At 51.3% G+C, this 59,427-nt stretch overlaps 1 protein-coding gene across 2 annotated transcripts; it reads right to left on the minus strand.

Moving 5' to 3' along the window:
- Positions 1-18,585: 18,585 nt before the first annotated feature.
- On the minus strand, positions 18,586-45,448 carry PHGDH (phosphoglycerate dehydrogenase). Of its 2 annotated transcripts, XM_075285239.1 has the most exons (12): positions 45,138-45,448; positions 36,817-36,968; positions 35,818-35,883; positions 35,565-35,619; positions 35,288-35,386; positions 33,126-33,258; positions 27,469-27,617; positions 26,360-26,512; positions 19,759-19,891; positions 19,455-19,579; positions 19,052-19,247; positions 18,587-18,806 (listed from the first exon to the last, which is right to left on the minus strand). In XM_075285239.1, exons 1-12 carry the CDS (start codon positions 45,276-45,278, stop codon positions 18,673-18,675), a joined length of 1,536 nt encoding a protein of 511 aa, XP_075141340.1. In that variant the 5' UTR covers positions 45,279-45,448; the 3' UTR covers positions 18,587-18,672. The 2 variants fall into 2 exon arrangements, with proteins under 2 accessions (XP_075141341.1, XP_075141340.1); XM_075285240.1 differs by lacking the exon at positions 35,288-35,386 and having other exon boundaries at positions 18,586-18,806.
- Between the last annotated feature and the right edge of the window lie 13,979 nt (positions 45,449-59,427).

Genomic DNA, 59,427 nt, shown 5'->3' on the forward strand with positions numbered 1-59,427 from the left:
GCTGTGGAATCTGCCGTACGCCAATCCAGCCTGTAGTGCCTGGTGAAGGTCAGCTGTGAACTCCAGGAAGCAGCGGCACATATCTGTTCCAAGGGAACGCCTTTCTGCCCAGGACGTTGCCACCGCTCTGGTGGTGTGGGCACAGACAAACTCAGGTATGGGAAGGTCTTGAGCACGCAGGAAGCAGGTGATGGCCTCCTTGATCCATCTTGACAGAGTCACTTTCGATGCTTTGACACCTCTGTTGTGGCCAAACACATTGATCAGCAAATTTTCTGACCTTCGGAAAGAGGCTGTGTGGTCCAGGTAGATCCGCAGTGCTCTGACCAAGTCCAGCTTGTGCATCTTCTCTTCCCACTCAGAAGTGGGGGAGGGAAAGAAGGCCGGTAAGGAGATTAACTGGTTGATGTTCTGAAGTGTAGGTACCTTTGCCAAGAATCCTGGGACAAACCTCAGCTGTACCCTGTCCAGGAAAAAGGTTATAAAGGGTTTGGAGGCCACTAAGGCCTGTAGTTCTCCAATCCTTTTGGCGGAGGTTATTGCCAATAGGAAGGTAACCTTGTACGACAGGTACTTCCAATCCACTTCAGATAAAGGTTCAAAAGGGGAAGCGCAAAGCCCCTGAAGAACCGCTGCCAGGTCCCACCCAGTTGCGCTGGTTCTCCGCACACCAGTTTCAGAATATCCGAGCGATCCTCTGGTAGCTCCGGTTAGTTGACTCTTGAAGGGGCTAGCGTCCTTAGCGCTCCCTGGGACAATCCTCTATCTCCAAATACGGCGCAGTTAACCTCCAGGCAGTGAGGTTGAACCTGTCCAGGTCCTGGCAGAGCTGTCTGTTTAGAGTTACCAGGTTTAGGACTGTTGGAAACCTCCAGTAGGTCCCTCGACTCATAAGGATAAGGTCGGTGAACCATGCCCTTTTTGGCCAGAACGGCATGATCACTATTGCCGAAGTCTGGTCCTGCCTGAGTTTCGCCAATACCTTCGGAATAGGAGGAAAGACGTACGCCAGTCTGAACCTCCATGGTATTGACAGGGCGTCCAACTCCAAAGGGTTGACTTCCCGGTACAGGGAGCAAAACCTTTCTACTTTGGCGTTGTATTGGGTGGCCATCACATCCACCTCAGGGAGACCCCACATCTCGGTAAGATGGTGAAAGATTTCCGGATCCAGAGATCATTCGCCTGACGTCACTAGGCCTCTGCTGAGCTGATCCGCAAGGATGTTCAAGCGACCTCGGATGTGAACTGCCGACAACTGGGACAGATTCTTCTCTGCCCAGGCAAATATTAGGTTGGTCACCTGCAGGAGAGAGGGGGATCTGGTTCCCCCTTGCTTGTTGATGTAATGGACTGCTGTTAAGTTGTCCGTCCTTATCTTCATAGCTTGTCCCTGAAGGTGGGGTGCAAACGGATGAGTGAATTGGATGAGCGCATTTTCTCCAGACGATTCCATGTACCTTGTACCGGGGTCTCCCCTAGATGTGCTCCCCATCCTGTGAGGGAGGCATCTGTAGTCAACAGGATCCAGGAGGTCTGGACCACCAAGCCAGTGATCGACAGGTACTGATAGATAAATGGATAGGCTTCTGAAGTCCTGTGGTTCCAGACTCAAGATCTCGCTTTGTAACGGGGCCACAGGGCCCAAGGAACTGCCTCGATGGTGGCGGACATGAGACCTAGGACTTTCATGGCCGTCCTGATAGTAACCTTCCGGGTAATGGACATGTGATGAGCCACTCGACCAATCTTCTCCTTGCGAGGAGAGGGCAGGGAGATCGTCATACTGAGAGAGTCCAAGATAAATCCCAGGAATTGGATCCGGGTTGATGGAACTACTACTGACTTTTGCCAGTTTGCTAGCCAGCCCAGCTCGTTTAGTAAAGCCACTGTGGTCTCTAGTTGTGTGGCGAGAACCTCCTTTGACCGGGCTTTTAGGAGCCAGTCGTCTACATACAGGACTATGAGGATCCCTTGGAGGCGCAGGGCGGCTGTGACCAGAGCCACTACCTTTGTGAAGGTGTGGGGGGGCCGAGGATATGCCGAATGGGGGAGCCGTAAACTGGAAATGAGACAACTTTCCGTTTAGGTATACAGCAATTCTTAGAAATTTCCTGTAAGCTGGAAAAATAGGTACATGGAGGTATGCGTCCCTTAGGTCCAAGGTGACGAAGTGATCTCGGGGCTGCAAGAAGGGAAGCACCGATCTGATGGTTTCCATACGGAACTGTACCTTGTGGATGAATTGATTCAGGTATCTGAGATCGATGATCATCCGCCATCCGCCTGATGACTTGGGAACTAAGAAGACTGGAGAGTAGACGCCTTGGCCGTGTTCTGTATGAGGAAACGGTTCCAGTGCGGCTTTGTCCACGTACTCCTGGACGGACTTCTCTAGATTAAGTTGTTTGGTGCCCTGAAAAGGCGAGTTGTTATAAATTTCTCTGCAGGATGAGCGATAAAATTTATCCTGTATCCTTCCTGGATCAGCTGCACGACCCAGGGATCCTGAATATGACGGATCCAGGAAGCCATATGGTGGGTGAGTTGGCCGCCTACAGCTGCGGGGGCGTGGGGATGGGAGGTCAGATAGTCAGAAGGATGAGCGCTTCTGCTGGTCATGGGAGGCGCCACGACCTCTCCCTCTGGCCTGGGGGCTAGGGTGTCTCTGGCCTGTAGAACCTCTTCTGGGGAACCCGCGGCCCCGAAAGGAAGGTCTTCTGCTGCTGGAGGGCTGAGGGAGATTCTTCCCCTTGGAATCCGCGAGACCTTCCATGATTCAGTCTAACTCCTTTCCAAATAACCTCCCAGGCTCGAAGGGGAGGGGGCACAGACTAAATTTGGAGGTTTTATCGGCTCTCCATGGCTTCAGCCATAAAGGACGTCTGGCCGCGGTGGAAAGTGCCATTGCCCTAGAAGCCAGCTTTGTCTGGTAAAAGGTAGCCTCTGATAGGTGGTCTACCATCAGATTAATATCTGACATGGCCGATAGAAGGTCATCTCGGTGGACTCTGGTGTCAATGTCCCTAGCCAGGGACGACAGCTCAGCATGAAGGCCCGACACCACCTCGCTGGCGGAGATGCCCACCGAAGCCTGGGCAGAGGAGGCTGCATATATCCGCCTCAGTGAGCCCTTGACGCGGCGGTCCATAGGATCCTGCAAATTCAATCCGTCTTCCGTCGGTACTACCGTGCGCCTGGATAGTTTAGCCACGGCCATATCCACCTTTGGGGGGAACCCCCAGGTTCCCTGCTGAGATTCGGCAATGGGGAACAAGGATCTAAAGCGTTTAATGGAGTTGAACGCTTTTTCCGGCCGTCTCCATTCAGCCTCAATTTTACGGACTAAATCCGAATTTGCCCTGAAGGACCTGGATCTTCGGCTAGATCCTTCACCGCTCTCACGGTCCCTTAACCGAATGGTCTTGAGCAGCCTTGGCATCTTTTCCAGTGGAAATATGGATTTCTCCGCTTCCTCGGATTCCTCCTCTGAATCATCCACCTCCCCAATATGGAGATCCTCCAAAGGGGGGAGAGAGAGGTCACTGGGCTTCATCTCGAGGTCTTTTTGCCAAGTGGGAAATGGTATCTTTAACTTCTCTCATAGACTGATGAACGAAGTCTTCTACCCAGCCGACCACATCACTCAGGGGGGGATCCTCTGATGGGGGGCCTCTGCATCCACGGCAATGTCTGTACTCATAGCCGTCGGGTAAGGGGATCCTGCATTTACCGCAAGATAAATGCTTCCTCTTGGAAGTCGTCTTACCCCGGGAAGGGAGCACGGAGGAGGAGGAGGAGGAGGACATGCTAAGGAGAAAGAAAACACAAGTTTTTCACGTCCCAATAGGAAAACGGATTTCCTCGCACCCCCTCCCACCCCCTGTAAACAATACGGTTACACCACCACAATACGCTTGAGGGGACAAACCGACCGCTTGAGCACCCAGAGAGTACGCAAGCAAGGAACTGGTGATGGGGGGGGGGGGAAGGTTTAAATAGGCCGGGTAAAATAAGAGGGGTGAGGCTTAGACGAAGAGATGAAGAGACGCCCCCTCACCGAAGAGACCCCAAACTTAGGTCTAATAGCCCCTCTTGCGGTCAGGACGATGCTTGGGGAGACAGGAATCCTCCCCCCTCTACTGTTAGAAAAGGAGGGGGGAGGAAAAACCGCTAAAACCGCGGTTTGTGGTGATCGTCGGCCGGGCTGACACTGCGCATGCGCGGCAAACCCGGAAGCGGAAGTCCATCGCCCGGGAACACTGCCGTGCAAACACAGTTCCTCTCCGCCGCCAGAGAAGAATAGATCCTCCTCGCCTCCCAACCCGAAGCAGCGCCGGCACAGAGGAGGGATGTGAACACCCCGGACAGGAGGAGAAAGGGGAGTAAAAGAAATTGCAAAGCGGAGGGAGAGGTGCCCCCTATAAGAGGTTGAAACACCTCTCCCCCCTCCACCTGTCCTGTCCGCACAGGACAGAAAAAACACAGGGGGGAGGAGCAGGTCTTCCAGCCTCTTATAGGGGGTTAAAGCTGAGGTAATTAAAAGTTCCACCTGTCCTAACAGCTCATAGGGGCAGAAATACCCCAGTTGTGCTGCTGGTTGGGCGTAGGGGGAATGTGTTTGTACATTGGGATTGTTTGTCGGTTTCTTCAATTTTTTCTTGCATTAATTTCATAATTTGTTTCTTTCTTAATAATTTCTTCAGGAGGAAGAAGATGAGGAAGAGGAGGAGGAGGATGAGACAGACAGACATGACGCTCATAAGGGAAGTTCACCCAGATGCCACCCTCCTTACTCTGCACTCTTCTGGACCCCGTCCCCAAACATCCTTCACCAACAGCTAAGATCATGATGATCGGTGAGACAGGTGGCCAGGACTAAAGATGGCTGGAATGGAGACTTGGGAGTCCTGCCTAAGGGTGCCTTCACACCATGTAACGTGCCGCGTGATCTGCCACGTATACGGCGTGTGAGAGTTTGCGTGCTGTAAAAGCTCCCATTAATTTCAAAATGAAATTTCAATTGAAATCAATGGGAGCTTTTACGGCGCGCAAGCTCTCACACGCCGTATACATGCCAGATCACGCGGCACGTTACATGGTGTGAAGGCACCCTTAGTATTATGGGGGTCCATGGACTCTGTACAGGTAGAATGGAGACCTGGGTGTCCTGCCTTAGTATTATGGGGGTTCATGGACTCTGTACAGGTAGAATGGAGACCTGGGTGTCCTTAGTATTATGGGGGTCCATGGACTCTGTACAGGTAGAATGGAGACCTGGGTGCCCTGCCTTAGTATTATGGGGGTCCATGGACTCTGTACAAGTAGAATGGAGACCTGGGTGTCCTGCCTTAGTAATATGAGGGTCCATGGACTCTGTACAGGTAGAATGGAGACCTGGGTGCCCTGCCTTAGTATTATGGGGGTCCATGGACTCTGTACATGTAGAATAGAGACCTGGGTGTCCTGCCTTAGTATTATGGGGGTCCATGGACTCTGTACAGGTAGAATGGAGACCTGGGTGCCCTGTCTTACTATTATGGGGGTCCATGGACTCTGTACAGGTAGAATGGAGACCTGGGTGCCCTGCCTTAGTATTATGGGGGTCCATGGACTCTGTACAGGTAGAATGGAGACCTGGGTGTCCTGCCTTAGTATTATGGGGGTCCATGGACTCTGTACAGGTAGAATGGAGACCTGGGTGTCCTGCCTTAGAATTATGGGGGGTCCATGGACTCTACAGGTAGAATGGAGACCTGGGTGTCCTGCCTTAGTATTATGGGGGTCCATGGACTCTGTACAGGTAGAATGGAGACCTGGGTGCCCTGCCTTAGAATTATGGGGGGTCCATGGACTCTACAGGTAGAATGGAGACCTGGGTGCCCTGCCTTAGTATTATGGGGGTCCATGGACTCTGTACAGGTAGAATGGAGACCTGGGTGATCTGCCTTAGTATTATGGGGGTCCATGGACTCTGTACAGGTAGAATGGAGACCTGGGTGTCCTGCCTTAGAATTATGGGGGGTCCATGGACTCTACAGGTAGAATGGAGACCTGGGTGTCCTGCCTTAGTATTATGGGGGTCCATGGACTCTGTACAGGTAGAATGGAGACCTGGGTGCCCTGCCTTAGAATTATGGGGGGTCCATGGACTCTACAGGTAGAATGGAGACCTGGGTGCCCTGCCTTAGTATTATGGGGGTCCATGGACTCTGTACAGGTAGAATGGAGACCTGGGTGATCTGCCTTAGTGTCACGGGATGGTTAGAGTCTATACTATAGGCAATGTGTAATATATATTTCATGTGGAATGTATTCTCTAACCTGTTATATACATCAGTGTGTAGTTGGCTGATTGGGGTCTAGTGTGTTAGCACATTGTATGCAAATACCTCTAACTAGTGAGGACCAGTGAGGACAATGGGTGGAGATAATCTGATCAGTGTCTCCAAGAAGATGTTGGATGGTGCATTGTCCATAGTAGACAGGGAGTCTGCTCTCCTTGGCATAGGTGAGGGGGGAAGGATCTGTGGCTCAGCCCTTCCCACCCCCAGGTATAGGTGTAACAGTTTAGTATATAGTATATAGCTAGCAGTTAGTATGTGTTAGCCGGCCTGTGCACAGCTCTGCAGAGAGCCAGAATTTAGTTACAGGACCAAGGAACCAAAGCTATCATTGGATTGTGACTTCTGTGGACTTATTGTTATTACGGTTGATGTGACCGCCGCCGGCTACTAACTTTGTGGATTACAATAAATTGCTGTTGTCTCCCGACCTCTTGCGTCCCTGTTGATTCAAAAGACCATCCGGAGGAAGACGTATACCTTTGCTCCGTGACAACTGGTTGGCAGCGGTGGGATCAACAGCGGATAGCGAGATGGACTACAGCAGCCCAGCGATTAATGGAGCCACAACCTCAGAATACAGGAACTGGACTATGGCAAGTCTACAAGTAAGGGCCCGGGAACTAAACCTGAGTTATCAGGGAAGAACGAAAGAGCAACTGATCGAGGCACTGGAGGAGATGACCCTGCAAAGCGACCATGAGGAGGGCTGCCCCCAGGAGACAGTAGAGATACAGGAGTGGCAGGTACAGACCCAAAAGAGCAGATGGGTTGTTTTGTATGAGGAGGAATTGGCAGTGCTGGGGCTAGGAGCAACTGCAGAGCAAAGGAGTAGAGCATTACAGAGGGCTCAGGAAACGGAGAAGGAGGAACAGAGAATGGCGCATGAAAAGGAAAGAATGGCGCATGAAATGCGAATGGCTGAGATAACTATGAGGAATTATAATCAAACGTCGACCCCCAGCCCAACAGTGAGAGAACCACCATATGTCTCCCATAAACACTTCAAGACCTTTGAGGAAGCGGCTGGGGATGTTGATGGATATTTTCAGGACTTCGAACACCAGTGCCGCCTGATGGAAGTCCCAGAGAAGGATTGGGTCCGGTATCTGGTGGGACACCTACGAGATGGGGCTGCGGAAGCTCTCAGAGCCATGGACCCTAGTGATCAGCGGGACTATGAGGCCATTAAAAGAGCGGTGCAGAAGTATTATGCAGTCACTCCAGAGACCTACCGAGTTCAGTTCCGCTCTTTGTCTTACAATGGGGGAAGCTCCTTCCACATGTTCGCCCACAAGTTGAAGCAAGCATGCAAGCGCTGGCTAGAAGGAGAGGAGGCTGTCACAGTCGATAAGATCCTCCAAGTCATACTTAAGGAACAGTTCTTTTCCCAGTGCCCCGCTGAGATCCGTGAGTGGGTGCTGGAACGGAACCCAGCCACAGTGGAGCAAGCTGCTTCCCTTGCAGATGAGGGCCTGACCATCAAGCCGCAGTGGAAGAGGTTGTTTGCAGAGGAGCGGAAAACTACCACAGTCCGCCAGACACCCTTCATCCAGCCACCCACCTTTCGTGCCCGGCCTCAGGATTACAATTCCCCCTCTACCCCTGCCCCAGCCCATCGGCCTCCAGCTATGAACAACCCTGTCCCTAGACAACGACCTACTGGAAGAATGCTAGAGCGCAGATGTTTTGGGTGCGGGCGGCCTGGACATTTGCAAGCTAGTTGCCCTGTTAACATGGGGGCACGGGCCACCGTGGCATCCCGGCCTATTCACTACCTGGGAACCACTCCTAGGACAGAAAGTTTGGCCCCATTTCCAGATGACTCCATGAATGACACATCTGTTCCACCTCCAGGGGTCTATGGGATTCAGCCCTCCGCCACACATCCCGCAAACCTTCAGAGGAAGCACTTGCAGGAGGTCCTACTGGATGGCCGAACAGTTGTTGGATTCCGGGACTCGGGAGCTTTCCTAACGGTAGCGGACCCCCGAGTTGTGCGACCCGAGGCCCTAGAGGAGGGTCCTGGCATTTCTATCAAGTTGGCAGGGGGTACTCAAAGACGTATTCCTAAAGCTACCGTGGAACTCGACTATGGTTATGGACCAAAACGATGCACAATTGGTGTGATGAGCGGGCTGCCGGCCGATGTTCTGTTAGGCAACGATGTTGGAAATCTACAGTGCCACTTTGTGGGAGCAGTGACCCGAAGCCAAGCTCAGAGAGACGCCAACATGGATCGACCGGATTTTCTGACAGATGCCAGCCCTTCAACCCAACAACTTTACCATTCAGTACCGCCGAGGGAACCAACACCAGAACGCGGATGGGTTATCCCGGCAGGAGGACATATGAGCTATAGAGACTGATGTGCATTCCCCAATTTACCTGTGTAGGCCAATTGTGTCATGCACATGTTTTGAGAGGGGGAGGGGTTGTCACGGGATGGTTAGAGTCTATACTATAGGCAATGTGTAATATATATTTCATGTGGAATGTATTCTCTAACCTGTTATATACATCAGTGTGTAGTTGGCTGATTGGGGTCTAGTGTGTTAGCACATTGTATGCAAATACCTCTAACTAGTGAGGACAATGGGTGGAGATAATCTGATCAGTGTCTCCAAGAAGATGTTGGATGGTGCATTGTCCATAGTAGACAGGGAGTCTGCTCTCCTTGGCATAGGTGAGGGGGGAAGGATCTGTGGCTCAGCCCTTCCCACCCCCAGGTATAGGTGTAACAGTTTAGTATATAGTATATAGCTAGCAGTTAGTATGTGTTAGCCGGCCTGTGCACAGCTCTGCAGAGAGCCAGAATTTAGTTACAGGACCAAGGAACCAAAGCTATCATTGGATTGTGACTTCTGTGGACTTATTGTTATTACGGTTGATGTGACCGCCGCCGGCTACTAACTTTGTGGATTACAATAAATTGCTGTTGTCTCCCGACCTCTTGCGTCCCTGTTGATTCAAAAGACCATCCGGAGGAAGACGTATACCTTTGCTCCGTGACACTTAGTATTATGGGGGTCCATGGACTCTGTACAGGTAGAATGGAGACCTGGGTGCCCTGCCTTAGTAATATGAGGGTCCATGGACTCTGTACAGGTAGAATGGAGACCTGGGTGCCCTGCCTTAGTATTATGGGGGTCCATGGACTCTGTACAGGTAGAATGGAGACCTGGGTGTCCTGCCTTAGTAATATGGGGGTCCATGGACTCTGTACAGGTAGAATGGAGACCTGGGTGCCCTGCCTTAGTATTATAGGGGTCCATGGACTCTGTACAGGTAGAATGGAGACCTGGGTGTCCTGCCTTAGTATTATGGGGGTCCATGGACTCTGTACAGGTAGAATGGAGACCTGGGTGTCCTGCCTTAGTATTATGGGGGTCCATGGACTCTACAGGTAGAATGGAGACCTGGGTGTCCTGCCTTAGTATTATAGGGGTCCATGGACTCTGTACAAGTAGAATGGAGGCCTGGGTGTCCTGCCTTAGTATTATGGGGGTCCATGGACTCTACAGGTAGAATGGAGACCTGGGTGTCCTGCTTAGTATTATGGGGGTCCATGGACTCTACAGGTAGAATGGAGACCTGGGTGTCCTGCCTTAGTATTATGGGGGTCCATGGACTCTACAGGTAGAATGGAGACCTGGGTGTCCTGCCTTAGTATTATGGGGGTCCATGGACTCTGTACAGGTAGAATGGAGACCTGGGTGCCCTGCCTTAGTATTATGGGGGTCCATGGACTCTGTACAGGTAGAATGGAGACCTGGGTGTCCTGCCTTAGTATTATGGGGGTTCATGGACTCTGTACAGGTAGAATGGAGACCTGGGTGTCCTTAGTATTATGGGGGTCCATGGACTCTGTACAGGTAGAATGGAGACCTGGGTGCCCTGCCTTAGTATTATGGGGGTCCATGGACTCTGTACAAGTAGAATGGAGACCTGGGTGTCCTGCCTTAGTAATATGAGGGTCCATGGACTCTGTACAGGTAGAATGGAGACCTGGGTGCCCTGCCTTAGTATTATGGGGGTCCATGGACTCTGTACATGTAGAATAGAGACCTGGGTGCCCTGCCTTAGTATTATGGGGGTCCATGGACTCTGTACAGGTAGAATGGAGACCTGGGTGTCCTGCCTTAGTATTATGGGGGTCCATGGACTCTGTACAGGTAGAATGGAGACCTGGGTGTCCTGCCTTAGAATTATGGGGGGTCCATGGACTCTACAGGTAGAATGGAGACCTGGGTGTCCTGCCTTAGTATTATGGGGGTCCATGGACTCTGTACAGGTAGAATGGAGACCTGGGTGCCCTGCCTTAGAATTATGGGGGGTCCATGGACTCTACAGGTAGAATGGAGACCTGGGTGCCCTGCCTTAGTATTATGGGGGTCCATGGACTCTGTACAGGTAGAATGGAGACCTGGGTGATCTGCCTTAGTATTATGGGGGTCCATGGACTCTGTACAGGTAGAATGGAGACCTGGGTGCCCTGCCTTAGTAATATGAGGGTCCATGGACTCTGTACAGGTAGAATGGAGACCTGGGTGCCCTGCCTTAGTATTATGGGGGTCCATGGACTCTGTACAGGTAGAATGGAGACCTGGGTGTCCTGCCTTAGTATTATGGGGGTCCATGGACTCTGTACAGGTAGAATGGAGACCTGGGTGTCCTGCCTTAGTATTATGGGGGTCCATGGACTCTGTACAGGTAGAATGGAGACCTGGGTGTCCTGCCTTAGTATTATGGGGGTCCATGGACTCTACAGGTAGAATGGAGACCTGGGTGTCCTGCCTTAGTATTATGGGGGTCCATGGACTCTGTTCATGTAGAATGGAGACCTGGGTGCCCTGCCTTAGTATTATGGGGGTCCATGGACTCTGTACATGTAGAATAGAGACCTGGGTGTCCTGCCTTAGTATTATGGGGGTCCATGGACTCTGTACAGGTAGAATGGAGACCTGGGTGCCCTGTCTTACTATTATGGGGGTCCATGGACTCTGTACAGGTAGAATGGAGACCTGGGTGCCCTGCCTTAGTATTATGGGGGTCCATGGACTCTGTACAGGTAGAATGGAGACCTGGGTGTCCTGCCTTAGTATTATGGGGGTCCATGGACTCTGTACAGGTAGAATGGAGACCTGGGTGTCCTGCCTTAGAATTATGGGGGGTCCATGGACTCTACAGGTAGAATGGAGACCTGGGTGTCCTGCCTTAGTATTATGGGGGTCCATGGACTCTGTACAGGTAGAATGGAGACCTGGGTGCCCTGCCTTAGAATTATGGGGGGTCCATGGACTCTACAGGTAGAATGGAGACCTGGGTGCCCTGCCTTAGTATTATGGGGGTCCATGGACTCTGTACAGGTAGAATGGAGACCTGGGTGATCTGCCTTAGTATTATGGGGGTCCATGGACTCTGTACAGGTAGAATGGAGACCTGGGTGCCCTGCCTTAGTAATATGAGGGTCCATGGACTCTGTACAGGTAGAATGGAGACCTGGGTGCCCTGCCTTAGTATTATGGGGGTCCATGGACTCTGTACAGGTAGAATGGAGACCTGGGTGTCCTGCCTTAGTAATATGGGGGTCCATGGACTCTGTACAGGTAGAATGGAGACCTGGGTGCCCTGCCTTAGTATTATAGGGGTCCATGGACTCTGTACAGGTAGAATGGAGACCTGGGTGTCCTGCCTTAGTATTATGGGGGTCCATGGACTCTGTACAGGTAGAATGGAGACCTGGGTGTCCTGCCTTAGTATTATGGGGGTCCATGGACTCTACAGGTAGAATGGAGACCTGGGTGTCCTGCCTTAGTATTATAGGGGTCCATGGACTCTGTACAAGTAGAATGGAGGCCTGGGTGTCCTGCCTTAGTATTATGGGGGTCCATGGACTCTACAGGTAGAATGGAGACCTGGGTGTCCTGCTTAGTATTATGGGGGTCCATGGACTCTACAGGTAGAATGGAGACCTGGGTGTCCTGCCTTAGTATTATGGGGGTCCATGGACTCTACAGGTAGAATGGAGACCTGGGTGTCCTGCCTTAGTATTATGGGGGTCCATGGACTCTGTACAGGTAGAATGGAGACCTGGGTGCCCTGCCTTAGTATTATGGGGGTCCATGGACTCTGTACAGGTAGAATGGAGACCTGGGTGTCCTGCCTTAGTATTATGGGGGTTCATGGACTCTGTACAGGTAGAATGGAGACCTGGGTGTCCTTAGTATTATGGGGGTCCATGGACTCTGTACAGGTAGAATGGAGACCTGGGTGCCCTGCCTTAGTAATATGAGGGTCCATGGACTCTGTACAGGTAGAATGGAGACCTGGGTGCCCTGCCTTAGTATTATGGGGGTCCATGGACTCTGTACATGTAGAATAGAGACCTGGGTGTCCTGCCTTAGTATTATGGGGGTCCATGGACTCTGTACAGGTAGAATGGAGACCTGGGTGTCCTGCCTTAGAATTATGGGGGGTCCATGGACTCTACAGGTAGAATGGAGACCTGGGTGTCCTGCCTTAGTATTATGGGGGTCCATGGACTCTGTACAGGTAGAATGGAGACCTGGGTGCCCTGCCTTAGAATTATGGGGGGTCCATGGACTCTACAGGTAGAATGGAGACCTGGGTGCCCTGCCTTAGTATTATGGGGGTCCATGGACTCTGTACAGGTAGAATGGAGACCTGGGTGATCTGCCTTAGTATTATGGGGGTCCATGGACTCTGTACAGGTAGAATGGAGACCTGGGTGCCCTGCCTTAGTAATATGAGGGTCCATGGACTCTGTACAGGTAGAATGGAGACCTGGGTGCCCTGCCTTAGTATTATGGGGGTCCATGGACTCTGTACAGGTAGAATGGAGACCTGGGTGTCCTGCCTTAGTAATATGGGGGTCCATGGACTCTGTACAGGTAGAATGGAGACCTGGGTGCCCTGCCTTAGTATTATAGGGGTCCATGGACTCTGTACAGGTAGAATGGAGACCTGGGTGTCCTGCCTTAGTATTATGGGGGTCCATGGACTCTGTACAGGTAGAATGGAGACCTGGGTGTCCTGCCTTAGTATTATGGGGGTCCATGGACTCTGTACAGGTGGAATGGAGACCTGGGTGTCCTGCCTTAGTATTATGGGGGTCCATGGACTCTACAAGTAGAATGGAGGCCTGGGTGTCCTGCCTTAGTATTATGGGGGTCCATGGACTCTACAGGTAGAATGGAGACCTGGGTGTCCTGCTTAGTATTATGGGGGTCCATGGACTCTACAGGTAGAATGGAGACCTGGGTGTCCTGCCTTAGTATTATGGGGGTCCATGGACTCTACAGGTAGAATGGAGACCTGGGTGTCCTGCCTTAGTATTATGGGGGTCCATGGACTCTGTACAGGTAGAATGGAGACCTGGGTGCCCTGCCTTAGTATTATGGGGGTCCATGGACTCTGTACAGGTAGAATGGAGACCTGGGTGTCCTGCCTTAGTATTATGGGGGTCCATGGACTCTACAGGTAGAATGGAGACCTGGGTGCCCTGCCTTAGTATTATGGGGGTCCATGGACTCTGTACAGGTAGAATGGAGATCTGGGTGTCCTGCCTTAGTATTATGGGGGTCCATGGACTCTGTACAAGTAGAATGGAGACCTGGGTGTCCTGCCTTAGTAATATGAGGGTCCATGGACTCTGTACAGGTAGAATGGAGACCTGGGTGCCCTGCCTTAGTATTATGGGGGTCCATGGACTCTGTACAGGTAGAATGGAGACCTGGGTGTCCTGCCTTAGTATTATGGGGGTCCATGGACTCTGTACAGGTAGAATGGAGACCTGGGTGTCCTGCCTTAGAATTATGGGGGGTCCATGGACTCTACAGGTAGAATGGAGACCTGGGTGCCCTGCCTTAGTATTATGGGGGTCCATGGACTCTGTACAGGTAGAATGGAGACCTGGGTGCCCTGCCTTAGAATTATGGGGGGTCCATGGACTCTACAGGTAGAATGGAGACCTGGGTGCCCTGCCTTAGTATTATGGGGGTCCATGGACTCTGTACAGGTAGAATGGAGACCTGGGTGATCTGCCTTAGTATTATGGGGGTCCATGGACTCTGTACAGGTAGAATGGAGACCTGGGTGCCCTGCCTTAGAATTATGGGGGGTCCATGGACTCTACAGGTAGAATGGAGACCTGGGTGCCCTGCCTTAGTATTATGGGGGTCCATGGACTCTGTACAGGTAGAATGGAGACCTGGGTGTCCTGCCTTAGTATTATGGGGGTCCATGGACTCTGTACAGGTAGAATGGAGACCTGGGTGCCCTGCCTTAGAATTATGGGGGGTCCATGGACTCTACAGGTAGAATGGAGACCTGGGTGCCCTGCCTTAGTATTATGGGGGTCCATGGACTCTGTACAGGTAGAATGGAGACCTGGGTGATCTGCCTTAGTATTATGGGGGTCCATGGACTCTGTACAGGTAGAATGGAGACCTGGGTGCCCTGCCTTAGTATTATGGGGGTCCATGGACTCTGTACAGGTAGAATGGAGACCTGGGTGATCTGCCTTAGTATTATGGGGGTCCATGGACTCTGTACAGGTAGAATGGAGACCTGGGTGCCCTGCCTTAGTATTATGGGGGTCCATGGACTCTGTACAGGTAGAATGGAGACCTGGGTGTCCTGCCTTAGTAATATGGGGGTCCATGGACTCTGTACAGGTAGAATGGAGACCTGGGTGCCCTGCCTTAGTATTATAGGGGTCCATGGACTCTGTACAGGTAGAATGGAGACCTGGGTGTCCTGCCTTAGTATTATGGGGGTCCATGGACTCTGTACAGGTAGAATGGAGACCTGGGTGTCCTGCCTTAGTATTATGGGGGTCCATGGACTCTACAGGTAGAATGGAGACCTGGGTGTCCTGCCTTAGTATTATAGGGGTCCATGGACTCTGTACAAGTAGAATGGAGGCCTGGGTGTCCTGCCTTAGTATTATGGGGGTCCATGGACTCTACAGGTAGAATGGAGACCTGGGTGTCCTGCTTAGTATTATGGGGGTCCATGGACTCTGTACAGGTAGAATGGAGACCTGGGTGCCCTGCCTTAGTATTATGGGGGTCCATGGACTCTGTACATGTAGAATAGAGACCTGGGTGTCCTGCCTTAGTATTATGGGGGTCCATGGACTCTGTACAGGTAGAATGGAGACCTGGGTGCCCTGCCTTAGTAATATGAGGGTCCATGGACTCTGTACAGGTAGAATGGAGACCTGGGTGCCCTGCCTTAGTATTATGGGGGTCCATGGACTCTGTACATGTAGAATAGAGACCTGGGTGTCCTGCCTTAGTATTATGGGGGTCCATGGACTCTGTACAGGTAGAATGGAGACCTGGGTGTCCTGCCTTAGAATTATGGGGGGTCCATGGACTCTACAGGTAGAATGGAGACCTGGGTGTCCTGCCTTAGTATTATGGGGGTCCATGGACTCTGTACAGGTAGAATGGAGACCTGGGTGCCCTGCCTTAGAATTATGGGGGGTCCATGGACTCTACAGGTAGAATGGAGACCTGGGTGCCCTGCCTTAGTATTATGGGGGTCCATGGACTCTGTACAGGTAGAATGGAGACCTGGGTGATCTGCCTTAGTATTATGGGGGTCCATGGACTCTGTACAGGTAGAATGGAGACCTGGGTGCCCTGCCTTAGTAATATGAGGGTCCATGGACTCTGTACAGGTAGAATGGAGACCTGGGTGCCCTGCCTTAGTATTATGGGGGTCCATGGACTCTGTACAGGTAGAATGGAGACCTGGGTGTCCTGCCTTAGTAATATGGGGGTCCATGGACTCTGTACAGGTAGAATGGAGACCTGGGTGCCCTGCCTTAGTATTATAGGGGTCCATGGACTCTGTACAGGTAGAATGGAGACCTGGGTGTCCTGCCTTAGTATTATGGGGGTCCATGGACTCTGTACAGGTAGAATGGAGACCTGGGTGTCCTGCCTTAGTATTATGGGGGTCCATGGACTCTGTACAGGTGGAATGGAGACCTGGGTGTCCTGCCTTAGTATTATGGGGGTCCATGGACTCTACAAGTAGAATGGAGGCCTGGGTGTCCTGCCTTAGTATTATGGGGGTCCATGGACTCTACAGGTAGAATGGAGACCTGGGTGTCCTGCTTAGTATTATGGGGGTCCATGGACTCTACAGGTAGAATGGAGACCTGGGTGTCCTGCCTTAGTATTATGGGGGTCCATGGACTCTACAGGTAGAATGGAGACCTGGGTGTCCTGCCTTAGTATTATGGGGGTCCATGGACTCTGTACAGGTAGAATGGAGACCTGGGTGCCCTGCCTTAGTATTATGGGGGTCCATGGACTCTGTACAGGTAGAATGGAGACCTGGGTGTCCTGCCTTAGTATTATGGGGGTCCATGGACTCTACAGGTAGAATGGAGACCTGGGTGCCCTGCCTTAGTATTATGGGGGTCCATGGACTCTGTACAGGTAGAATGGAGATCTGGGTGTCCTGCCTTAGTATTATGGGGGTCCATGGACTCTGTACAAGTAGAATGGAGACCTGGGTGTCCTGCCTTAGTAATATGAGGGTCCATGGACTCTGTACAGGTAGAATGGAGACCTGGGTGCCCTGCCTTAGTATTATGGGGGTCCATGGACTCTGTACAGGTAGAATGGAGACCTGGGTGTCCTGCCTTAGTATTATGGGGGTCCATGGACTCTGTACAGGTAGAATGGAGACCTGGGTGATCTGCCTTAGTATTATGGGGGTCCATGGACTCTGTACAGGTAGAATGGAGACCTGGGTGCCCTGCCTTAGTATTATGGGGGTCCATGGACTCTGTACAGGTAGAATGGAGACCTGGGTGTCCTGCCTTAGTAATATGGGGGTCCATGGACTCTGTACAGGTAGAATGGAGACCTGGGTGCCCTGCCTTAGTATTATAGGGGTCCATGGACTCTGTACAGGTAGAATGGAGACCTGGGTGTCCTGCCTTAGTATTATGGGGGTCCATGGACTCTGTACAGGTAGAATGGAGACCTGGGTGTCCTGCCTTAGTATTATGGGGGTCCATGGACTCTACAGGTAGAATGGAGACCTGGGTGTCCTGCCTTAGTATTATAGGGGTCCATGGACTCTGTACAAGTAGAATGGAGGCCTGGGTGTCCTGCCTTAGTATTATGGGGGTCCATGGACTCTACAGGTAGAATGGAGACCTGGGTGTCCTGCTTAGTATTATGGGGGTCCATGGACTCTACAGGTAGAATGGAGACCTGGGTGTCCTGCCTTAGTATTATGGGGGTCCATGGACTCTACAGGTAGAATGGAGACCTGGGTGTCCTGCCTTAGTATTATGGGGGTCCATGGACTCTGTACAGGTAGAATGGAGACCTGGGTGCCCTGCCTTAGTATTATGGGGGTCCATGGACTCTGTACAGGTAGAATGGAGACCTGGGTGTCCTGCCTTAGTATTATGGGGGTCCATGGACTCTACAGGTAGAATGGAGACCTGGGTGCCCTGCCTTAGTATTATGGGGGTCCATGGACTCTGTACAGGTAGAATGGAGACCTGGGTGTCCTGCCTTAGTATTATAGGGGTCCATGGACTCTGTACAAGTAGAATGGAGACCTGGGTGCCCTGCCTTAGTATTATGGGGGTCCATGGACTCTGTACAGATAGAATGGAGACCTGGGTGTTCTGCCTTAGTATTATGGGGGTCCATGGACTCTGTACAGGTAGAATGGAGACCTGGGTGTCCTGCTTAGTATTATTGGGGTCCATGGACTCTGTACATGTAGAATAGAGACCTGGGTGTCCTGCCTTAGTATTATTGGGGTCCATGGACTCTGTACATGTAGAATAGAGACCTGGGTGTCCTGCCTTAGTATTATGGGGGTTCAAGGACTCTCCAGAATCTGCAGAAATAGAGCGTAGTACCAGAAGTTCTGGCCTTATTATCATGTTGCCTTTGGTTTGTTCCTGTTGGTGTCCATCAGTCGAGCAAACATGACAACTACCAACGAGCTGAGCACATGTATATACCATCGGAGGTCCACCAGCTGTATATGGCTGCACACATCTACCAGGAGAGGTCTCCAGAGAAGACACACATCCACACAGCTGGACACTCTACCCTTACAAGCTGGACACTCCACATTCTGCTGCTCCTGGGACAATGAAGAGGTGCGGGGTCACCCCAATACAATGTGGAACATCCTGGGCCCGGCCAGGGTTACCATCTAGTGAGGAGGAGAGCGAGATAAACTAGAAGCTTATGTTTAATAACTAAGAACTAAGTCAGCAATGGGTTAACTACTAATAAAAGGGAACTCTTCAGGCAGGCAGAGCGATCTGCAGGCAGGACCCCAGGGCAGACACATCCGAGAGAGGGGCAGAGACCTCGGCCACGCTGTATCCTGACGACACATGGAATGTCTGGAGTTGACTCGCAGCCGATGCAAGAACCTCTGAAATATTAAAAAAAAAAAAGTCAGGAGACTGGTGGAGACGAAAGACCCTCAGGCCAATGACCAAGAAGGACACAGAACTTCACACAGTTTCAAGAATGGTCAATTGTTTTCATATCACAACCCAACCTATAACATGTCAAGGATGAGAAATACCAGAAACATTGGTTAGAATGTTAGGTGGAGTGGTGGGCTCACGCCAAGGGAGAAGACCAACGGGCCACAAGTGTTGGGTTATAACTCACCTACAAGTTTTGGGAGATTTGTCTCGCCCGTCCACACCAGTAGGGTCCCTTTCAATGACACTGAACTTCTGAAAGGAGAGGATCCAATCTGAATCAGGCAGGGGGTGTCACCGCTCAGACCCCCCAGTAAGCTCAGTCCTCCTCCTGACACTTCCAGCCTTGACTCTGCAGAGTCCGAGGAATATCGAGAAGTTACCTGAAGAACCGAGGAGAGTAAAAACCATGATCAAGGACTGACCACTCATAGACCTTTGGATCTAATGACACCAACAGTTGGAAAAACAGAAGCTCAAGAAGAGTTTGGAGGATATTTTGGGGAGTTGAAGAGACTTCACCCCAAACGTGGGTCTAGATCCACCACTAGAGGTTACTATGATGGGGAACCGAGAGTGAGATCAATCACCTGGATTCCAACTTCCTGGGCGAAGAAGCAGGCGTTGACCAGGTTGACTTTCTTGTCTGCATTTTGGAGAAGACCAATGGCAACAGCTGAGCAGAGGAAGGAGCCATAATTCTTAAGAGCGCCCCCTAGTGGTAGAAGAACACATCTGGTGAGATGGAGACAAAGAAAAAGTTGGGTAAACTGATTTTCCAGACTGTAGAATTCAAGAGGTGAAAGGATCTGAACATCTAATCCTTGGTGTTTGGTTTAGAGAAGAACTGGTGTCCAAAGACTTCACGAGCTCCAGGGTATGGAGGCCTCTCACCTGTAGTGGTCACTTGGATCTCTCCATTGACTTGAGGCAGAAGAGAATGAAGAAGACGACCCAGAGCTTCACCCAACTTTATCCAAGGTTTAGTCTCTGAAGAGAAAGCCTTGGTGAGAGCCGGAGCATTGACCTGAAGGGTAAATAGACTTACATTATGGCTTGTCTTAAGTGTCTCCTCCTTCCTACAGTCCCCAGATATAGAACATGAGCCAAGCAATGGGGGAGGGGTACAAAGTGGTTAACCCCTTGCACCCCAGTCAATAAGTCATGTGATGTCCCAAGGGTGAAGACAAAGAATACAAATGTAGAAGATACTCGGCCAGAGAGGTCCTTGGGGGTCGGTTCTATAGTGTAATGGCCGGTCTGTCCTCGGGGGTCGGTTCTATAGTGTAATGGCCGGTCTGTCCTCGGGGGTCGGTTCTATAGTGTAATGGCCGGTTTGTCCTCGGGGGTCAGTTCTATAGTGTAATGGCCGGTCTGTCCTCGGGGGTCAGTTCTATAGTGTAATGGCCGGTCTGTCCTCGGGGTCAGTTCTATAGTGTAATGGCCGGTCTGTCCTCGGGGGTCAGTTCTATAGTGTAATGGCCGGTCTGTCCTCGGGGTCAGTTCTATAGTGTAATGGCCGGTCTGTCCTCGGGGGTCGGTTCTATAGTGTAATGGCCGGTCTGTCCTCGGGGGTCGGTTCTATAGTGTAATGGCCGGTCTGTCCTCAGGGGTCAGTTCTATAGTGTAATGGCCGGTCTGTCCTCGGGGGTCGGTTCTATAGTGTAATGGCCGGTCTGTCCTCGGGGGTCAGTTCTATAGTGTAATGGCCGGTCTGTCCTCGGGGGTCAGTTCTATAGTGTAATGGCCGGTCTGTCCTCGGGGGTCAGTTCTATAGTGTAATGGCCGGTCTGTCCTCAGGGGTCAGTTCTATAGTGTAATTGCCGGTCTGTCCTCGGGGGTCAGTTCTATAGTGTAATGGCCGGTCTGTCCTCGGGGGTCAGTTCTATAGTGTAATGGCCGGTCTGTCCTCGGGGGTCAGTTCTATAGTGTAATGGCCGGTCTGTCCTCGGGGGTCAGTTCTATAGTGTAATGGCCGGTCTGTCCTCGGGGGTCAGTTCTATAGTGTAATGGCCGGTCTGTCCTCGGGGGTCAGTTCTATAGTGTAATGGCCGGTCTGTCCTCGGGGGTCGGTTCTATAGTGTAATGGCCGGTCTGTCCTCGGGGGTCAGTTCTATAGTGTAATGGCCGGTCTGTCCTCGGGGGTCAGTTCTATAGTGTAATGGCCGGTCTGTCCTCGGGGGTCAGTTCTATAGTGTAATGGCCGGTCTGTCCTCGGGGGTCAGTTCTATAGTGTAATGGCCGGTCTGTCCTCGGGGGTCGGTTCTATAGTGTAATGGCCGGTCTGTCCTCAGGGGTCAGTTCTATAGTGTAATGGCCGGTCTGTCCTCGGGGGTCGGTTCTATAGTGTAATGGCCGGTCTGTCCTCGGGGGTCAGTTCTATAGTGTAATGGCCGGTCTGTCCTCGGGGGTCAGTTCTATAGTGTAATGGCCGGTCTGTCCTCAGGGGTCAGTTCTATAGTGTAATGGCCGGTCTGTCCTCGGGGGTCAGTTCTATAGTGTAATGGCCGGTCTGTCCTCGGGGGTCAGTTCTATAGTGTAATGGCCGGTCTGTCCTCGGGGGTCGGTTCTATAGTGTAATGGCCGGTCTGTCCTCGGGGGTCGGTTCTATAGTGTAATGGCCGGTCTGTCCTCGGGGGTCAGTTCTATAGTGTAATGGCCGGTCTGTCCTCGGGGGTCGGTTCTATAGTGTAATGGCCGGTCTGTCCTCGGGGGTCAGTTCTATAGTGTAATGGCCGGTCTGTCCTCGGGGGTCAGTTCTATAGTGTAATGGCCGGTCTGTCCTCAGGGGTCAGTTCTATAGTGTAATGGCCGGTCTGTCCTCGGGGGTCAGTTCTATAGTGTAATGGCCGGTCTGTCCTCGGGGGTCAGTTCTATAGTGTAATGGCCGGTCTGTCCTCGGGGGTCAGTTCTATAGTGTAATGGCCGGTCTGTCCTCGGGGGTCAGTTCTATAGTGTAATGGCCGGTCTGTCCTCGGGGGTCAGTTCTATAGTGTAATGGCCGGTCTGTCCTCGGGGGTCAGTTCTATAGTGTAATGGCCGGTCTGTCCTCGGGGGTCGGTTCTATAGTGTAATGGCCGGTCTGTCCTCGGGGGTCAGTTCTATAGTGTAATGGCCGGTCTGTCCTCGGGGGTCAGTTCTATAGTGTAATGGCCGGTCTGTCCTCGGGGGTCAGTTCTATAGTGTAATGGCCGGTCTGTCCTCGGGGGTCAGTTCTATAGTGTAATGGCCGGTCTGTCCTCGGGGGTCGGTTCTATAGTGTAATGGCCGGTCTGTCCTCGGGGGTCAGTTCTATAGTGTAATGGCCGGTCTGTCCTCGGGGGTCGGTTCTATAGTGTAATGGCCGGTCTGTCCTCGGGGGTCAGTTCTATAGTGTAATGGCCGGTCTGTCCTCGGGGGTCAGTTCTATAGTGTAATGGCCGGTCTGTCCTCGGGGGTCAGTTCTATAGTGTAATGGCCGGTCTGTCCTCGGGGGTCAGTTCTATAGTGTAATGGCCGGTCTGTCCTCGGGGGTCAGTTCTATAGTGTAATGGCCGGTCTGTCCTCGGGGGTCGGTTCTATAGTGTAATGGCCGGTCTGTCCTCGGGGGTCAGTTCTATAGTGTAATGGCCGGTCTGTCCTCGGGGGTCAGTTCTATAGTGTAATGGCCGGTCTGTCCTCGGGGGTCAGTTCTATAGTGTAATGGCCGGTCTGTCCTCGGGGGTCAGTTCTATAGTGTAATGGCCGGTCTGTCCTCGGGGGTCGGTTCTATAGTGTAATGGCCGGTCTGTCCTCAGGGGTCAGTTCTATAGTGTAATGGCCGGTCTGTCCTCGGGGGTCGGTTCTATAGTGTAATGGCCGGTCTGTCCTCGGGGGTCAGTTCTATAGTGTAATGGCCGGTCTGTCCTCGGGGGTCAGTTCTATAGTGTAATGGCCGGTCTGTCCTCAGGGGTCAGTTCTATAGTGTAATGGCCGGTCTGTCCTCGGGGGTCAGTTCTATAGTGTAATGGCCGGTCTGTCCTCGGGGGTCAGTTCTATAGTGTAATGGCCGGTCTGTCCTCGGGGGTCGGTTCTATAGTGTAATGGCCGGTCTGTCCTCGGGGGTCGGTTCTATAGTGTAATGGCCGGTCTGTCCTCGGGGGTCAGTTCTATAGTGTAATGGCCGGTCTGTCCTCGGGGGTCGGTTCTATAGTGTAATGGCCGGTCTGTCCTCGGGGGTCAGTTCTATAGTGTAATGGCCGGTCTGTCCTCGGGGGTCAGTTCTATAGTGTAATGGCCGGTCTGTCCTCAGGGGTCAGTTCTATAGTGTAATGGCCGGTCTGTCCTCGGGGGTCAGTTCTATAGTGTAATGGCCGGTCTGTCCTCGGGGGTCAGTTCTATAGTGTAATGGCCGGTCTGTCCTCGGGGGTCAGTTCTATAGTGTAATGGCCGGTCTGTCCTCGGGGGTCAGTTCTATAGTGTAATGGCCGGTCTGTCCTCGGGGGTCAGTTCTATAGTGTAATGGCCGGTCTGTCCTCGGGGGTCAGTTCTATAGTGTAATGGCCGGTCTGTCCTCGGGGGTCGGTTCTATAGTGTAATGGCCGGTCTGTCCTCGGGGGTCAGTTCTATAGTGTAATGGCCGGTCTGTCCTCGGGGGTCAGTTCTATAGTGTAATGGCCGGTCTGTCCTCGGGGGTCAGTTCTATAGTGTAATGGCCGGTCTGTCCTCGGGGGTCAGTTCTATAGTGTAATGGCCGGTCTGTCCTCGGGGGTCGGTTCTATAGTGTAATGGCCGGTCTGTCCTCAGGGGTCAGTTCTATAGTGTAATGGCCGGTCTGTCCTCGGGGGTCGGTTCTATAGTGTAATGGCCGGTCTGTCCTCGGGGGTCAGTTCTATAGTGTAATGGCCGGTCTGTCCTCGGGGGTCAGTTCTATAGTGTAATGGCCGGTCTGTCCTCAGGGGTCAGTTCTATAGTGTAATGGCCGGTCTGTCCTCGGGGGTCAGTTCTATAGTGTAATGGCCGGTCTGTCCTCGGGGGTCAGTTCTATAGTGTAATGGCCGATCTGTCCTCGGGGGTCAGTTCTATAGTGTAATGGATGGTAAGGGGTCAACCATGAGCTAGTGAAAGTCCTCTGTGTATCAGTCTACCTTCCTGTAGGGGGCGTACTTGAGGCTTAGCGCACATCTATCACATATATAGATCTGTATACAGATATAGTGCACAGTGATGAGCAGAGGGCAGTGTTCACACCTGATATAATAAAGCATTGGTGCAGGATACGCGTTTAGCAGCAGCTCCTCACACATTTCACACCGGCCTTCTGCCTATTCATGACCATTAGCATGTGAACAGGGCTCCGCCCCCATGACATTGCGCCAGCGGCAACAGGGAGGAGCCAGGCCATTGTGCAGGATCATCTGGTTAACTCCTTACATACTTCAATCCGAAGTGGTCGCACAATGGGAGCGGCACATGAGGCCGATACACGGACCGCGGGAAATTAGCCGGATACTGACTGTGCAGCATGGGGTCTGCACTCGCCGCATCGAGATCCTCCAGACAAAAATGTAACTCAACTAAACCCAATAATCAGCGACCTGAACCCAAGAGGGAGCCGAAAACTCAGACCAGAAGAAAAAGATCTCAGGAGAAACGTCTCAAACAAAAAGTTGTAAATGACTAAACATGAGACTGGCTGATGTGGCCGGAGGTGAGACATGGCGGGGGCGCGGGCGGGGGCTTCCTGTTCTCACCACTGCAGCAGGAGAGTAGGCGGAGGGGCTGCAGAGGGGGCACTGGAGTCTTAGGGGGCCCCTAAAATGTCTGATCCCAATATCAGGAGACCAAATACTAGAAATGGCCCCACAGCTAGAATGTAAAGCTCAGGGCCCAGGAACCTCAGCGATCTGCACCAGACGTGTGGTCACCTCTCCGAGGGCTGCAAAACCACCAGCACAGAAATGTCACCAGAGCAAAACAAAAAGCTTTCCTATAGAGCTGAGCACACACATAGGGACAAGGACCGAAAAACAGAAGGAGCCGCCCGATATCAGGAGACCCCCCAAGGGCAACCCAATCCTGCACCACACAGTCCCACAAATACTAAGAGAGGATTGGAGATCACCCAACAAAGAGATGAGTGACCTGTAATGGCCGGGCCATGTCATGGTCCTCAGGTGTAGAAAGCCCCTGTGCAGGGACCACACCTAGGACTGATCGCAGGGCCGGAGACAGATCCCAAATCTTCAACTGCCAGAGAAGAACGAGACCCCAATCTACACCGCCATTTACAGATTATTTAGAGGATGTGTGCCAAATATATAGGGGTATAGTGAGTGTGCACCACATGTGCGGGGTATAGTGAGTGTGCACCAGATGTGCAGGATATAGTGAGTGTGCACCAGATGTGCGGGGTATAGTGAGTGTGCACCACATGTGCGGGGTATAGTGAGTGTGCACCAGATGTGCAGGATATAGTGAGTGTGCACCAGATGTGCGGGGTATAGTAAGTGTGCACCAGATGTGCAGGATATAGTGAGTGTGCACCAGATGTGCGGGGTATAGTGAGTGTGCACCAGATGTGCGGGGTATAGTGAGTGTGCACCAGATGTGCAGGATATAGTGAGTGTGCACCAGATGTGCGGGGTATAGTGAGTGCGCACCAGATGTGCGGGGTATAGTGAGTGCGCACCAGATGTGCGGGGTATAGTGAGTGCGCACCAGATGTGCAGGATATAGTGAGTGTGCACCAGATGTGCGGGGTATAGTAAGTGTGCACCAGATGTGCAGGATATAGTGAGTGCGCACCAGATGTGCAGGATATAGTGAGTGTGCACCAGATGTGCGGGGTATAGTAAGTGTGCACCAGATGTGCAGGATATAGTGAGTGCGCACCAGATGTGCGGGATAGTGAGTGCGCACCAGATGTGCGGGGTATAGTGAGTGTGCACCAGATGTGCGGGGTACAGTGAGTGTGCACCAGATGTGCGGGGTACAGTGAGTGTGCACCAGATGTGCGGGGTACAGTGAGTGTGCACCAGATGTGCGGGGTATAGTGAGTGTGCACCACATGTGCGGGGTATAGTGAGTGTGCACCAGATGTGCGGGGTATAGTGAGTGTGCACCAGATGTGCGGGGTATAGTGAGTGTGCACCAGATGTGCGGGGTATAGTGAGTGTGCACCACATGTGCGGGGTATAGTGAGTGTGCACCACATGTGCAGGGTATAGTGAGTGTGCATCACATGTGCGGGGTATAGTGAGTGTGCATCACATGTGCGGGGTATAGTGAGTGCGCACCAGATGTGCGGGGTATAGTGAGTGTGCACCAGATGTGCGGGGTATAGTGAGTGTGCACCAGATGTGCGGGGGACACTGCCCTCTGCTGGACAAGGTGTGACCTAGAGACAATCCTGCACTTATAACAATAACTTTATTTATATAGAGCCAACATATTCCGTTGCGCTGTACAAATCAAACATCATGTTTCTCTAGGCACAGAAGTAACTTTTGGGGCTCAGGACCCCCCTAATACTCACCGCCCCCACCAGAGCCCGCTCCTTCACCAGATCCACAATCTGCAGAGCAATCTCCTCCCCGCAGCGGTTCTGAGCCTCGTGTGTACTGGCCCCAAGGTGAGGGAGGCTGACCACTAGGGGGTGCTCTATGAGGGCCCGATCCCGCGGAGGCTCCTGAAACACAGACAATTACTATCAGTTGTCAGATCTCATCTACATCACTGTGTGAGGTGTCAGATCTGTTCCATGTCAGTGTGTGAGGTGTCAGATCTGTTCCATGTCAGTGTGTGAGGTGTCAGATCTGTTCCATGTCAGTGTGTGAGGTGTCAGATCTGTTCCATGTCACTGTGTGAGGTGTCAGATCTGTTCCATGTCAGTGTGTGAGGTGTCAGATCTGTTCCATGTCAGTGTGTGAGGTGTCAGACCTGTTCCATGTCAGTGTGTGAGGTGTCAGACCTGATCCATGTCACTGTGTGAGGTGTCAGACCTGTTCCATGTCACTGTGTGAGGTGTCAGATCTGTTCCATGTCAGTGTGTGAGGTGTCAGACCTGTTCCATGTCACTGTGTGAGGTGTCAGATCTGTTCCATGTCAGTGTGTGAGGTGTCAGACCTGTTCCATGTCACTGTGTGAGGTGTCAGATCTGTTCCATGTCAGTGTGTGAGGTGTCAGACCTGTTCCATGTCAGTGTGTGAGGTGTCAGACCTGTTCCATGTCACTGTGTGAGGTGTCAGACCTGATCCATGTCACTGTGTGAGGTGTCAGACCTGATCCATGTCACTGTGTGAGGTGTCAGACCTGTTCCATGTCACTGTGTGAGGTGTCAGATCTGTTCCATGTCAGTGTGTGAGGTGTCAGATCTGTTCCATGTCACTGTGTGAGGTGTCAGATCTGTTCCATGTCACTGTGTGAGGTGTCAGATCTGTTCCATGTCACTGTGTGAGGTGTCAGATCTGTTCCATGTCACTGTGTGAGGTGTCAGATCTGTTCCATGTCACTGTGTGAGGTGTCAGATCTGTTCCATGTCAGTGTGTGAGGTGTCAGATCTGTTCCATGTCAGTGTGTGAGGTGTCAGTTGTCAGACCTCATGTTTCGGTTGTCAGAGCTCGCTGATGTCATTGTGTGGCTCACCTCAGTGAAGACGTCTAGCCCGGCTCCTCCGCACTGCCCGCTCTCTAGCGCCCTCAGTAGCGCCGCCTCGTCAATGATTCCCCCCCGGGCGCAGTTGATGACCTGAACGCCCCGTCTGCACTTGGAGAAAGCGGCGTCATTTATAAGACCTGGAAAAAAAAGAAGAAAAAAATAAAACCAACATCAATAATGGAGTCGTACAGAGCAGTGTATACCTATAGTACAGGTGTGTACAGAGCAGTGTATACCTATAGTACAGAGCAGTGTATACCTGTAGTACAGGTGAGTACAGAGCCGTGTATACCTATAGTACAGAGCAGTGTATACCTGTAGTACAGGTGAGTACAGAGCCGTGTATACCTATAGTACAGAGCAGTGTATACCTATAGTACAGGTGTGTACAGAGCAGTGTATATCTATAGTACAGAGCAGTGTATACCTATAGTACAGGTGTGTACAGAGCAGTGTATACCTATAGTACAGAGCAGTGTATACCTGTAGTACAGGTGAGTACAGAGCCGTGTATACCTATAGTACAGAGCAGTGTATACCTATAGTACAGGTGTGTACAGAGCAGTGTATATCTATAGTACAGAGCAGTGTATACCTGTAGTACAGGTGTGTACAGAGCCGCGTATACCTATAGTACAGAGCCGTGTATACCTATAGTACAGGTGTGTACAGAGCAGTGTGTACCTATAGTACAGGTGTGTACAGAGCCGTGTATACCTATAGTACAGGTGTGTACAGAGCAGTGTATACCTATAGTACAGGTGTGTACAGAGCAGTGTATACCTATAGTACAGGTGTGTACAGAGCAGTGTATACCTATAGTACAGGTGTGTACAGAGCAGTGTATACCTATAGTACAGGTGTGTACAGAGCCGTGTATACCTATAGTACAGGTGTGTACAGAGCAGTGTATACCTATAGTACAGGTGTGTACAGAGCAGTGTATATCTATAGTACAGAGCCGTGTATACCTATAGTACAGGTGTGTACAGAGCAGTGTATACCTATAGTACAGAGCAGTGTATACCTATAGTACAGGTGTGTACAGAGCCGTGTATACCTATAGTACAGGTGTGTACAGAGCCGTGTATACCTATAGTACAGGTGTGTACAGAGCAGTGTATACCTATAGTACAGGTGTGTACAGAGCCGTGTATACCTATAGTACAGGTGTGTACAGAGCAGTGTATACCTATAGTACAGGTGTGTACAGAGCCGTGTATACCTATAGTACAGGTGTGTACAGAGCCGTGTATACCTATAGTACAGGTGTGTACAGAGCAGTGTATACCTATAGTACAGGTGTGTACAGAGCCGTGTATACCTATAGTACAGGTGAGTACAGAGCAGTGTAAACCTATAGTACAGGTGTGTACAGAGCCGTGTATACCTATAGTACAGGTGTGTACAGAGCAGTGTATATCTATAGTACAGAGCAGTGTATACCTATAGTACAGAGCCGTGTATACCTATAGTACAGAGCAGTGTAAACCTATAGTACAGGTGTGTACAGAGCAGTGTATATCTATAGTACAGAGCCGTGTATACCTATAGTACAGGTGTGTACAGAGCAGTGTATATCTATAGTACAGAGCCGTGTATACCTATAGTACAGGAGTACAGGTGTGTACAGAGCCGTGTATACCTATAGTACAGAGCCGTGTATACCTATAGTACAGGTGAGTACAGAGCCGCGTATACCTATAGTACAGGTGTGTACAGAGCCGTGTATACCTATAGTACAGAGCCGTGTATACCTATAGTACAGGTGTGTACAGAGCAAAGTATACCTATAGTACAGGTGTGTACAGAGCCGTGTATACCTATAGTACAGAGCCGTGTATACCTATAGTACAGAGCAGTGTAAACCTATAGTACAGGTGTGTACAGAGCAGTGTATATCTATAGTACAGAGCCGTGTATACCTATAGTACAGGTGTGTACAGAGCCGTGTATACCTATAGTACAGGTGTGTACAGAGTCGTGTATACCTATAGTACAGGTGTGTACAGAGCAGTGTATACCTATAGTACAGGTGTGTACAGAGCAGTGTATACCTATAGTACAGGTGTGTACAGAGCAGTGTATATCTATAGTACAGAGCCGTGTATACCTATAGTACAGGTGTGTACAGAGCAGTGTATACCTATAGTACAGGTGAGTACAGAGCAGTGTATACCTATAGTACAGGTGTGTACAGAGCAGTGTATACCTATAGTACAGGTGTGTACAGAGCAGTGTATATCTATAGTACAGAGCCGTGTATACCTATAGTACAGGTGTGTACAGAGCCGTGTATACCTATAGTACAGGTGTGTACAGAACCGTGTATACCTATAGTACAGGTGTGTACAGAGCAGTGTATACCTATAGTACAGGTGTGTACAGAGCAGTGTATATCTATAGTACAGAGCCGTGTATACCTATAGTACAGGTGTGTACAGAGCAGTGTATACCTATAGTACAGGTGAGTACAGAGCAGTGTATACCTATAGTACAGGTGAGTACAGAGCAGTGTATACCTATAGTACAGGTGAGTACAGAGCCGTGTATACCTATAGTACAGGTGAGTACAGAGCAGTGTATACCTATAGTACAGGTGAGTACAGAGCAGTGTATACCTATAGTACAGGTGTGTACAGAGCAGTGTATACCTATAGTACAGGTGTGTACAGAGCAGTGTATATCTATAGTACAGAGCCGTGTATACCTATAGTACAGGTGTGTACAGAGCAGTGTATACCTATAGTACAGGTGAGTACAGAGCAGTGTATACCTATAGTACAGGTGAGTACAGAGCAGTGTATACCTATAGTACAGGTGAGTACAGAGCCGTGTATACCTATAGTACAGGTGAGTACAGAGCAGTGTATACCTATAGTACAGGTGTGTACAGAGCAGTGTATATCTATAGTAAAGAGCCGTGTATACCTATAGTACAGGTGAGTACAGAGCAGTGTATACCTATAGTACAGGTGTGTACAGAGCAGTGTATACCTATAGTACAGAGCCGTGTATACCTATAGTACAGGTGAGTACAGAGCAGTGTATATCTATAGTACAGAGCCGCGTATACCTATAGTACAGGTGTGTACAGAGCCGTGTATACCTATAGTACAGGTGTGTACAGAGCCGCGTATACCTATAGTACAGAGCAGTGTATACCTATAGTACAGGTGTGTACAGAGCCGCGTATACCTATAGTACAGAGCAGTGTATACCTATAGTACAGGTGTGTACAGAGCAGTGTATACCTATAGTACAGAGCCGTGTATACCTATAGTACAGGTGTGTACAGAGCCGTGTATACCTATAGTACAGGTGTGTACAGAGCAGTGTATATCTATAGTACAGAGGCGTGTATACCTATAGTACAGGTGTGTACAGAGCAGTGTATACCTATAGTACAGGTGTGTACAGAGCAGTGTATATCTATAGTACAGAGCCGCGTATACCTATAGTACAGGTGTGTACAGAGCCGTGTATACCTATAGTACAGGTGTGTACAGAGCCGCGTATACCTATAGTACAGAGCAGTGTATACCTATAGTACAGGTGTGTACAGAGCCGCGTATACCTATAGTACAGAGCAGTGTATACCTATAGTACAGGTGTGTACAGAGCAGTGTATACCTATAGTACAGAGCCGTGTATACCTATAGTACAGGTGTGTACAGAGCCGCGTATACCTATAGTACAGAGCAGTGTATACCTATAGTACAGGTGTGTACAGAGCAGTGTATACCTATAGTACAGGTGTGTACAGAGCCGTGTATACCTATAGTACAGAGCAGTGTATACCTATAGTACAGGTGTGTACAGAGCCGCGTATACCTATAGTACAGGTGTGTACAGAGCCGTGTATACCTATAGTACAGGTGTGTACAGAGCCGCGTATACCTATAGTACAGGTGTGTACAGAGCCGCGTATACCTATAGTACAGGTGTGTACAGAGCCGCGTATACCTGTAGTACAGGTGTGTACAGAGCCGTGTATACCTATAGTACAGAGCAGTGTATACCTATAGTACAGAGCCGTGTATACCTGTAGTACAGAGCAGTGTATACCTGTAGTACAGGTGTGTACAGAGCAGTGTATACCTATAGTACAGAGCAGTGTATACCTATAGTACAGGTGTGTACAGAGCAGTGTATACCTATAGTACAGGTGTGTACAGAGCCGTGTATACCTATAGTACAGGTGTGTACAGAGCCGTGTATACCTATAGTACAGGTGTGTACAGAGCAGTGTATACCTATAGTACAGGTGTGTACAGAGCCGTGTATACCTATAGTACAGGTGTGTACAGAGCAGTGTATACCTATAGTACAGGTGTGTACAGAGCCGTGTATACCTATAGTACAGGTGTGTACAGAGCAGTGTATACCTATAGTACAGGTGTGTACAGAGCCGTGTATACCTATAGTACAGGTGTGTACAGAGCCGTGTATACCTATAGTACAGAGCAGTGTATACCTATAGTACAGGTGTGTACAGAGCCGCGTATACCTATAGTACAGGTGTGTACAGAGCCGCGTATACCTGTAGTACAGGTGTGTACAGAGCCGTGTATACCTATAGTACAGAGCAGTGTATACCTATAGTACAGAGCAGTGTATATCTATAGTACAGAGCCGTGTATACCTATAGTACAGGTGTGTACAGAGCCGTGTATACCTATAGTACAGGTGTGTACAGAGCCGCGTATACCTATAGTACAGGTGTGTACAGAGCCGTGTATACCTATAGTACAGGTGTGTACAGAGCAGTGTATACCTATAGTACAGGTGTGTACAGAGCAGTGTATACCTATAGTACAGAGCCGTGTATACCTATAGTACAGGTGTGTACAGAGCCGTGTATACCTATAGTACAGGTGTGTACAAAGCAGTGTATACCTATAGTACAGGTGTGTACAGAGCAGTGTATACCTATAGTACAGAGCCGTGTATACCTATAGTACAGGTGTGTACAGAGCCGCGTATACCTATAGTACAGGTGTGTACAGAGCCGTGTATACCTATAGTACAGAGCCGTGTATACCTATAGTACAGGTGTGTACAGAGCCGTGTATACCTATAGTACAGGTGTGTACAGAGCCGTGTATACCTATAGTACAGGTGTGTACAGAGCCGTGTATACTTATAGTACAGGTGTGTACAAAGCAGTGTATACCTATAGTACAGGTGTGTACAGAGCAGTGTATACCTATAGTACAGAGCCGTGTATACCTATAGTACAGGTGTGTACAGAGCCGTGTATACCTATAGTACAGAGCAGTGTATACCTATAGTACAGGTGTGTACAGAGCAGTGTATACCTATAGTACAGGTGTGTACAGAGCCATGTATACCTATAGTACAGAGCCGTGTATACCTATAGTACAGGTGTGTACAGAGCAGTGTATACCTATAGTACAGGTGTGTACAGAGCAGTGTATACCTATAGTACAGGTGTGTACAGAGCAGTGTATACCTATAGTACAGGTGAGTACAGAGCAGTGTATACCTATAGTACAGAGCCGTGTATACCTGTAGTACAGGTGTGTACAGAGCCGTGTATACCTATAGTAGAGGAGCAGGAGAGGGCTGTATACCTCTGGTGCAGGAGATACAGTAGGAGGAGAGTACAGAGCCGCGTATACCTGTAGTTGAAGGCAGGAGAGGAGTGTGGACAGTGATATAATCGCACTGTGCCCAGATTTCATCCAGAGGAAACTGTTGGACCCCAAACTCTGCTGTGACCTCTGGGGGGATTATGGGGTCATATCCGATGGTCTATCAGACATAGAAGAAGAACGTAAAGGAGGTGACGAGGAGAAAGAGAGTAAGCATGGAGGAAACAGCATGGTGGAGAGTCAAGGACCCAAATGGAAAGAACTGAAGAGTCCGGAGAAGCAGAGAGTCCAGAGAAGAAGTGGAGAGTCCAGAGAGGCAGAGAGTCCGGAGAGGCGGAGAGTCCGGAGAGGCAGAGAGTCCGGAGAGGCAGAGAGTCCGGAGAGGCAGAGAGTCCGGAGAGGCAGAGAGTCCGGAGAGGCAGAGAGTCCGGAGAGGCAGAGAGTCCGGAGAGGCAGAGAGTCCGGAGAGGCAGAGAGTCCGGAGAGGCAGAGAGTCCGGAGAGGCAGAGAGTCCGGAGAGGCAGAGAGTCCGGAGAGGCAGAGAGTCCGGAGAGGCAGAGAGTCCGGAGAGGCAGAGAGTCCGGAGAGGCAGAGAGTCCGGAGAGGCAGAGAGTCCGGAGAGGCAGAGAGTCCGGAGAGGCAGAGAGTCCGGAGAGGCAGAGAGTCCGGAGAGGCAGAGAGTCCGGAGAGGCAGAGAGTCCGGAGAGGCAGAGAGTCCGGAGAGGCAGAGAGTCCGGAGAGGCAGAGAGTCCGGAGAGGCAGAGAGTCCGGAGAGGCAGAGAGTCCGGAGAGGCAGAGAGTCCGGAGAGGCAGAGAGTCCGGAGAGGCAGAGAGTCCGGAGAGGCAGAGAGTCCGGAGAGGCAGAGAGTCCGGAGAGGCAGAGAGTCCGGAGAGGCAGAGAGTCCGGAGAGGCAGAGAGTCCGGAGAGGCAGAGAGTCCGGAGAGGCAGAGAGTCCGGAGAGGCGGAGAGTCCACAGAGGCGGAGAGTCCAAAGAGGCGGAGAGTCCGGAGAGGCGGAGAGTCCGGAGAGGCAGAGAGTCCGGAGAGGCAGAGAGTCCGGAGAGGCAGAGAGTCCGGAGAGGCAGAGAGTCCGGAGAGGCAGAGAGTCCGGAGAGGCAGAGAGTCCGGAGAGGCAGAGAGTCCGGAGAGGCGGAGAGTCCGGAGAGGCGGAGAGTCCGGAGGGGCGGAGAGTCCACAGAGGCGGAGAGTCCACAGAGGCGGAGAGTCCACAGAGGCGGAGAGTCCACAGAGGCGGAGAGTCCACAGAGGCGGAGAGTCCACAGAGGCGGAGAGTCCACAGAGGCGGAGAGTCCACAGAGGCGGAGAGTCCACAGAGGCGGAGAGTCCACAGAGGCGGAGAGTCCACAGAGGCGGAGAGTCCAAAGAGGCGGAGAGTCCGGAGAGGCGGAGAGTCCGGAGGGGCGGAGAGTCCACAGAGGCGGAGAGTCCACAGAGGCGGAGAGTCCACAGAGGCGGAGAGTCCACAGAGGCGGAGAGTCCACAGAGGCGGAGAGTCCACAGAGGCGGAGAGTCCACAGAGGCGGAGAGTCCACAGAGGCGGAGAGTCCACAGAGGCGGAGAGTCCACAGAGGCGGAGAGTCCACAGAGGCGGAGAGTCCACAGAGGCGGAGAGTCCACAGAGGCGGAGAGTCCACAGAGGCGGAGAGTCCACAGAGGCAGAGAGTCCAAAGAGGCAGAGAGTCCAAAGAGGCAGAGAGTCCAAAGAGGCAGAGAGTCCAAAGAGGCAGAGAGTCCAAAGAGGCAGAGAGTCCAAAGAGGCAGAGAGTCCAAAGAGGCAGAGAGTCCAAAGAGGCAGAGAGTCCAAAGAGGCAGAGAGTCCAAAGACTGGAAGAGTCTGGAGGGGCGGAGAGTCCGCAGAGGCGGAGAGTCCGCAGAGGCGGAGAGTCCAGAGAGTGGAAGATTCTGGAGAGGGGGAGAGTCCAAAGAGGGGGAGAGTCCAAAGAGGGGGAGAGTCCAAAGAGGGGGAGAGTCCAAAGAGGGGGAGAGTCCAAAGAGGGGGAGAGTCCAAAGAGGGGGAGGTTCCGGAGAGTGGAAGAGTCCAGAGAGGCGGAGAGTCCACAGGATATAAAGAGAATTGAGGAGACCATGGGATGGAGATGAGATGAATGGAGAATGATGAGAAGACCATGAATGGAGAGAAGTCCATGGAGGGTCCTCAGCACTCTCACCTTCATCTGGAACGACTGCATCCTTATTGCCACTTCTTTCCCGATGCGTCCAAGCCCCAGGATTCCCAGCGTCTTGCCATGCAGCTCAGAGCCCATGTACTGGGGGGTAGAGGATGGTTAGTGCTGGTTCTTACTGGTTTGGCTGACAATACTGGTCCCTACCCTAGAGCTGAGCTCTTCAGAGCAACCCCTGCAGGCCACGGTGGGTCTTTTTGTGACACATTTTTCTCCCCCTCATTACTCAGAACCTTCCTGACAGTAATCTCGGGGTCCTCACCTTCTTCCGGTCCCACTTGCCATTCTTCATTGATGCTGCAGCTTGAGGGATCTGCCTATAAAGCAGACAATTATACAAGTGATATTGAATCTGCCTATAAAGCAGACAATTATACAAGTGATATTGAGTAACCCCCCACCCCCAAACATCAAAGAGAAGAAGACAAGACCTGGACTGCCTTAGAGGAGGATCACAGGAGTCCCCAAAAGTAAGTCCCAGCCACCACTTCATGCCCCACATCTGGTCTACTCACCGGGACAGGCTGAGGATGAGGCCGCACGTCAGCTCTGCAGCGCTGAGACTGTTTCCGGTGGGCGTGCTGGATGGCGAGAAAGACAGGTAAGCGACCCCTCAAACTGGACAGACGCCCCCTAAGACTCTGAGCTAATACAATGCAAGGAAATCTACAGCAAGAAACAAGAACGCAAACGAGTGCCCTGGTGCGAAACGAGATATTAGGTAAGAGAGGGCAGAGGTCAACCCAGCACAAAGCCCGGAGATCAGGGCGCAGACGCTCAGGCTGTATATAGACACAGCCCTATAAGGGCATCGATACGAGGGGCGGCCTGACTGCAAGACATCCAAGACTGTACCGGAACCACCGGAACCTTCTAAGGAAAATAACCAAGACCTGCCCCAGGTTCTTTACACCATTACAGGTCACATCTTCTTCTCCATAGACGTCTTACATGATTCGGAGACAGTTATGTGACAGGTTCTCCTCCATCTTCTGTCACTAATATTCGGCAGCTCAGAGAGAACTGCAAACTACAGACAGACGGGAAGACGGTCACCAAACCCTGACTAAGTCCTATCCACATATAGAGAGCCGGAGCTGTCCTCAGAGTCCCGCCGCGGGTCTCATCACTTTACAGTCCAGGCTTCCTTCATATATTCATTCTTATACATTTGGTGTATTTGCAGAAGTTTTTGTAGATTGTGTGCCCCCTATAGGGATATATGACATAGGAATCACAATCTACATCTTTCCTACCAGTATGTCTTTGGTGTATGGGAGGAAATCCACACAACCACGGGGAGAACATACAAACTCCTTGCAGATGTTGTCCTTGGCAGGATTGGAGCCCAGGACTCCATCCCCTGCAGTGCTAACCACTGAGCCACTGCCTTCCCCTCTTTTTGTACTGCTCATAGATGGGATTTCTTTGGCTTATGAAACCTCTGGGTTATCTCTACATTATAACAGTCCCTGACCAGGACACAAGGGGGCGCCATCACATGAGGTTCTTACTTCATTACAATGATCCCCCTCTTGCTGGCGGCCTCCACATCCACATTGTCCACTCCCGTTCCTGCTCTTCCCACCACCTTCAGCCGCGTTCCAGCAGTCAGGACATCAGAGGTGACCTTAGTGGCTGAGCGGACAATTAGCCCATCATAGTCCTGGAGGGACAAAGACCAAAACCAATGAGATACCCCAAATAATCGTAAGGCCGGAGACCCCAAAATGTGCGAGAACAAGTCACTTTGGCACATATACAGCAAGGCAGGTCTACAGACTACGGAACAGTGCACAGTACCACTTTTATAGTCCTGTATATATAGGCAGTGCACAGTACCACTTCTTATCTCCTGTATATACGGACAGTGCACAGTACCACTTCTATAGTCCTGTATATATAGGCAGTGCACAGTACCACTTCTTATCTCCTGTATATATAGGCAGTGCACAGTACCACTTCTTATCTCCTGTATATATAGGCAGTGCACAGTACCACTTCTTATCTCCTGTATATACGGACAGTGCACAGTACCACTTCTATAGTCCTGTATATATGGACAGTGCACAGTACCACTTCTTATCTCCTGTATATACGGACAGTGCACAGTACCACTTCTATAGTCCTGTATATATAGGCAGTGCACAGTACCACTTCTTATCTCCTGTATATATAGGCAGTGCACAGTACCACTTCTTATCTCCTGTATATATAGGCAGTGCACAGTACCACTTCTTATCTCCTGTATATATAGGCAGTGCACAGTACCACTTCTATAGTCCTGTATATACGGACAGTGCACAGTACCACTTCTTATCTCCTGTATATATGGACAGTGCACAGTACCACTTTTATAGTCCTGTATATATGGACAGTGCACAGTACCACTTCTATAGTCCTGTATATATAGGCAGTGCACAGTACCACTTCTATAGTCCTGTATATACGGACAGTGCACAGTACCACTTCTATAGTCCTGTATATATGGACAGTGCACAGTACCACTTCTATAGTCCTGTATATATGGACAGTGCACAGTACCACTTCTATAGTCCTGTATATATAGGCAGTGCACAGTACCACTTCTATAGTCCTGTATATACGGACAGTGCACAGTACCACTTCTATAGTCCTGTATATATGGACAGTGCACAGTACCACTTCTATAGTCCTGTATATATGGACAGTGCACAGTACCACTTCTATAGTCCTGTATATATGGACAGTGCACAGTACTACTTCTATAGTCCTGTATATATAGGCAGTGCACAGTACCACTTCTATAGTCCTGTATATATAGGCAGTGCACAGTACCACTTCTATAGTCCTGTATATACGGACAGTGCACAGTACCACTTCTATAGTCCTGTATATATGGACAGTGCACAGTACCACTTCTATAGTCCTGTATATATAGGCAGTGCACAGTACCACTTCTATAGTCCTGTATATATGGACAGTGCACAGTACTACTTCTCCTGTATATATGGACAGTGCACAGTACCACTTCTTATCTCCTGTATATACGGACAGTTCACAGTACCACTTCTTATCTCCTGTATATATGGACAGTGCACAGTACCACTTCTATAGTCCTGTATATATGGACAGTGCACAGTACCACTTCTATAGTCCTGTATATATAGGCAGTGCACAGTACCACCTCTATAGTCCTGTATATATGGACGGTGCACAGTACCACTTCTTATCTCCTGTATGTATGGACAGTGCACAGTACCACTTCTATAGTCCTGTATATATAGGCAGTGCACAGTACCACTTCTTATCTCCTGTATATATAGACAGTGCACAGTACCACCTCTATAGTCCTGTATATATGGACGGTGCACAGTACCACTTCTTATCTCCTGTATATTTAGACAGTGCACAGTACCACTTCTATAGTCCTGTATATACGGACAGTGCACAGTACTACTTCTCTCCTGTATATATAGGCAGTGCACAGTACCACTTCTTATCTCCTGTATGTATGGACAGTGCACAGTACCACTTCTATAGTCCTGTATGTATAGACAGTGCACAGTACCACCTCTATAGTCCTGTATATATGGACGGTGCACAGTACCACTTCTTATCTCCTGTATATATGGACAGTGCACAGTACCACTTCTATAGTCCTGTATATATAGGCAGTGCACAGTACCACTTCTTATCTCCTGTATATATAGACAGTGCACAGTACCACCTCTATAGTCCTGTATATATGGACAGTGCACAGTACCACTTCTTATCTCCTGTATGTATGGACAGTGCACAGTACCACTTCTATAGTCCTGTATATATGGATAGTGCACAGTACCACTTCTTATCTCCTGTATATATGGACGGTGCACAGTACCACTTCTTATCTCCTGTATATATGGACAGTGCACAGTACCACTTCTTATCTCCTGTATATATGGACAGTGCACAGTACCACTTCTTATCTCCTGTATATATGGACAGTGCACAGTACCACTTCTTATCTCCTGTATATACGGACAGTGCACAGTACCACTTCTTATCTCCTGTATATACGGACAGTGCACAGTACCACTTCTCTCCTGTATATACGGACAGTGCACAGTACCACTTCTCTCCTGTATATACGGACAGTGCACAGTACCACTTCTCTCCTGTATATATGGACAGTGCACAGTACCACTTCTCTCCTGTGTATATGGACAGTGCACAGTACCACTTCTCTCGTGTATATACGGACAGTGCACAGTACCACTTCTTATCTCCTGTATATACGGACAGTGCACAGTACCACTTCTTATCTCCTGTATATACGGACAGTGCACAGTACCACTTCTCTCCTGTATATACGGGCAGTGCACAGTACCACTTCTTATCTCCTGTATATACGGACAGTGCACAGTACCACTTCTCTCCTGCATATACGGACAGTGCACAGTACCACTTCTCTCGTGTATATACGGACAGTGCACAGTACCACTTCTCTCCTGTATATACGGACAGTGCACAGTACCACTTCTCTTCTCCTGTGTATACGGACAGTGCACAGTACTACTTCTCTCCTGTATATACGGACAGTGCACAGTACCACTTCTTATCTCCTGTATATACGGACAGTGCACAGTACCACTTCTTATCTCCTGTATATACGGACAGTGCACAGTACCACTTCTCTCCTGTATATACGGACAGTGCACAGTACCACTTCTCTCCTGTATATACGGACAGTGCACAGTACCACTTCTCTCCTGTATATATGGACAGTGCACAGTACCACTTCTTATCTCCTGTATATACGGACAGTGCACAGTACCACTTCTTATCTCCTGTATATACGGACAGTGCACAGTACCACTTCTTATCTCCTGTATATACGGACAGTGCACAGTACCACTTCTCTCCTGTATATACGGACAGTGCACAGTACCACTTCTCTCCTGTATATGGACAGTGCACAGTACCACTTCTCTCCTGTATATACGGACAGTGCACAGTACCACTTCTTATCTCCTGTATATATGGACAGTGCACAGTACCACTTCTTATCTAATGTATATATGGACAGTGCACAGTACCACTTCTTATCTCCTGTATATACGGACAGTGCACAGTACCACTTCTCTCCTGTATATACGGACATTGCACAGTACCACTTCTCCTGTATATACGGACAGTGCACAGTACCACTTCACTCCTGTATATACGGACAGTGCACAGTACCACTTCTCTCCTGTATATACGGACAGTGCACAGTACCACTTCTCTCCTGTATATATGGACAGTGCACAGTACCACTTCTCTCCTGTGTATATGGACAGTGCACAGTACCACTTCTCTCGTGTATATACGGACAGTGCACAGTACCACTTCTCTCCTGTATATACGGACAGTGCACAGTACCACTTCTCTCGTGTATATACGGACAGTGCACAGTACCACTTCTCTCCTGTATATACGGACAGTGCACAGTACCACTTCTCTCCTGTATATACGGACAGTGCACAGTACCACTTCTCTCCTGTATATACGGACAGTGCACAGTACCACTTCTTATCTCCTGTATATACGGACAGTGCACAGTACCACTTCTTATCTCCTGTATATACGGACAGTGCACAGTACCACTTCTTATCTCCTGTATATACGGACAGTGCACAGTACCACTTCTCTCCTGTATATACGGACAGTGCACAGTACCACTTCTCTCCTGTATATACGGACAGTGCACAGTACCACTTCTCTCCTGTATATATGGACAGTGCACAGTACCACTTCTCTCCTGTGTATATGGACAGTGCACAGTACCACTTCTCTCGTGTATATACGGACAGTGCACAGTACCACTTCTCTCCTGTATATACGGACAGTGCACAGTACCACTTCTCTCGTGTATATACGGACAGTGCACAGTACCACTTCTCTCCTGTATATACGGACAGTGCACAGTACCACTTCTCTCCTGTATATACGGACAGTGCACAGTACCACTTCTCTCCTGTATATACGGACAGTGCACAGTACCACTTCTTATCTCCTGTATATACGGACAGTGCACAGTACCACTTCTTATCTCCTGTATATACGGACAGTGCACAGTACCACTTCTCTCCTGTATATACGGACAGTGCACAGTACCACTTCTCTCCTGTATATACGGACAGTGCACAGTACCACTTCTCTCCTGTATATACGGACAGTGCACAGTACCACTTCTTATCTCCTGTATATACGGACAGTGCACAGTACCACTTATCTCCTGTATATACGGACAGTGCACAGTACCACTTCTTATCTCCTGTATATACGGACAGTGCACAGTACCACTTCTCTCCTGTGTATATGGACAGTGCACAGTACCACTTCTCTCCTGTGTATATGGACAGTGCACAGTACCACTTCTCTCCTGTATATACGGACAGTGCACAGTACCACTTCTTATCTCCTGTATATACGGACAGTGCACAGTACCACTTCTTATCTCCTGTATATACGGACAGTGCACAGTACCACTTCTCTCCTGTATATACGGACAGTGCACAGTACCACTTCTCTCCTGTATATGGACAGTGCACAGTACCACTTCTCTCCTGTATATACGGACAGTGCACAGTACCACTTCTCTCCTGTATATACGGACAGTGCACAGTACCACTTCTCTCGTGTATATACGGACAGTGCACAGTACCACTTCTCTCGTGTATATACGGACAGTGCACAGTACCACTTCTCTTCTCCTGTGTATATGGACAGTGCACAGTACCACTTCTCTCCTGTATATACGGACAGTGCACAGTACCACTTCTCTCCTGTGTATATGGACAGTGCACAGTACCACTTCTCTCCTGTGTATATGGACAGTGCACAGTACCACTTCTCTCCTGTATATATGGCAGTGCACAGTACCACTTCTCCTGTATATATGGACAGTGCACAGTACCACTTCTTATCTCCTGTATGTATGGACAGTGCACAGTACCACTTCTTATCTCCTGTATATACGGACAGTGCACAGTACCACTTCTCTCCTGTATATACGGACAGTGCACAGTACCACTTCTCTCCTGTATATATGGACAGTGCACAGTACCACTTCTCTCCTGTATATACGGACAGTGCACAGTACCACTTCTCTCCTGTATATACGGACAGTGCACAGTACCACTTCTCTCCTGTGTATACGGACAGTGCACAGTACCACTTCTCTCCTGTATATATGGCAGTGCACAGTACCACTTCTCCTGTATATATGGACAGTGCACAGTACCACTTCTTATCTCCTGTATGTATGGACAGTGCACAGTACCACTTCTTATCTCCTGTATATACGGACAGTGCACAGTACCACTTCTCTCCTGTATATACGGACAGTGCACAGTACCACTTCTCTCCTGTATATATGGACAGTGCACAGTACCACTTCTCTCCTGTATATATGGACAGTGCACAGTACCACTTCTCTCCTGTATATATGGACAGTGCACAGTACCACTTCTCTCCTGTATATATGGACAGTGCACAGTACCACTTCTCTCCTGTGTATATGGACAGTGCACAGTACCACTTCTCTCCTGTATATACGGACAGTGCACAGTACCACTTCTCTCCTGTATATACGGACAGTGCACAGTACCACTTCTCTCCTGTATATACGGACAGTGCACAGTACCACTTCTCTCCTGTGTATACGGACAGTGCACAGTACCACTTCTCTCCTGTATATATGGACAGTGCACAGTACCACTTCTCTCCTGTATATATGGACAGTGCACAGTACCACTTCTCTCCTGTATATACGGACAGTGCACAGTACCACTTCTCTCGTGTATATACGGACAGTGCACAGTACCACTTCTCTCGTGTATATACGGACAGTGCACAGTACCACTTCTCTTCTCCTGTGTATATGGACAGTGCACAGTACCACTTCTCTCCTGTATATACGGACAGTGCACAGTACCACTTCTCTCCTGTGTATATGGACAGTGCACAGTACCACTTCTCTCCTGTGTATATGGACAGTGCACAGTACCACTTCTCTCCTGTATATATGGCAGTGCACAGTACCACTTCTCCTGTATATATGGACAGTGCACAGTACCACTTCTTATCTCCTGTATGTATGGACAGTGCACAGTACCACTTCTTATCTCCTGTATATACGGACAGTGCACAGTACCACTTCTCTCCTGTATATACGGACAGTGCACAGTACCACTTCTCTCCTGTATATATGGACAGTGCACAGTACCACTTCTCTCCTGTATATACGGACAGTGCACAGTACCACTTCTCTCCTGTATATACGGACAGTGCACAGTACCACTTCTATCCTGTGTATACGGACAGTGCACAGTACCACTTCTCTCCTGTATATATGGCAGTGCACAGTACCACTTCTCCTGTATATATGGACAGTGCACAGTACCACTTCTTATCTCCTGTATGTATGGACAGTGCACAGTACCACTTCTTATCTCCTGTATATACGGACAGTGCACAGTACCACTTCTCTCCTGTATATATGGACAGTGCACAGTACCACTTCTCTCCTGTATATATGGACAGTGCACAGTACCACTTCTCTCCTGTGTATATGGACAGTGCACAGTACCACTTCTCTCCTGTATATATGGACAGTGCACAGTACCACTTCTCTCCTGTATATATGGACAGTGCACAGTACCACTTCTCTCCTGTATATATGGACAGTGCACAGTACCACTTCTCTCCTGTATATATGGACAGTGCACAGTACCACTTCTCTCCTGTGTATATGGACAGTGCACAGTACCACTTCTCTCCTGTATATACGGACAGTGCACAGTACCACTTCTCTCCTGTATATACGGACAGTGCACAGTACCACTTCTCTCCTGTATATATGGACAGTGCACAGTACCACTTCTCTCCTGTATATATGGACAGTGCACAGTACCACTTCTCTCCTGTATATATGGACAGTGCACAGTACCACTTCTCTCCTGTATATATGGACAGTGCACAGTACCACTTCTCTCCTGTGTATATGGACAGTGCACAGTACCACTTCTCTCCTGTATATACGGACAGTGCACAGTACCACTTCTCTCCTGTATATACGGACAGTGCACAGTACCACTTCTCTCCTGTATATATGGACAGTGCACAGTACCACTTCTCTCCTGTATATATGGACAGTGCACAGTACCACTTCTCTCCTGTATATATGGACAGTGCACAGTACCACTTCTCTCCTGTATATATGGACAGTGCACAGTACCACTTCTCTCCTGTATATATGGACAGTGCACAGTACCACTTCTCTCCTGTATATATGGACAGTGCACAGTACCACTTCTTATCTCCTGTAGTATAGCTGAGTCTGCAGCTTGTGCTGGTGATTCCTGGTGACAGTCCCCCCCCCCCCCCCCCCTTGTCCCTGTTGCCCCTCCCCCTCCTCTGGGCTCAGACATTCCACTGGTCACATGACACAAGTCTCTGTCTCTTATTCTACAATGTAAAGAGACAAGTTGCAATGTAACAATAAACAATGTATCAGCCAGGGCGAGAGACCCCTCCAAATCCAGGGAACACCTCAGTACACCCTCCCCCCTCCTCCTCCTCACTCCCCGCCCCCTCTGCTGACACCTTCGGCTTCTCTTGCATCAGACTTCAATGCGGTTTCCATCAGCTGAGCCTGTGATCTGCAGAGCATTGCACTCCAGTATAGGTAGAAGTGATCCTCAGCCTGCAGACTATCACTCCTGGCTACACTACACAGGTCTGCTGCAGAGCATTGCACTCCCCTATAGAATGAGATCATCTGCAGATCTTCGCCCCATCATGCACAGTGTGCACACAGACCACTCACCTTTATCTGGGAGAGCAGCTCCTGGGGGCTCAGGCCGGGGGTCTCCGTCACCTCAATGCCCCCCTGAGAGCGCAGAATGTGGGCACAGGCCGGGGCCAGGCTGTCGCTGATCAGCACCCGTCTAATGTCTGATAGAGCCATCGGGGTAGTCGGCTGTCGGCTGTCTCAGGCCCCGGTGTAGTCGGCGGTCTCCTCAGTCTTTCTTCTCTGCAGTCTCCAGCCCGGACAATGCGGTTATTATTCCAGTCACATCCAGACTGAGCCCTCACGTTTTCCAAATCAGTGAATTTCAAATCTCCTCCTCTCCTCCCCCTGACAGCCCATAACAGCCCCTCTCCTCCCCCTGACAGCCCATAACAGCCCCTCTCCTCCCCCTGACAGCCCATAACAGCCCATAACAGCCCCTCTCCTCCCCCTGACAGCCCATAACAGCCCATAACAGCCCCTCTCCTCCCCCTGACAGCCCATAACAGCCCCTCTCCTCCCCCTGACAGCCCATAACAGTCCATAACAGCCCCTCTCCTCCCCCTGACAGCCCATAACAGCCCATAACAGCCCATAACAGCCCCTCTCCCCCCCTCTCCTCCTCCCCCTGACAGCCCCTCTCCTCCCCCTCTCCTCCCCCTCTCCTCCCCCTCTCTTCCTCCCCCTGACAACCCATAACAGCCCCTCTCCTCCCCTCCTCCCCCTCTACCTGACAGCCCCTCTCCTCCTCCCCCTGACAGCCCCTCTCCTGCCCCTGACAGCCCCTCTCCTCCTCCCCCTGACAGCCCCTCTCCTCCTGCCCCTGACAGCCCCTCTCCTGCCCCTGACAGCCCCTCTCCTCCTTCCCCTGACAGCCCCTCTCCTCCTTCCCCTGACAGCCCCTCTCCTCCTGCCCCTGACAGCCCCTCTCCTCCTTCCCCTGACAGCCCCTCTCCTCCTTCCCCTGACAGCCCCTCTCCTCCTGCCCCTGACAGCCCCTCTCCTCCTGCCCCTGACAGCCCCTCTCCTCCTTCCCCTGACAGCCCCTCTCCTCCTGCCCCTGACAGCCCCTCTCCTCCTGCCCCTGACAGCCCCTCTCCTCCTCCCCCTGACAGCTCCTCTCTTCCTCCCCCTGACAGCCCCTCTCCTCCTGCCCCTGACAGCCCCTCTCCTCCTCCCCCTGACAGCCCCTCTCTTCCTCCCCCTGACAGCCCCTCTCTTCCTCCCCCTGACAGCCCCTCTCTTCCTCCCCCTGACAGCCCCTCTCCTCCTGCCCCTGACAGCCCCTCTCCTCCTCCACCTGACAGCCCCTCTCCTCCTCCCCCTGACAGCCCCTCTCCTCCTGCCCCTGACAGCCCCTCTCCTCCTGCCCCTGACAGCCCCTCTCCTCCTTCCCCTGACAGCCCCTCTCCTCCTGCCCCTGACAGCCCCTCTCCTCCTTCCCCTGACAGCCCCTCTCCTCCTTCCCCTGACAGCCCCTCTCCTCCTGCCCCTGACAGCCCCTCTCCTCCTGCCCCTGACAGCCCCTCTCCTCCTTCCCCTGACAGCCCCTCTCCTCCTGCCCCTGACAGCCCCTCTCCTCCTGCCCCTGACAGCCCCTCTCCTCCTCCCCCTGACAGCTCCTCTCTTCCTCCCCCTGACAGCCCCTCTCCTCCTGCCCCTGACAGCCCCTCTCCTCCTCCCCCTGACAGCCCCTCTCTTCCTCCCCCTGACAGCCCCTCTCTTCCTCCCCCTGACAGCCCCTCTCCTCCTGCCCCTGACAGCCCCTCTCCTCCTCCACCTGACAGCCCCTCTCCTCCTCCCCCTGACAGCCCCTCTCCTCCCCCCCCTGACAGCCCCTCTCCTCCCCCCCCTGACAGCCCCTCTCCTGCCCCTGACAGCCCCTCTCCTCCTCCCCCTGACAGCCCCTCTCTTCCTCCCCCTGACAGCCCCTCTCCTCCTGCCCCTGACAGCCCCTCTCCTCCTCCACCTGACAGCCCCTCTCCTCCTCCCCCTGACAGCCCCTCTCCTCCTGCCCCTGACAGCCCCTCTCCTCCTCCCCCTGACAGCCCCTCTCCTGCCCCTGACAGCCCCTCTCCTCCTCCCCCTGACAGCTCCTCTCTTCCTCCCCCTGACAACCCCTCTCCTCCTCCACCTGACAGCTGCTCTCTTCCTCCCCCTGACAGCCCCTCTCCTCCTCCACCTGACAGCCCCTCTCCTCCTGCCCCTGACAGCCCCTCTCCTCCTCCCCCTGACAGCCCCTCTCCTCCTCCACCTGACAGCTCCTCTCCTCCTCCCCCTGACAGCCCCTCTCCTCCTGCCCCTGACAGCCCCTCTCCTCCTCCCCCTGACAGCCCCTCTCCTCCTCTACCTGACAGCCCCTCTCCTCCTCTACCTGACAGCCCCTCTCCTCCTCCACCTGACAGCCCCTCTCCTCCTGCCCCTGACAGCCCCTCTCCTCCTGCCCCTGACAGCCCCTCTCCTCCTGCCCCTGACAGCCCCTCTCCTCCTGCCCCTGACAGCCCCTCTCCTCCTCCCCCTGACAGCCCCTCTCCTCCTCCACCTGACAGCCCCTCTCCTCCTTCCCCTGACAGCCCCTCTCCTCCTCTACCTGACAGCCCCTCTCCTCCTCCACCTGACAGCCCCTCTCCTCCTTCCCCTGACAGCCCCTCTCCTCCTTCCCCTGACAGCCCCTTTCATCCTCCCCCTGACAGCCCCTCTCCTCCCCCTCTCCTCCTCTACCTGACAGCCCCTCTCCTCCCCCTCTCCTCCTCTACCTGACAGCCCCTCTCCTCCTCCACCTGACAGCCCCTCTCCTCCTGCCCCTGACAGCCCCTCTCCTCCTCCCCCTGACAGCCCCTCTCCTCCCCCTCTCCTCCTCTACCTGACAGCCCCTCTCCTCCCCCTCTCCTCCTCTACCTGACAGCCCCTCTCCTCCCACTCTCCTCCTCCCCCTTAAAGCCCCTCTCTTCCTCCCCCTTAAAGCCCCTCTCTTCCTCCCCTGACAGCCCCTCTCCTCCTCCCCCTGACAGCCTCTCTCCTCCCCCTCTCCTCCTCTACCTGACAGCCCCTCTCCTCCCCCTCTCCTCCTCTACCTGACAGCCCCTCTCCTCCCCCTCTCCTCCTCTACCTGACAGCCCCTCTCCTCCCCCTCTCCTCCTCCCCCTGACAGCCCCTCTCCTCCTCTACCTGACAGCCCCTCTCCTCCTCTACCTGACAGCCCCTCTCCTCCTCCCCCTGACAGCCCCTCTCCTCCTGCCCCTGACAGCCCCTCTCCTCCCCCCCCTGACAGCCCCTCTCCTCCTGCCCCTGACAGCCCCTCTCCTCCTGCCCCTGACAGCCCCTCTCCTCCTCCCCCTGACAGCCCCTCTCCTCCTCCACCTGACAGCCCCTCTCCTCCTTCCCCTGACAGCCCCTCTCCTCCTCTACCTGACAGCCCCTCTCCTCCTCCACCTGACAGCCCCTCTCCTCCTTCCCCTGACAGCCCCTCTCCTCCTTCCCCTGACAGCCCCTCTCATCCTCCCCCTGACAGCCCCTCTCCTCCCCCTCTCCTCCTCTACCTGACAGCCCCTCTCCTCCCCCTCTCCTCCTCTACCTGACAGCCCCTCTCCTCCTCCACCTGACAGCCCCTCTCCTCCTGCCCCTGACAGCCCCTCTCCTCCTCCCCCTGACAGCCCCTCTCCTCCCCCTCTCCTCCTCTACCTGACAGCCCCTCTCCTCCCCCTCTCCTCCTCTACCTGACAGCCCCTCTCCTCCCACTCTCCTCCTCCCCCTGACAGCCCCTCTCTTCCTCCCCCTTAAAGCCCCTCTCTTCCTCCCCCTGACAGCCCCTCTCCTCCTCCCCCTGACAGCCTCTCTCCTCCCCCTCTCCTCCTCTACCTGACAGCCCCTCTCCTCCCCCTCTCCTCCTCTACCTGACAGCCCCTCTCCTCCCCCTCTCCTCCTCTACCTGACAGCCCCTCTCCTCCCCCTCTCCTCCTCCCCCTGACAGCCCCTCTCCTCCTCTACCTGACAGCCCCTCTCCTCCTCCCCCTGACAGCCCCTCTCCTCCCCCTCTCCTCCTCTACCTGACAACCTCTCTCCTCCCCCTGACAGCCCCTCTCCTCCTTCCCCTGACAGCCCCTCTCCTCCTTCCCCTGACAGCCCCTCTCCTCCTCCCCCTGACAGCCCCTCTCCTCCCCCTCTCCTCCTCCCCCTGACAGCCCCTCTCCTCCTCCACCTGACAGCCCCTCTCCTCCTCCACCTGACAGCCCCTCTCCTCCTCCCCCTGACAGCCCCTCTCCTCCCCCTGACAGCCCCTCTCCTCCTCTACCTGACAACCTCTCTCCTCCCCCTGACAGCCCCTCTCCTCCTCTACCTGACAACCTCTCTCCTCCCCCTGACAGCCCCTCTCCTCCCCCTCTCCTCCTCCCCCTGACAGCCCCTCTCCTCCTTCCCCTGACAGCCCCTCTCCTCCTCCCCCTGACAGCCCCTCTCCTCCTCCCCCTGACAGCCCCTCTCCTCCTCCCCCTGACAGCCCCTCTCCTCCCCCTCTCCTCCTCCCCCTGACAGCTCCTCTCCTCCTCCCCCTGACAGCCCCTCTCCTCCCCCTCTCCTCCTCCCCCTGACAGCCCCTCTCCTCCTCCCCCTGACAGCCCCTCTCCTCCCCCTCTCCTCCTCCCCCTGACAGCCCCTCTCCTCCCCCTCTCCTCCTTCCCCTGACAGCCCCTCTCCTCCTTCCCCTGACAGCCCCTCTCCTCCTTCCCCTGACAGCCCCTCTCCTCCTCCACCTGACAGCCCCTCTCCTCCTTCCCCTGACAGCCCCTCTCCTCCTCCCCCTGACAGCCCCTCTCCTCCTCCCCCTGACAGCCCCTCTCCTCCCCCTCTCCTCCTCCCCCTGACAGCCCCTCTCCTCCCCCTCTCCTCCTCCCCCTGACAGCCCCTCTCCTCCTTCCCCTGACAGCCCCTCTCCTCCTCTACCTGAGAGCCCCTCTCCTCCCCCTCTCCTCCTTCCCCTGACAGCCCCTCTCCTCCTTCCCCTGACAGCCCCTCTCCTCCTCCCCCTGACAGCCCCTCTCCTCCTCCCCCTGACAGCCCCTCTCCTCCCCCTCTCCTCCTCCCCCTGACAGCCCCTCTCCTCCTCTACCTGAGAGCCCCTCTCCTCCCCCTCTCCTCCTTCCCCTGACAGCCCCTCTCCTCCTTCCCCTGACAACCCCTATCCTCCTCCCCCTGACAGCCCCTCTCCTCCTCCCCCTGACAGCCCCTCTCCTCCCCCTCTCCTCCTCCCCCTGACAGCCCCTCTCCTCCTCTACCTGAGAGCCCCTCTCCTCCCCCTCTCCTCCTTCCCCTGACAGCCCCTCTCCTCCTTCCCCTGACAGCCCCTCTCCTCCTCCCCCTGACAGCCCCTCTCCTCCTCCCCCTGACAGCCCCTCTCCTCCCCCTCTCCTCCTCCCCCTGACAGCCCCTCTCCTCCTCTACCTGACAGCCCCTCTCCTCCCTCTCTTCTACACCTGAGTGTAAGTTTATTGCAGGCAGATTCTTGAGGAGGAATAAGAATCCTCCCAATTCCACCACCAATTCTTATGGCAGTGAAAACTGAATAAATGGTAATTCTCTTCAAGCAAACAAAAAGTGGCTGCACCCTGAAACATACATACAGAGCAGACAATGTCACGTGTTCAGTCCCTGACACATCACGTGATTAGTTTATGCTAATAGACAGTGGTAGGCGGAGCTTACAGCGCTGATGTCATATGCTGTATATAAGGTTGTGCACTCCTGATCGGCCATGCAAACAGATCTGTCTTGTATCTCGCCACATGTCATTGCTGTTAGCCAGGCTAATAACAACAGGTACAGGAGGGCGTCCAGCAGGGATGGCCAAACTTTTTGCAAAGTGGGCCAGAATTGGTAGGGTGTGAATGTGTGGGGGCCGACCATGTAGCCTGACATTCTTATAGTCATTAACATTAAACGGAAATGAACTATTTTATGAAATTTTTTAAACAAATTTTTACCAAAATTACTCCGCCTTTCATATTTGAAGACCAAAATCAAATCACTGAGATATTAGAATTTATAGATACAACATAAAAAAATTAATCCCGGACAACCCCTTTAATACATCCCCTAATGCCCCCCATAGCTTGGTGGCCCCCACACAATTTAATGGCCGCATCTCTGATCCCTATACCGGTAACTGCACGTGGGCAGCTCGGTGGCTCAGTGGTTAGCTCTGTGGCTTTGCAGCACTGGAGTCTTGGGTTTGACTTCAGCCCGGGTGAACGTCTGCAGGTAGCTTGTAGGTTCTCCACTTGCTTGCCTGGGTTTCCTCTGGTTACTCCAGTTTCCTCCCACACTCCACAGACATCCTGATAGGGGAGGTGGATTGTGCGCCCTGTACGGGCCGGCGACTGACAATGTCTGTAACACGCTGAGGAATATGATGGCGCTATACAAGTGAGCCAAATAAATACAGGTAGGTGGGACATATTGTGATCCCGCTCTGTCTTCTTGCTCCGAGCACACTATTACCATGTCATATGCACTGAGAGCAGGAAGAAGTGGGAAGCGTGGAGAGCAGACAGATAAGTATTGGTACTTAGCTTGTAGGCCACATGCTCCATGTGGCCTGTGGCCTTCAAGTCGGACAGTGGTAGAGTAAGAAGCCTGTGACTTCCTGCTCTACCAGAATCAGAGCCATGTCCGTGTTGCCAATTGTAGAAGAACCTGTCTGCAGTCACTTACAACCTCCTGCTCACAGCCTCGTCTTCCCTCTTCAGCCCTCAATAGGCCCCGTGTGCCGCACTTCAGGTATGAGGCTAAAGAGGAAAGGCCGCAGGAGCGGGAATAGGTAAATTAATAGGGTTCATTAGCACAGGGACCACCAGGGGATTCACCAGTACCCCGATGGGCCAGTCCAAGCCTGCTGTGGTCTACGCTGCTGGCGGGCCACATAGTGCTAATTTATGACACAGGTCGTGAGTTGGTGGAAATTTAAACACGGGCCACAATTAATCCCCAGGCCGGACTGAGAGAACCAAGCGATGTGCACAGGCAGGTGAGCAGTGCTAGAATACAATTCGTATAGTCAGACTTAGATAGGACGGGTTCAGTGCGTGAGCGCTGCGGACAGCTAAACACTTTCATTGCCGGCTAATAATCTCTATTGTCTGACAGTAATGGCTGCTGCCTGTACAATCGTCTCTATCCTTAAATATCAGTGAGACATATCTTCTTAGGGGCAATTTGGGGTAAGAGGTCACATGTTTTCATTAACTACCTAGTGACATTAATTTTACCTGCAGAAACCTTGTAACGTTCATCCAGGTATATTCTGCACATCAAACATCTTACAAAGACATTTAGGGAGGAGCATCGGGGGTTAATCTGCACCAAGTGTTTCTGCACGAGTGCGCACGTATCACATCTACATCACAATACAGCAGTAATGGCGGCCATGGGACGAGTAGTAACTAATGGGAAAGGCGTTTTCTGTTAGGGCTCGTTCACACGGGCACAGAGGGGGCGGATTATGGAGCGTAATCCACGTCATAATCCACCCCCTCACAATGGTGGTCTATGGAGTTCGCCAGGCTGCTGCCCTTTCTTCAGGTGAATTCCGTGGCTCGAGCCGCGGCGTCCGCCTGGTGGCAGCAACCTCCGGTGTTGGCCCATTCATTTCAGCCGACTCGAGAGGGGGGAGCCGCGACAGTCGTGGCAGGCGGGTTTTGACCCAAGAGTGACCCCGCCCCCTGTGTGAACTAGCTCTTAGTGCTATTAATGGGTTAATAAATGCACCCAAATACCTTTAGCTTGTTTGGAGTGGTTCCTAGGGGTCTCTGGGAGCTCCTGGTATCTTCTGCATTTGTTTACATGGTTCAGCTTCCTGCTATGTAACTTAGACGCTAGCTACTTCTCACCTCTCCACCCCCTCACCTCACTCCCCTCCTTTCTTCTCCCCCTCCTCACCTCATACACCCCCTCTCTGTCTCACTAGCTATCCTCCCCACTACTAGCCCTTCCCTACCTACTCAGCTCAACCCCCGACCCCAGTATATACTTTCCTTTCTTCCTTCCAGCCTTCCTCCTGTGGGGCCGTCCATCCTTCTTTCTTGTCCCAGCGTTGCTCTGTGATCTGTAGCCGATGCTCCACCTCTACTGTACAGGTGAGGGAGCGGCGTATTAGAGGTGGATTATCCGCTGAAGAGCACAGAGCAGTGCTGCGACTATAGCGCGCACCGGCAGTCAGACAAGAGGGAGGAGCTGCGCAGCAGGAAGAAGCCTGGAAAGAGTATGGGTAAGTATGATGGGGTGGATGGGGGAGGGGAGGAGTGACGTTCCATTTCCAGAAACTGGGAAATGAATCATCACCGGATAACCAGCAAATGTCCCTGAGGCGGTCACATGACATGACAGGGAGACAGGTAAACATAGATTTTTGATAAGTTCTGTTATTTAGTAAGTAGGTGGGGGAGGGGGTTGAGATTAGTGTAGGGATTCGTTTTTATCTCGAACAACCCCTTTAAAATAAAGACTCTCCATCATTTCAGCATTTGTTGGTGTGTTCCCCCAATATACAGACTAGCCTGTGCTAATATCATACTAAATATACAGGACGGGTGACACAGCATGTAATACAGGACGGGTGACACAGCATGTAATACAGGACAGCTGACACAGCATGTAATATAGGACGGCTGACACAGCATGTAATATAGGACGGCTGACACAGCATGTAATACAAGACAGGTGACACAGCATGTAATACAGGACGGGTGACACAGCATGTAATACAGGACGGCTGACACAGCATGTAATACAGGACGGGTGACACAGCATGTAATACAGGACGGCTGACACAGCATGTAATATAGGACGGCTGACACAGCATGTAATACAGGACGGCTGACACAGCATGTAATATAGGACGGGTGACACAGCATATAATACAGGACGGCTGACACAGCATGTAATATAGGACAGCTGACACAGCATGTAATATAGGACGGCTGACACAGCATGTAATACAGGACGGGTGACACAGCATGTAATACAGGACGGGTGACACAGCATGTAATACAAGACGGGTGACACAGCATGTAATATAGGACGGGTGACACAGCATGTAATACAGGACGGGTGACACAGCATGTAATACAGGACGGCTGACACAGCATGTAATACAGGACGGGTGACACAGCATGTAATACAGGACGGCTGACACAGCATGTAATATAGGACGGCTGACACAGCATGTAATACAGGACGGCTGACACAGCATGTAATATAGGACGGGTGACACAGCATATAATACAGGACGGCTGACACAGCATGTAATATAGGACGGGTGACACAGCATGTAATATAGGACGGCTGACACAGCATGTAATACAGGACGGCTGACACAGCATGTAATATAGGACGGCTGACACAGCATGTAATACAAGACAGGTGACACAGCATGTAATATAGGACGGGTGACACAGCATGTAATACAGGACGGCTGACATAGCATGTAATATAGGACGGCTGACACAGCATGTAATACAGGACGGCTGACACAGCATGTAATACAGGACGGGTGACACAGCATGTAATACAGGACGGGTGACACAGCATGTAATATAGGACGGGTGACACAGCATGTAATATAGGACGGGTGACACAGCATGTAATATAGGACGGGTGACACAGCATATAATATAGGACGGATGACACAGCATGTAATACAGGACAGCTGACACAGCATGTAATACAGGACGGCTGACACAGCATGTAATACAGGACGGGTGACACAGCATGTAATACAGGACGGGTGACACAGCATGTAATACAGGACGGCTGACACAGCATGTAATACAGGACGGCTGACACAGCATGTAATATAGGACGGCTGACACAGCATGTAATACAGGACGGCTGACACAGCATGTAATACAGGATGGCTGACACAGCATGTAATATAGGACGGGTGACACAGCATGTAATACAGGACGGGTGACACAGCATGTAATATAGGACGGGTGACACAGCATGTAATATAGGACGGCTGACACAGCATGTAATACAGGACGGCTGACACAGCATGTAATATAGGACGGCTGACACAGCATGTAATACAGGACGGCTGACACAGCATGTAATACAGGACGGCTGACACAGCATGTAATATAGGACGGCTGACACAGCATGTAATATAGGACGGCTGACACAGCATGTAATATAGGACGGGTGACACAGCATGTAATATAGGACGGCTGACACAGCATGTAATATAGGACGGCTGACACAGCATGTAATACAGGACGGCTGACACAGCATTTAATATAGGACGGCTGACACAGCATGTAATACAGGACGGCTGACACAGCATGTAATGCAGGATGGCTGACACAGCATGTAATATAGGATGGCTGACACAGCATGTAATATAGGACGGGTGACACAGCATGTAATATAGGACGGGTGACACAGCATGTAATATAGGACGGCAGACACAGCATGTAATATAGGACGGGTGACACATCATGTAATACAGGACAGGTGACACAGCATGTAATACAGGACAGCTGACACAGCATGTAATACAGGACGGCTGACACAGCATGTAATATAGGACGGGTGACACAGCATGTAATATAGGACGGGTGACACAGCATGTAATACAGGACGGCTGACACAGCATGTAATACAGGACGGCTGACACAGCATGTAATAGAGGACGGGTGACACAGCATGAAATACAGGACGGGTGACACAGCATGTAATATAGGACGGGTGACAGCATGTAATACAGGACGGGTGACACAGCATGTAATATAAGACGGGTGACACAGCATATAATATAGGACGGGTGACACAGCATGTAATATAGGACGGGTGACACAGCATGTAATATAGGACGGGTGACAGCATGTAATATAGGACGGGTGACACAGCATGTAATATAGGACGGGTGACACAGCATGTAATATAGGACGGGTGACACAGCATGTAATATAGGACGGGTGACACAGCATGTAATATAGGACGGGTGACACAGCATGTAATATAGGATGGGTGACAGCATGTAATATAGGACGGGTGACACAGCATGTAATATAGGACGGCTGACACAGCATGTAATACAGGACGGCTGACACAGCATGTAATAGAGGACGGGTGACACAGCATGTAATACAGGACGGGTGACACAGCATGTAATACAGGACGGCTGACACAGCTTGTAATATAGGACGGGTGACACAGCATGTAATATAGGACGGGTGACACAGCATGTAATACAGGACGGCTGACACAGCATGTAATACAGGACGGCTGACACAGCATTTAATATAGGACGGCTGACACAGCATGTAATAGAGGACGGGTGACACAGCATGTAATACAGGACGGGTGACACAGCATGTAATACAGGACGGGTGACACAGCATGTAATACAGGACAGACGACACAGCATGTAATATAGGACGGGTGACACAGCATGTAATACAGGACGGCTGACACAGCTTGTAATACAGGACGGGTGACACAGCATGTAATATAGGACGGGTGACACAGCATGTAATACAGGACGGCTGACACAGCATGTAATACAGGACAGCCGACACAGCATGTAATATAGGACGGGTGACACAGCATGTAATACAGGACGGCTGACACAGCTTGTAATATAGGATGGGTGACACAGCATGTAATACAGGACAGCCGACACAGCATGTAATATAGGACGGGTGACACAGCATGTAATACAGGACGGCTGACACAGCTTGTAATACAGGACGGGTGACACAGCATGTAATATAGGACGGGTGACACAGCATGTAATACAGGACGGGTGACACAGCATGTAATACAGGACGGCTGACACAGCATGTAATATAGGACGGGTGATACAGCATGTAATATAGGACGGGTGACACAGCATGTAATATAGGACGGGTGACACAGCATGTAATACAGGACAGCCGACACAGCATGTAATATAGGACGGCTGACACAGCATGTAATACAGGACGGGTGACACAGCATGTAATACAGGACAGCCGACACAGCATGTAATATAGGACGGGTGACACAGCATGTAATATAGGACGGGTGACACAGCATGTAATATAGGACGAGTGACACAGCATGTAATATAGGACGGGTGACACAGCATGTAATATAGGACGGGTGACACAGCATGTAATACAGGACGGCTGACACAGCATGTAATACAGGACGGCTGACACAGCATGTAATACAGGACGGCTGACACAGCATGTAATAGAGGACGGGTGACACAGCATGAAATACAGGACGGGTGACACAGCATGTAATACAGGACAGCCGACACAGCATGTAATATAGGACGGGTGACACAGCATGTAATACAGGACGGCTGACACAGCTTGTAATACAGGACGGGTGACACAGCATGTAATATAGGACGGGTGACACAGCATGTAATACAGGACGGGTGACACAGCATGTAATACAGGACGGCTGACACAGCATGTAATATAGGACGGGTGATACAGCATGTAATATAGGACGGGTGACACAGCATGTAATATAGGACGGGTGATACAGCATGTAATATAGGACGGCTGACACAGCATGTAATAGAGGACGGGTGACACAGCATGAAATACAGGACGGGTGACACAGCATGTAATACAGGACAGCCGACACAGCATGTAATATAGGACGGGTGACACAGCATGTAATACAGGACGGCTGACACAGCTTGTAATACAGGACGGGTGACACAGCATGTAATATAGGACGGGTGACACAGCATGTAATACAGGACGGGTGACACAGCATGTAATACAGGACGGCTGACACAGCATGTAATATAGGACGGGTGATACAGCATGTAATACAGGACGGGTGACACAGCATGTAATACAGGACGGCTGACACAGCATGTAATATAGGACGGGTGATACAGCATGTAATATAGGACGGGTGACACAGCATGTAATACAGGACAGCCGACACAGCATGTAATATAGGACGGCTGACACAGCATGTAATACAGGACGGCTGACACAGCATGTAATATAGCATGGGTGACACAGCATGTAATACAGGACAGCCGACACAGCATGTAATATAGGACGGGTGACACAGCATGTAATACAGGACGGCTGACACAGCTTGTAATACAGGATGGGTGACACAGCATGTAATATAGGACGGGTGACACAGCATGTAATACAGGACGGGTGACACAGCATGTAATACAGGACGGCTGACACAGCATGTAATATAGGACGAGTGATACAGCATGTAATATAGGACGGGTGACACAGCATGTAATATAGGACGGGTGACACAGCATGTAATACAGGACAGCCGACACAGCATGTAATATAGGACGGCTGACACAGCATGTAATATAGGACGGGTGACACAGCATGTAATACAGGACGGGTGACACAGCATGTAATACAGGACGGCTGACACAGCATGTAATATAGGACGGGTGATACAGCATGTAATATAGGACGGGTGACACAGCATGTAATACAGGACAGCCGACACAGCATGTAATATAGGACGGGTGACACAGCATGTAATATAGGACGAGTGACACAGCATGTAATATAGGACGGGTGACACAGCATGTAATATAGGACGGGTGACACAGCATGTAATACAGGACGGCTGACACAGCATGTAATACAGGACGGCTGACACAGCATGTAATAGAGGACGGGTGACACAGCATGAAATACAGGACGGGTGACACAGCATGTAATACAGGACAGCCGACACAGCATGTAATATAGGACGGGTGACACAGCATGTAATACAGGACGGCTGACACAGCTTGTAATACAGGACGGGTGACACAGCATGTAATATAGGACGGGTGACACAGCATGTAATACAGGACAGCCGACACAGCATATAATATAGGACGGGTGACACAGCATGTAATATAGGACGAGTGACACAGCATGTAATATAGGACGGGTGATACAGCATGTAATATAGGACGGGTGACACAGCATGTAATATAGCATGGGTGACACAGCATGTAATACAGGACAGCCGACACAGCATGTAATATAGGACGGGTGACACAGCATGTAATACAGGACGGCTGACACAGCTTGTAATACAGGACGGGTGACACAGCATGTAATATAGGACGGGTGACACAGCATGTAATACAGGACGGGTGACACAGCATGTAATACAGGACGGCTGACACAGCATGTAATATAGGACGGGTGATACAGCATGTAATATAGGACGGGTGACACAGCATGTAATATAGGACGGGTGACACAGCATGTAATACAGGACAGCCGACACAGCATGTAATATAGGACGGCTGACACAGCATGTAATATAGGACGGGTGACAC

This window comes from Leptodactylus fuscus, chromosome 8, assembly GCF_031893055.1.
Source record: "Leptodactylus fuscus isolate aLepFus1 chromosome 8, aLepFus1.hap2, whole genome shotgun sequence".
NCBI lineage: Eukaryota > Metazoa > Chordata > Amphibia > Anura > Leptodactylidae > Leptodactylus > Leptodactylus fuscus.

Coding starts and splice junctions, on each gene's coding strand:
- PHGDH (XM_075285239.1), bottom strand. CDS start 45,278: ATGGCTCTATCAGACATTAGACGGGTGCTGATCAGCGACAGCCTGGCC. Junction 35,620..35,817: donor CTCATCCTCAGCCTGTCCCG/GTGAGTAGACCA, acceptor TCTGCTTTATAG/GCAGATCCCTCAAGCTGCAG. Junction 33,259..35,287: donor TGCAGTCGTTCCAGATGAAG/GTGAGAGTGCTG, acceptor TATGTCTGATAG/ACCATCGGATATGACCCCAT.